The 72,089-nt window shown below is 38.2% G+C and overlaps 1 protein-coding gene across 1 annotated transcript; it reads left to right on the top strand.

Moving 5' to 3' along the window:
- The first annotated feature begins 28,678 nt into the window (after positions 1 to 28,678).
- LOC113830928 (vomeronasal type-2 receptor 116-like) lies at positions 28,679 to 70,067 on the top strand. Its single transcript, XM_027416052.1, has 8 exons — positions 28,679 to 28,745; positions 30,478 to 30,591; positions 31,028 to 31,190; positions 42,283 to 42,579; positions 50,973 to 51,807; positions 58,797 to 59,024; positions 60,778 to 60,901; positions 69,145 to 70,067. The coding sequence occupies exons 1-8, from the start codon at positions 28,679 to 28,681 to the stop codon at positions 70,065 to 70,067; spliced, it is 2,751 nt and encodes a 916-aa protein (XP_027271853.1).
- Positions 70,068 to 72,089: the final 2,022 nt, after the last annotated feature.

Here is a 72,089-nt window from a genome sequence, read left to right as displayed (position 1 = left end):
CATTGTAGTCAATGTTGGCTGCATGAAAACAGCATAGCTGATCTGATCTTTAAAGGCAAATGTATTCTATTGCATATTGGGTTTGCATTTTCATAAACTATTGTGTCTACAATTGAATGTCTTACTGGCTGATCTGGTTAACCTTTGTAAATAGTCCTGGAACTGTTCTGCAGGTCCCTATTCTATTCTTTTATAAGCTTCTAGGCATTCTCCTGGCTCACGAACCTATCCCAGGTGTTTAATGCTGCTTTCCTGCATAGGGACAGTATATTGTCATCATATTCCATCTGAGCCAGTTGGTTAGCATAAATACCCTCACCAAGTATCTTATCTAGAGGGGTTTCATAACCTTCCTTTATGCCTTGATGCTCAAGGAGCTTTGCTTCCTCCCTAACCAATGCCCTCCATTGGATTTGGCATGAATTCTCAAGTACAGCTGCTACCAATAATTCCCAAGCTGTGGGTGTCACCCTGTTAAAGGTTGCCCATGAATGTAGTAGCTGTTTTACATATGGGCTATGGAGACCAGATGAGACAACTGATTCTTTAATATTCTTAAAATCCTTTAGCTGTATGGGATTTTACATAAGCCATCTGTCCCTGAGGGTGTTTCTTAGAAGATTGCTTTTCTACCATGGTAGCTGGGTAGACTAATGGTGTATGAGTAACAATCTTAGAAGAATACTCATCATACCTGTGTGGAGTAGGTGCCTCTGATTGGAGTGATTCTGCCTCTGAGGCATCCCAATGATCTTTAAGCTTAGTAATGACATCCTCATGAAAAGTTTCAATCTCCTTAAACATAAAAGATTCTAAGCATGTAAGTGAATCTGTAAAATTGCTCTAACTGCTCCTCTACATGTTTTTCTAGGTCTTTAACACGGTCGTCCTTAGACAGCATCTGGATGGTATGGAAACTGCTTTCTAGGTATTAGAGTCTAGATTCGAGGTCATGGTTTGCAGATTTTCAATCCTCAGCAATTGACCGTATGGACCTATGTAATCTGACAGCCCTGTACTGTAAATTATCTTCCAAACATTCGAATCTAGACTCAAATTTGTGATCTGCTACCTTCGATGCTTCAATAATTGATTGAATGGCATTGTCCAATTCTTCAACCCTATCCTGGATATTTTGCACCTTTGCATCTAATTTCTGGGTTGCTGAGCCTATCTGAGTTTCTAGCTGGGACAGATATTCTTTAGCTCATCACGGTCTTCTGACAGCCTAGCCTCTAATGTCTCAGACATGGAGGATCTCTCTGTGTTTATCTTATCATAAATATGCTGAATCTCATCTTGGGTAACAGACAGCTCTGTCTTTAGTGTATTGGACACAGAGCCAAGCTTATCATGCAATTTCTGTTCCACTTGCTGCACAATTGTGGCCTGACCTAATCTGTTTTACAAAACCTCATTGGATAAAGCTGTTATTTCCTGTAAGTAAGTGATGAGGTTATCTTTGTCCCTGTTCCTGAGATTTCTGGCTAGTAATATTATTTGTACCAGCAAGCTAACTGCCATTACTGCATATAGGGCGGTACTTTGTAGATTAGCTTCCTCCTCAAACATTGAATTCATGTAATAAGCAAAAATATTACCAGTTTTAGCAAATGATAAATATTCCACCATGATTTTACCTGATCTCTACTCTTTGACCAGCAGGTGGTGCAGGCATACAGTTAGTATGTGGAGCTTTTGGCAACACTGGTCCTGCGATGGAGAGAGGTCACACAGGCAGTTGCTCTTAACTTAGAGAGTATATGGCATTGCAGCCGCAACCACTGAAAGAGACATGGCTTTTGGGCTGCTGCATCATGGGGAAGCAGCTGACCCTGCTGAAAGCCGAGGCCTACTTCTGAGGCCAACTCGACTAATGGCAGGAGGTCTCTGGGCATGACTTCATTGTAACACAAGATAACCAAAGGCATTTCTTCCTGATTCCCACAGGTCTCCAGGTAGAATCTCTGCTTCAACAAAACCCAGTGGACTTGAGGCCCATGTGTCTCTTATTGTCTCCAGTGTGGCTAGACAGGTTCTTATCTACTCCAGGGGACCCCTCCCCAAACACCAAATGTCATGAGTGAGACAGTTCAGCCCATCTAACTGCTTCCAAAGTTTCCTTTCCTATCCCTTTGAGCACTCATTTACTTCCTTCCTTCTAGGATTTCAGAGCTTTTCCTCTTTTTCATGTTCTATTTTTACTTACTTTGATTCTTTTACTGTCTTACACTGTGCTCACTCTTTTAATCTGAAATCTCAGTGAAACATATTTTGCTTTGTTTACATATTAGTAAATTTTATTCATGATTTGGTTTGTTTTTGTGATTTGATGTCTTTGATTAATATGCCAACATGTTCGTGTGCCTAGTGCCTGCAGAGGGCAAAGGAAGACATGGATCCACCTAAACCTGTTGTTTCAAAATATTGTAACCCAAAGACTGGATACTGTGACCTGAATCAGAAGACCAGCAAGAGGTCAAACCTCTCAGTCATTTCTCAAGCCCCAGAAACACTTTTCAAAAAGGTCTATTTACTTTTATGTCATGTGTTTGAGTGCATACCTTCCTCTATATCCGTGTATACCTCATGTGAGTCTGGGACACAGATAAGTTAGAAGAGGATATCCTGACTGTTCCTACAGTTTTTTTCTGAGCCTCCACATAGGAACTGGGAATTGATCCCATGGGTTTTAGGAGAGAATAAGAGTCCCTAACTGACTAGTCATCTGTCCATCCTCTCAAAGGAAGATGTTAACAGTAGGAGACATGCAAACAAAATTATTACATTTCTAAAATTTGAGTATAAAATCAAATCAATATGAAATAAAATTATATGAATTTTTATTCACCTTCCTAGAGAATCCATTAGGACTCTTCCATATTGCCATGATTCCATGAACAGAAACATCATGAGAGCCATGTGTTCAGTAGCCATAACAACAGACAAGTGGAACTAATCCATATGATGCACTTCCAGAAACCAACTACTGACATATAAAATACTGAGACTTCATGAGCCATTCTATGATGTTCCTGAGCTGTCAGGGGCTCATTCACAAAACTTTCTGTCAGCAAATAAGTTGGGGCTTAAAGTCCTCTAATTTCCTGAATTTGTTAGGAGTTTCTGAGAATAATGATCTAAGTGTGATCATCATTATGCCTCTCCTGTTAAGAGACAGATGGAAAACTATCAATATCTGCTGCCCTTATACTTTCCCACTGAAGAGATCTATAAGGATTCCCTCCTGATTCCCAATGTGACTTTGGGTTTCCTCCTCTACCATGCCTTTAACATTCACCACAGTACCTTAGAGGACCCTCTGATGTGGCTGTCTGTAAGGAGTGAGTTTATCTAGAACTACAAATGCAGAACTCAACACAAAACTCCTTTATCATTGCAGGAATTAAGCCTAAACACTTTAGAGCTCTACACATTCCCACCAGTAGGTTAGTAATATTTTGATGGACAAAGTCATGTAGGATGCCTGAGCAAAAGAAAATGGATAAATTGTATGTTTATTGCCAGTGCTTTAAAATAGAAATAAATAAATTATCTGTGTATTGCTATGATCAACATGGAAGGACTATGGTGAAAAACATGAACAGTAAATACTTGGGTTCCTGAGGAAATCACTTAGTAGTGTTCATGATTCAATCTGCAATCATTGGCAAGATGTAGTGGATACTCCATAGAATGGTGCTGCTCACTATTCATATAGGTAACTACACAGGATAGGTTATAAACTTCTCATAGTTCATCTAGTGGTCAATGAGAGTCAAACAGAGGAAGAGAGAATCCGGGATATGTAAATACATTTGAAAAGCCTTAAAGGCCATCAATCTTGAAAATGTTGCCAGAAATTTATGGCCTCATTCAGGAAAATAGATCTGAGAATATCACTCACAGAAATCATCCACTTAGAGATATTCCCACAATAGGCTCTAGCAAGGCACTACTAAAGCAAAACAACCATCAGTAGGCATCACTACAAACAGAGAAAGCAATAGGTGAGCCCCATTCTTGGGAATAATCAAGATTAGAAAAACAGGCAGTGCAACATTATTATTATCAACCAATAAAATAATACATTCATGTATTGAATTCTAATGTAAGAAATCATGATATACATGATAATTTCTGTCATCCTCACAGACTTACTTTTTTTTACATCTTTTTTCTCTTTTTATTATTATTATTATTATTAATTCAAGTTAGGGAACAGGCTTGTTTCACATGTAATTCCCCTCTCCCTCTCCCTCCCCTCACCCCCATTCATTCTCCCCCACCTCCAACCTACCCCACACCCCATCCACCCACCACTCCCCAGGCAGGGTAGGGCCCCCAATTGGGGCTCCACCAAGTCTACCAAATCTTCCTGTGCTGGGCCTAGGCCCCTCCCCATGTGTCCAGAGACAGAGCGCATCCCTTCAAGTGGGATGGGCTCTCCAAGTCCCCCCCCCCCACACCAGTGCAAAACGCCAGTCCACCTCCGGAGGCTCACAGTAGTGCAGGGGCCTCCCCATTGGCATCCATGATCAGAGGGCTGGATTAGTCCCGTACTGGCCCCCCAAAGAGCGTCTGGGGTCGATATGCTTTCCCTTTTTCAGGCCAACTGTTTCTGTGGGTTTCTCCAACCTGGTACAGACCCCTTCATTCTTCATTCCTCCCTCTCTTCAACTAAGTTCCAGATTTCAGCTCAGTGTATTTCTGTGGATGTCTGTCTCTGCTTCCATCAGCCACTGGATGAGGACTCTAGGATAGCATAGAGAGTAGTCATCAATCTCATTCTAGGGGAAGGGCTTCTAGGCCATCCTCTCCTCCACTGCCTGGACTGTCAGATCGTGTCATCCTTGTAGGTCTCTGGAGATCTCCCTAGTTCCAGATCTCTTCTCGGACCTATAGTGGCTCCCTCTGATATGGTATCTCTCATCCTGCTCTCTCTCCTCTATTCTTCCCCCAACTCAATATATCTGCTCCTCCATTTCTTCTCCTCTATTCTTCTTCTTGTGCTCTTATTGTGGCAGCACCCACTCCCCTACCCTCATGCTCTCAATTAGCTCAGGGAGTTCATGCCACTTCCCATTCCTGGGGTCCATTTATCCCTTAGAGTCATTCATGATTTCTAGTTTCTTTGGGGAAGAGGATTATAGGCTGGTAAACCTTTGCTCTATGTCTAAAAATCATATATGAGTGAGTACATACCATGTTTGTCTTTTTGTGATTGGGTTACCTCACTCAGGATGGTTTCTTCTAGTTCCATCCATTTGCCTGTGAATTTCAAGATTCCATTGCTTTTTTCTGCTGAGTAGTACTCCATTGTATAAATGTACCACATTTTCTCTTTCCATTCTTCAGTTGAGGGGAATCTAGGTTGCTTCCAGTTTCTGACTATTACAAACAATGCTGCTATGAACATGGTTGAACATATGTCCTTGTTGTATGAACATGAACTATTTGGTATATACCCAAGAGAGGAATGGCTGGATCTTGAGGTAGATTGATTCCCATTTTTCTGACCAACTGCGATACTTATTTCAAAAGTGGTCTTACAAGTTCACACTCCCACCAGCAATGGAGGAGTGTTCCTTCTTCTCTGAATCCTTTCCAGCATAGGTTGTCATTGGTATTTTTGATTTTAGCCATTCTGACAGGTGTGAGTGGTATCTCAGAGTTGTTTTGAGTTGCATTTCTCTGATGGCCAAGGATTTTGAGCACTTTCTTAAGTGTCTTTCAGCCATTTCAGATTCCTCTGTTGAAAAATCTCTGTTTAGTTCTGCACCCCACTTTTTAATTTCATTGTATGGTGTTTTGGTGACTAGCTTCTTGAGCTCCTTGTATATTTTGGAAATCAGTCCTCTGTCAGATGTGGGGCTAGTGAAGACCTTTTCCCATTCTGTGGGTGGTCGTTTTGTCTTACTGACTGTGTCCTTTGCCTTACAGAAGCTTCTCAGTTTCAGGAGGTCCCATTTATTGATTGCAGACCTCAGTGTCTGTGCTTCTGGCGTGATGTTTAGGAATTGTTCTCCTGTGCCAATTTGTTCAAAGGTTATTCCCACTTTCTCTTCTAGATGATTCAGTGTGGCTGGATTTATGAAGAGATCTTTGTTCCATTTGCACTTAAGTTTCGTGCATGGTGACAGGTAAGGATCAAGCTGCAATTTTCTGCATGTCTGAATCTAATTGTGCCAGCACCATTTGTTGAAGATGCTATCTTTTTTCCATTGTATGGATTTAGCACCTTTGTCAAAAATAAGGTGTCCGTAGGTGTGTGGGTTAATATCTCGGTCTCAATTTGATTCCATTGGTCTATCTGTCTATTCTTGTGCCAATACCAAGCTGTTTTCAGAACTATGGCTCTATAGTAGAGCTTGAAGTCAGGGATGGTGATGCCTCCAGAAGATCTTTTATTGTAAAGAGTTGTTTTGGCTATCCTGGGTTTTTTATTTTTCCATATAAAGTTGAGTATTGTTCTTTCAATGTCTGTGAAAAACTGTGTTGGGATTTTGATGGGGATTGCATTGAATCTGTAGATTGCTTTTGGTAGGATTGCCATTTTTACTATCTTAATTCTGCCTATCCAAGAGCATGGGAGATCTTTCCACTTTCTGGTATCTTCTTTAATTTTCGAATTTTGTGGAGTACAGGTTTTCAACGTATGACCTAAAGATTCTCTGGATTTCCAGTGTCTGTTGTTATATCCCCCTTTTCGTTTCTGATTTTGTTAATTAGCATGCTCTCTCTCTGCCTTTTGGTTAATTTGGCTAGAGGTTTGTGTATCTTGCTGATCTTCTCAAAGAACCAACTCTTTGTTTCATTGATTCTTTGTAATGTTTTCCTAGTTTATACTTTATCGATTTCAGCTCTCAGGTTGATTATTTCCTGGTATCTACTCCTCCTTGGTGAGTTTGCTTCTTTTTGCTCTAGTGCTTTCAGTTGTTCTGTCAGTTCTCTAATGTGACGTTTCTCTAGTTTCTTCATGTGGGCACTTAATGCTATGAACTTCCCTCTTAGCACTGCTTTCAGAGTGTCCCATAAGTTTGGGTATGTTGTGCCTGCATTCTCATTAGATTTTAGGAAGTCTTTAATTTGTTTTTTTATTTCTTCCTCAACCCAGGAATGGTGCAATTGGGTGTTATTCATTTTCCAAAAGTTTGCAGGTTTTCTGCCATTTATATTTTTGCTGAATTCTAGCTTTAACACATGGTGGTCTGACAAAATACAGGGGTTATATCAATTTTTTTGTAACTATGGAGGTTTGCTTTGTTGCCTACTATGTGGTCAATTTTAGAGAAGGTGCCATGTGCTGCTGAGAAGAAGGTATATTCTTTTGAGTTTGGATGGAATGCTCTATAGATATCCGTTAACTCCAGATGGGTCATAACTTCTTTCAGATCCTTTGTTTCTTTGTTAAGTTTCTGTCTAGTGGCATAAGGGGGGTGTTGAAGTCTCCTACTATAAGTGCGTGTGGTTTTATGTGTGGTTTGAGCTTTAGTAATGTTTCTTTCACAAATGAGGGTGCTTTCGTATTTGGAGCATAGATGTTCAGGATTGAGATTTCATCTTGATGGACTTTTCCTGTGATGAGTAAGAAATGCCCTTCTTCATCTCTTTTGATTGATTTTAGTTTAAAGTCCAATTTGTTAGATATTAGGATTGCTACACCGGCTTGTTTCTTGAGGCCATTTGATTGGAAAATCTTTTCCCATCCTTTTACTCTGAGGTATCGCCTGTCTTTGAAGTTGAGGTGTGTTTCTTGTAAACAGCAGAAGGATGGATTCTGTCTTCTTATCCATTCTGTTAGCCTATATCTTTTTATGGGTAAGTTAAGACCATTGACATTTAGGGATATTAATGTCCATTGTTCGTTGGTTCTTGTTTGTTTTGGATTTATTGTTTGTGGTGTCATTGTGTGTGGATTTTGCCCTCTTGCTTCTTTTTGTGTTTGGCAAAATTAGATTATCTATTGCCTGTGTTTTTGTGCATGTAGTTATGTTCCTTGGGTTGGAGTTTTCCTTCCAGAACCTTCTGTAGTGCTGGATTTGTTGATATGTATTGTTTAAATCTGTGTTTGTCATGGAATATCTTGTTTTCTCCATCTATAATGATTGAAAGTTTTGCTGGGTACAGTAGTATGGGTTGACATCCATGCTCCCTTAGTGCTTGTAAGGTACCTATCTAAGACCTTCTGGCTTTCAGAGTTTCCATTGAGAAGTCGGGTGTGATTCTAATTGGTTTGCCTTTATATGTTACTTGGCCTTTTTCCTTTGCAGCTCTTAATATTTTCTCTTTATTCTGTAGATTTGGAGTTTTGATTATTATGTGTCGGGGGGACTTCTTTTTGTGGTCCAGTCTGTTTGGCATCCTGTAAGCTTCTTGTACTTTCATAGGCATATCTTTCTGTAGGTTGGGGAAGTTTTCTTCTATGATTTTGTTGAATATGTTTTCTGTACCTTTGAGCAGTGTTTCTTCACCTTCTTCTATACCTATTATTCTTAGGTTTGGTCTTTTCACGGTGTCCCATATTTCCTGGATATTTTGTGTAGGGATTTGTTGGACTTGAGTTTTTCTTTGGTTGATGAATATATATCCTCTTGCGAGTCTTCAATAGCTGGGATGTTCTCTTCTGTCTCTTGGATTCTATTAGTTATACTCATGTCTTTAGATCCTGATCATTTATCCAGTCTTTCCATTTCCAGCATCGCCTCATTCTGTGTTTTCTTTATTGTGTCTAATTCAGCTTTCATGCTTTGAACTGTTTCAAGAGCTTCCTTCACTTGTTTGGTTGTTTTATCTTGGGTTTCTTTAGCTTCTTTAAGAGATTTGTTTATTTCTTGAATTTTTTGGTTTGTCTTTTCCTCCATTTCATGTAATTTTTTGCTTGCTTTTTCTTCTATTTCTTTAAGGGATTTTCTTGTTTCCTCTTTGAAGGTCTCTATCATCTTGCTGAGATAATTTTTGAGGTCCATCTCTTCTTCATGCACTATGTTGGGCTTTTCCGGTCTTGCTGGAGTGGAGTCCCTAGATTCTGATGGGATCATATTGGTCTTTCTGTTATTAAGGGAGTTCTTATTCTGTCTTCTTCCCATATCTTTTTCCAGTGAGTGCAGGTAGGGTCTCTCTGTCTCCTCTTGTTACGCTGTAGTGTGTGTGGGCCAGAACTTCAATGTCCAAAGCTCTGGATGGTCTTGCCTCTCCTCGTAGTCTCCTCACTCTGAAGGAGTTAGGCCTTCATAGGGATCCGGTGTGTGGGGGCGGGACAGGAAGTAAGAGTGGGATGTTTCCAGGCTCAGGGGGTTCCTCACTGCCTGGGCAGGTCTACCCCAAGCAGGAGCAGGCCTGGGGAGATCAGGGTGGATGGGGCTTGATAGGAAGTTGGGTAAGAGCGGTGGATCACTCACCTCCTGGCTGATTGGTTGCCTGGAACGGAAGGAAGACTGGCTGTATCCGGATTCAGGGAGCTCCTCCCTGCCTGGGTGTGTCTATTTCAAGCAGGGACAAACCAGGGGGGATCTGGGTGAATGGTGCTTTGGACAGGAGTTGGGTAAAAGCAGGGGGTCACTCACCTAGTCTCTGATGTGTCGGCGGAAAGGGAAGGAAGACAATATTCAACTTTTATGGAGAAACAAAAGCCCCAGGATAGCCAAAACAACCCTGTACAATAAAGAAACTTCCAGATAATCACTTGTTTATTTTTTCTTTCTGTTTTTGTGTCTACCTCCCTTTCTTTGAGGGACTATTCAATCTTCTCTTGGGGTCCTCCTTGTTTCCTAGCTCTTCTGGCAGTGTGGATTGTAGACTGTTAATCCTTTGTTCTATGTCTCAAAATCATATATGAGTGAGTATATGGCATGTTCATCTTTTCTGACATGGTTACCTCACTCAGGATGGTTTCTTCTAGTTCCATGCATTTACCTGCAAATTTCAAGATTCTATTGTTTTTTCCTGCTGAGTAGTACTCCATTGTGTAAATGTACCACATTTTCTTTATCCATTCTTCATTTGAGGGACATCTAGGTTGCTTCCAGGTTCTGGCTATTACAAATAATGCTGCTGTGAACATAGTTGAACATATGTCCTAATTGTATGAATGTACATTCTTTGGGTATGTGCCCAGGAGAGGAATTGCTGGATGTTGAGATAGGCTGATTCCCATTTTCCTGAGAAATTCCCATCCTGATTTCCAAAATGGTCTCATAAGTTTGCACTCCCACCAGCAATGGAGGAGTGTAACACTTTCTCCACATCCTCTCCAGCATAGACTGTCATTGGTGTTATTGGTTTAAGCCATTATGATAGGAGTAGGATGGTATCTCAGAGTGGTTTTGAGCTGCATTTCCCTAACAGCTAAGGATGTTGAGTACTTTCCCAAGTGTCTTTCAGCCATTTTATATTCCTCTGTTGAGAATGCTCTATTTAGTTCTGCACTCCACTTTTAAATTACATTGTTTGGTGTTTTGGATGCTAACTTCTTGATTTCATTGTATGTTTTGGTGATCAGCCCTTTGTCAGATGTGGGGTTGGTGAATATTTTTCCCATTCTGTGTGCTGGCATTGTGTCTTGCTGGCTCTGTCCTTTGCCTTACAGAAGCTTCTCAGTTTCAGGAGGTCCCATTTTTTATTTGTCGATCTCAATGTTTGTGCTATTGATGTTATGTTCAGAAAGCAGTCTACTTACCAATTTGTTCAAGGGTACCACCTACCTTCTCTTCTAGGAGGTTCAGTGTGGCTGAATTTATGTTGAGGTCTTTGATCCATTGGATTTAAGTTTTGTGCATGGCAATAGATATGGATCTATCTGCAATCTCTTACAGGTCCGAATTCAGTTATACCAACACCATTTGTTGAAGATGTTTCCTTTATTCCATTGTATAACTTTACCTTCTTTGTAGTTGTCTTCGTTGTGTTAGAGTTTTCCTTCCAGTAATTTCTGTAGGGCTGGATTAGTGGATATGTATTGCTTCAATCTGTTTTTTTTCATGGAATATTTGTTTTTGCCATCGATGGTGATTGAAAGCTTTGCTGGATACAGCAGTCTTGGTTGGCATCCATGTTCCCTTAGTGTTTGTTGAACATCTATCCAGGATCTTCTGTCTTTCAAAGTTTCAATTGAGAACTCTGGTTTAATTCAGATAGGTCGGCCTTTATAGGTTACTTGGCCTTTTTCCTTTGCTGCTCTTAACATCTTTTCTTTATTCTGTAAGTTTGGTATTTTGATTATTATGTGGTGAGGGGACTTCTTTTTGTGTTCCAATCTATTTGGTGTTTGTAAGCTTCTTGTACTTTCATAGGCATATCCTTCTGTAGGTTGGGGAAGTTTTCTTCTATAATTTTGTTGAATTTTTTCTATAACTTTGAGCTGAATTTCTTATCCTTCTTCTTTACCTACTATTCTTAGGTTTTGTCTTTTCATGGTGTCCCAAATTGTATGCATATTTTGTGTTAGGGGCTTGTTGGATTTGAGATTTTCTTTGGTCGATGACTGTATATCCTCTATTGAGTCCTCGATGCCAGAGATTCTTTCTTCCATCTCTTGTATTCTATTGGTTATGCTTACATCAAGAGTTTCCTGATCAATTACCCAGCTTTTCTATTTCCAGCATCCCGACATTCTGTGTTTTCCTTATTGTTTCTAATTCTGCTTTCAAACCATGAACTGTTTGAATTGTTTCCTTCGCTTGTTTGTTTTTTTTTCTTTAGATTCTTTAAGAGATTTTTTTTTTGTTTCTTAAATTTTTTGCTTTGTGTTTTCCTTCGTTTCATTTATTTTTTTGCTTGTTTATTCTTCTATTTCTTTAAGGGATTTTCTTGTTTCCTCTTTAAAGGTCTCTATCATCTTCATAAGATAATTTTTGAGGTCCATCTTTTCTTCATCCTCTGCATTGGGCATTTCAGATCTTGCTGGTGTGTAGTCCCTAGATATTGGTGGTGTCATATTGGTCTTTCTGTTGTTGAGTGTGTTCTTATTCTGTCATCTTCCAATCCCTTCTTCCAGTGGGTGAAGGTTGGGTCTCTCCCTCTCATAGGCAGCAGGTGAAGGGGAGAGGGGGGAGGGAGGACAGGGGTGAGGTGTGTCCACACTAGGATGGGCCTTCTGTTCTGGGCAGGTCCTCTCTTGTCCAGGGGTAGATTCTGGATGAAGCTAGCAGGGGGTGATGGGGCAGTTTGGGGGCAGGGCATTGACCAGACTCACCTTAGGTGACAGGAGCAAGGCAGAGGGTGTAGGAAGGACCTATAGTTTCATTTTTGTGATCGTTCTTAATAACAAGCATGAGTATACTTAAAGATATTTTTAAAGAAGAAATATTTTGGTTCTGAATGGAATCATATTGATGTTGGTTGAATATTTGTGTTCTATATATATTAACATATAAATTTTCAGCATTATTATTCATTTACTGTTGAAAAGTCAGGATATATATATATATATATATATATATTATATATATATTAATTCAAGTTAGGGAACAGGCTTGTTTCACATGTAAGCCCTTCTCCCTCTCCCTCCCCTCACCCCATCCCTCCTCCCCCACCACCAACCTACCCCCCCACCCCATCCACCCACCATTCCACTATATTCTGGCATATATAAACATTGGCATGGATTGTGACAATTATGCTCTTAAGCACAAATGCTATCATAGATCTCCTGTTGGGTGTGTGCATGGGTGCATAATTATACTATGCTCAGAGAATATGCAGTAGTGTATCCTCTCTCAAATTACTGGTCCTGTTCAGTTATGCCAAGCAATAGTTCTACAACAGCACAAGACGCTAAAATGCCTATGTGCTGTCTACCATCCCAGACCCTCCTAAACAATTGATTTAATTACACCTAGGGTATGTAAACCTCTTGGCTTGTCAAGTGTGTATATTCTTTATTTTGCCCCAATCTGCATTGTGTATGAGTATTAGTGAAGTTACAAAAAAATTCACATGCTCAAAATATCAACAAAAGGTACCAATGATAGGAAAGATCTAGCCAGTATATTATCTCCAATACCTACCAGTCTGGAAGATATGTTTTCAAATGAGAATTACCAAATAAAATTCAGGACATAGAATATTAAAAGAGTATATTCACTTCATAGAGTAATTTATAGGGGTTTAAAGAAGGCACAAAGAAACAGTTCAATGAAACAAGAAGATATAACTCAAGGAGAATAAATACCTTGGTAATGAACAAGTGAGCACAAATGTTAGACTGAAATAAATGATACAGACAATTCAACTTGTTCATGGAATTCAGTAAGGAAATAGTAAGAGTGAAGAAGACTCAAGGTGAAATGAAAACAGAATTGAAAAGACAAACAGTACAGCTAGAAAAGGAAAGCATTACAAGTCAAATGAATCATAATGAAGGCAGAAAATTTGGACTCAAAGATAAAATAGAGAATAAAAAGAAACCATAGAAATATAAAAAAAGGAAAAGAAATGTTGGGCACTATGAGAAAACCAGAAATTTAAATTATTGGCATAGATGAGGGAGAAGAGTTCCAGATCAACAACTTAGACCAGTTGTTCAACAAGGTCAGTTACATAGACAAAGAGTTCTTGAAACTAAGGAAAGATGCATCCATATATATAGAAGAAGCACAGAGGGCACCAATAGAGAAGATCAGAAAAGAAAATCCTACAGCATATCATAATCCAAATACTAACAATGAAAAACAATTTTAAATGAATTTTAATTATAATTTTAATAACATAAAAAAGTGTTTTGAATGCTGCAAGAGAAAGAAAAGAAAACAAAACACAAATCAATATAAAGGGACACTAATAAGAATACTAGCAGCACCTCTGGGTATAAGTTGGGATTTTACATAGCTTGCATTATAATTCTTTGGTTCTTTACTGTTTCTATTAACCCATAGCATTATTTTAATAAATGTTATAATACCAACCAAAAAAAAGAGAATACTACCAGATATCTGAATGTTATCTGTGAGAGTCAGAAAAGCCTATAACAAAGCATACCAAGTCCTGAAAGACTATGATGGCCAGCCTAAAGATCATTGAGCATATCAGTGAGATGGTGGAAAGAATAAGAAGGCATATTTAGTAGAACATAAAGCACCATTGAGAACAAGACTACTCTAAATTCAATAGCACAATGACCACAAATATCAGAAAAATCTTCAATAACATAGAACAGAAATTGCCTCAATTCATCATTTCAAATCATTAACTGAAGAAGTGGTAAGAGGAAAGTTTATAGCACTAAGTGTCCACATGAAGAAACTGGAAAAAAAGTCACACTAGAGAATTGACAAAATAACTGAAAGCTTTAGAGAAAAAGAAGCAAACTCACCATGGAGGAGTAGATGCAAGGAAATAATCAAATTGGGGGCTGAAATCAAGAAATCAATAAAGTAGAAACTAGGAAAACATTACAAAGAATCAATAAAACAAAGAGTTGGTTCTTTGAGAAGATCAACAAGATAGACAAACTTTATCCAAACTAACCAAAAGGCAGAGAGAGAGCATGCTATTTAACAAAATCAGATATGAAAAGGGGGATATAACAATGCACACTGAGGAAATCCAGACAATCATCAGGTTATACTTTGAAAAACTGTACTCCACAAAATTCGAAAATCTAAAAGAAATGGACAATTTTCTGGACAGATATCACTTACCAAAATTAAACCAAGAACAGATAAGCAGTTTAAATTGAACTATAACCTCTAATGAAATAGAAGTAGTCATCAAAAGTCCCTCCAACCAAAAAAAAAGCCCAGGGCCAGATCAGTGTAGAAATCTACCAGAAATTTAAACAAGAGATAATACCAGTACTCCTCAAATTGTTCCACACAATAGAAGCAGAATGTTCATTGCCAAACTCTTTACAAGGCTACCATTACCTTGGTACCCAAGTCACACAAAGACACAACTAAGAAAGAGAACTACAGACCAGTATCCCTCATGAACATTGATGCAAAAATACTCAATAAAATACTGGCAAACCGAGTAAATACTCAGGAACCACATATGAAAGCATAACCAGCAGAATACAAGAGATGGAAGACAGAATCTCAGACACTGAAGATAAATTAGAGGAAATAAACTCACCAAGCAAAGAAAATCTGAAGTCCAACAAATCCATACCACAAAATATCCTGAAAATATGGGACACCATGAAAAGACCAACCTAAGGATAATAGGTATAGAAGATGATGAAACCCAAATAGAAGATGCAGGAAACATACTCAACAAATTCATGGAAGAAAAATTTCCCACCTTAAGAAAGACAGGTCACGCAGACTGACCTGGAACTAGGTGAGTGAGCTCCTGCCCGCTCCCGACCCCAGACCAGAACACCCCACCACCCCCATCCCACCACCCCCGCCTGAGCCTGCCGGCTTGGGCCAGACACGCCCAGACAGGGAGGAGCCCCCTGCCCCACCAATCTGCTAGCACCCCATTCTTACATTCCGCCGCCGCAGACTGACCTGGAACTAGGTGAGTGAGCTCCTGCCCGCTCCGGACCCCAGGCCAGAACACCCTACCACCCCCGCCTGTGCCTGCCGGCTTGGGCCAGACACGCCCAGGCAGGGAGGAGCCCCCTGCCCCACCAATCTGCTAGCACCCCATTCTTACATTCCGCCGCCACAGACTGACCTGGAACTAGGTGAGTGAGCTCCTGCCCGCTCCCGACCCCAGACCAGAACACCCCACCACCCCCATCCCACCACCCACGCCTGTGCCTTCTGGCTTGGGCCAGACAAGCCCAGGCAGGGAGGAGCTCCCTGTGCCCCAAATCTGGTAGCACCCCACTCTTCCATTCCGCCAAACGACCGAGAAACTAGGAACTAGCGAGGAGACCACCAGGAGCGTCGAGATCATCTAGAGTTGTGGACATCGAATTCCTAGCCCCCACACACCACTGGGCCACAAGAGGAGATAGAGAGAACCCACCCGCACCCACTAAAAGGATATGGGGAGAAGACAGAATAAGATTTCACTCAACAACACAAAGACCAACATGACACCACCAGAACCTAGGGACTCCACTCCGGCAAGAGCTGAAAAGCCCAACACAGAGCATGAAGATGAGATGGACCTCAAAAATTATCTCAGCAAGTTGATAGAGACCTTTAAAGAGGAAACAAGAAAATCCCTTAAAGAAATAGAAGAGAAAGCAAACAAAAAATTAAATGAATTGGAGGAAAAGACAAACCAAAAAATTCAAGAAATAAATAAATCTCTTAAAGAATCCTAAAGAAAGCCAAGAAAAAACATCCAAGCAAGTGAAGGAAGCTCTTGAAATAGTTCAAAACATGAAAGCTGAAATACACACAATAAAGAAAACACAGAATGAGACCATGTTGGAAATGGAAAGGTTGGATAAACGATCAGGAACTAAAGATGTAAGTGTATCCAACAGGATTCAAGAGATGGAAGAGAGAATCTCAGCCACTGAAGACTCGCTAGAGGATATACATTCATCCACCAAAGAGAACCTCAAGTCCAACAAAACCCTAACACAAAATATCCAGGAAATATGGGACACCGTAAAAAGGCCAAACCTAAGAATAATAGGTGTAGAAGAAGGTGAAGAAATACTGCTCAAAGGTACAGAAAACATATTCAACAAAATCATAGAAGAAAACTTCCCCAACCTACAGAAGGATATGCCTATGAAAGTACAAGAAGCTTACAGGACACCAAACAGACTGGACCACAAAAAGAAGTCGCCCCGACACATAATAATCAAAACACCAAATCTACAGAATAAAGAGAAAATATTAAGAGCAGCAAAGGAAAAAGGCCAAGTAACATATAAAGGCAAACCAATCAGAATCACACCCGACTTCTCAATGGAAACTCTGAAAGCCAGAAGGTCTTGGATAGATACCCTACAAGCACTAAGGGAGCATGGATGTCAACCCAGACTACTGTACCCAGCAAAACTTTCAATCACTATAGATGGAGAAAACAAGATATTCCATGACAAAAACAGATTTAAACAATACATATCAACAAATCCAGCACTACAGAAGGCTCTGGAAAGAAAACTCCAACCCAACGAACATAACTACACTCACAAAAACACTGGCAGTAGTTAATCAAATTTCACCAAACACAAAAAGAAACAGAAGGGCAAAATCCACACGCAATGATACCACCAACAATAAATCCAAAACTAAGAAGAACCAATGAACAATGGACGTTAATATCCCTGAATGTCAATGGTCTTAACTTACCCATAAAAAGATATAGGCTAACAGAATGGATACGAAGACAGAATCCATCCTTCTGCTGTTTACAAGAAACACACCTCAAATTCAAAGACAGGCGATACCTCAGAGTAAAAGGATGGGAAAAGATTTTCCAATCAAATGGGCTCAAGAAACAAGCTGGGGTAGCAATACTAATATCTAACAAATTAGACTTTAAACTGAAAGCAATCAAAAGAGATAAAGAAGGGCATTTCATACTCATCACAGGAAAAGTCCATCAAGATGAAGTCTCAATCCTGAACATCTATGCCCCTAATACAAAAGCATCCACTTTTGTAAAAGAAACATTACTAAAGCTCAAACCACACATAAAACCACACATACTTATAGTAGGAGACTTCAACACCCCCCTTTATACCACTGGACAGAACTACTAGACAGAAACTTAACAAAGAAACAAAGGATCTGAAAGAAGTTATGACACAACTGGGTTTAACAGATATCTATAGAACATTCCATCCAAACACAAAAGAATATACCTTCTTCTCAGCGCCACATGGAACCTTCTCAAAAATTGACCACATAGTTGGCAGCAAAGCAAACCTCCACAGGTACAAAAGTATTGAAATAACCCCCTGTATCTTATCAGACCACCATGCATTAAAGCTAGAATTCAACAACAATACGAATTGCCGAAAACCTACATTTACGTGGAAAATGAATAACTCCCAATTGCACCATTCCTGGGTTGAGGAAGAAATAAAAAAAGAAATCAAACACTTTCTAGAATTTAATGAGAATGTAGACACAACATACCCGAATTTATGGGACACCCTGAAAGCAGTGCTAAGAGGGAAGTTCATAGCACTAAGTGCTCACATGAAGAAACTGGAGGAAAGTCACATTAGAGAATTGACAGAACAACTGAAAGCTTTAGAGCAAGAGGAAGCAAACACACCAAGGAGGAGTAGACGCCAGGAAATAATCAACCTGAGAGCCGAAATCAACAAAGTAGAAACTAGGAAAACAGTACAAAGAATCAATGAAACAAAGAGTTGGTTCTTTGAGAAGATCAACAAGATAGACAAGCCTCTAGCCAAACTAACCAAAAGGCAGAGAGAGAGCATGCTAATTAACAAAATCAGAAATGAAAAGGGAGACATAACAACGGACACGGAGGAAATCCAGAGAATCTTTAGGTCATACTTTGAAAACCTGTATTCCACAAAATTGGAAAACCTAAAGGAAATGGACAACTTTCTGGATAAATATCACTTACCAAAATTAAATCAAGATCAGATAAACAGTTTAAATCGAACTATAACCCCTAATGAGATAGAAGCAGTAATCAAAAGCCTCCCAACCAAAAAAAGCCCAGGGCCAGATGGCTTCACTGCAGAATTCTACCAGAAATTCAAACAAGAGCTAATTCCAGTACTCCTCAAACTGTTCCACACAATAGAAGCAGATGGGATATTGCCAAACTCTTTCTATGAGGCTACAATCACTTTGATACCCAAGCCTCACAAAGATATGACTAAGAAAGAGAACTACAGACCGATATCCCTCATGAACATCGATGCTAAAATACTCAATAAAATATTGGCCAACCGAATACAAGAACATATCAGAAAAATCATCCACCATGATCAAGTAGGCTTTATCCCAGGGATGCAAGGATGGTTCAACATACGAAAATCCATCAATGTAATCCACTATATAAACAAACTGAAAAAGAAAAACCACATGATCATCTCACTAGATGCTGAAAAAGCCTTTGACAAAATCCAACATCCCTTCATGATAAAGATCTTGGAGAGAACAGGAATAACAGGAACATATCTAAACATGATCAAGGCAATATATACCAAACCAATAGCCAACATCAAAGTAAATGGAGAGAAACTCAAAGCGTTTCCTCTAAAATCAGGAACAAGACAAGGCTGTCCACTCTCTCCATATCTCTTCAATATTGTACTTGAAGTTCTGGCTATAGCAATAAGACAAGAAAAGGGGATCAAAGGGATACAAATTGGAAAGGATGAAGTAAAACTTTCACTATTTGCAGACGACATGATAGTCTACATTAGTGACCCGAAAAACTCTACCAGGGAACTCCTACGGCTGATAAACACCTTCAGCAAGTTAGCAGGATACAAAATTAACTCAAAAAAATCAGTAGCCCTACTATATACAGATGATAAATCCAATGAGAAAGAAATCAGGGAAACATCACCTTTCACAATATCCACAAGCAACATAAAATATCTTGGGGTAACACTAACCAAAAAAGTAAAAGATCTGTACAATAAGAACTTTGAGACTTTAAAAAAGAAATTAAAGAAGATACCAGAAAATGGAAAGATCTCCCATGCTCATGGATAGGTAGAATTAACATAGTAAAAATGGCAATCCTGCCAAAAGCAATCTACAGATTCAATGCAATCCCCATCAAAATCCCAACACAGTTTTTCACAGACATTGAAAGAACAATACTCAACTTTATATGGAAAAATAAAAAGCCCAGGATAGCCAAAACAACTCTTTACAATAAAGGATCTTCTGGAGGCATCACCATCCCCGACTTCAAGCTCTACTATAGAGCCATAGTTCTGAAAACAGCTTGGTATTGGCACAAAAATAGACTGATAGACCAATGGAATCGAATTGAAAACCCTGATACCGACCCACATACCTATGGATACCTTATTTTTGACAAAGGTGCTAAATCTATACAATGGAAAAAAGACAGCATCTTCAACAAATGGTGCTGGTACAATTGGATTTGGACATGCAGAAAATTACAGATAGATCCATACCTGTCACCATGCACAAAACTTAAGTGCAAATGGATCAAAGATCTCAGCATAAATCCAGTCACACTGAATCTTCTAGAAGAGAAAGTGGGAACTACCCTTGAACAAATTGGCACAGGAGACCACTTCCTGAACATTACGCCAGAAGCACAGACATTGAGGTCTGCAATTAATAAATGGGACCTCCTGAAACTGAGAAGCTTCTGCAAGGCAAAGGAAACAGTCAGTAGGATAAAACGACCACCCACAGAATGGGAAAAGATCTTCACCGATCCCACATCTGACAGAGGACTGATTTCCAAAATATATAAGGAGCTCAAGAAGCTAGCCACCAAAACACCAAACAACAAAATTAAAAAGTGGGGTGCAGAACCAAATAGGGAATTCTCAACCGAGGAATCTGAAATGGCTGAAAGACACTTAAAAAAGTGCTCAAAATCATTGGCCATCAGAGAAATGCAAGTCAAAACAACTCTGAGATACCATCTCATGCCTTTCAGAATGGCTAAAATAAAAAACACCAATGACAATCTATGCTGGAGAGGATGTGGAGAAAAAGGAACACTCCTCCATTGCTGGTGGGAGTGCGATCTTGTAAGACCACTCTGGAAATCAGTATGGCGGTTGCTCAGAAAAATGGGAATCAGTGTACCTCAAGATCCAGCCATTCCTCTCTTGGGTATATACCCAAATAGGGCATGTACTTACAACAAGGACATATGTTCAACCATGTTCATAGCAGCATTGTTTGTAATAGCCAGAACCTGGAAACAACCTAGATGCCCCTCTATTGAAGAATGGATTGAGAAAATGTGGTACATTTATACAATGGAGTACTACTCAGCAGAAAAAAGCAATGGAATCTTGAAATTCGCAGGCAAATGGATGGAACTAGAGGAAACCATCCTGAGTGAGGTAACCCAGTCACAAAAAGACAAGCAAGGTATGTACTCACTGATATATGAATTTTAGACATAGAACAAAAGACTACCAGTATATAATGCTCTTCACCAAAGAAACTAGGAAACATGAAGGACTCTAAGTGTTAAATGGTCCCCAGGAATGGAAGTGGCATGAACTCCCGAACTAATTGGGGGCATGAGGGTGGGGGGGAAGGAGCTGCTACAATAAGAGCAAGAGAAGAGGAGAAGAGGAGAGGAAATGGAGGGGCAGAAACATTGAGTTGGGGGAAGAATAGAGGAAAGAGAGCAAGATGAGAGATACGATATCAGAGGGAGCCACTGTAGGCCCGAGAAGGGATCAGGAACCAGGGAGATCTCCAGAGACCTACAAGGATGACACGATCTGACAATCCAGGCAATGGTGGAGAGGATAACCTAAAAACCCTCCCCCTAAAATGAGATTGATGACTTCTCTTTATGCCATCCTAGAGCCCTCACCCAGTGGCTGATGGAAACAGAGACAGACATCCACAGATATACAATGAGCCGAAATCGGGAATTTAGTTGAAGAGAGGGAGGAATGAAGAACGAAGGGGTCTGTACTAGGATGGAGAAACCCACAGGAACTGTTGGCCTGAACAAGGGAGAGCACATCGACCCCAGATGCTGTCCAGGAGGCCTGTACAAGACTGATCCAGACCCCAGAACATGGATGTCAATAAGGAGGCCTCTGCACTCCAGGGAGCCTCTGGTGGTGGATTAGTATTTTTCCCTGGTGCAAGAAGGGACTTTGAGAGCCCATCCCACGTGAAGGGTTACACTCTGGCCCTGGACACATGGGGAAGGTCCCAGGACAGCATAGGAAGACTTGGTGGACTTTGCTGAGCTCCCGTTGAGGGCCCTACCCTGCCTGGGGAGTAGTGGGTGGATGGGGTTGGGGGGGTGGGCTGGGGGTGGGGGAGAAAGTTTGGGGGTGAGAGGAGGGAGAGGGAGAAGGGACTTGAAATAAGCTTGTTCCCTAACTAGAACTAATAAAATAAAATTAAATTAAAAAAAAAAAAAGAATAGCAGTGAGAGAAGACTGTTCTCCTTTGGTCCTTTGTGGGGCTTGTATCCCTCTGGAGAAAAAACCACAATGATTGGCACTGCTCCAGTGCTAAACATCTCAAATCACTTTCTTTTCACCAGTTAAGTATTCCTATCTTCACATAAACAAACCTTAAGGTACCTGTTTCTTTCCAGTCACCACAGGTGGTTGATTACTGAGGACAGTCATTGTAAAGTGAGAACCTTTTAAATAAAGGAATAGTAAAAAGTTAAAAAAAAAAGACAGGTCAATGAAAGTACAAGAAGCCTACAAAACGTCAAATAGAGTGGACCAAAAAGAAAGTCCCCTTGTCACATAATAATTAAAACACCAAACATGCAGAATAAAAAAAAATATTAAGAGCAGCAAGAGAAAAAGGCCAAGTAATGTATAAAGGGAAACCTATCAGAATTACACCATTCTTCTCTATGGAATCTCTGAAAGCCAGAAGGACCAGGATAGATGTTCTACCAACCCTGAGAGAACATGGATGCCAGCCCCCACTACTATACCCATGAAAGATTTCAATCACTATAAATGGAGAAAACAAGATATTCCACAACAAAACCCGATTTAAACAATATGTAACCACGAACCCAGTCCTATAGAATGTACTGGAAGGAAAGGAAAACTCCAACCTAAGGAAATTAACTACACTCGCATAAACATAGGCAATAGATAATCCCACTCTATAAAAACACAAAATAAAAGTTAGGGTAAATCCGCATACAATACCAAAACATACAATACCAACAACAAACCAAAAACAAACAAAAATAAACACTCAATGGACCTTAATTTCCCTCAAAATTAATGGTCTTAACTCGCCTATAAAAAGACACAGGCTAACAGATTGGATACGAAGACAGAATCCATCCTTCTGCTGCATACAAGAAACACACCTCGAATTCAAAGACAGACATTACCTCAGAGTAAAGGCTTGGGGTAAGATACTCCAATGAAATGGATCCAAGAAACGAGTTGGGGTAGCTATCCTAGTATCTAACAAGATAGACTTCAAACTAAAATCAATCAAAAGAGATGTAGAACGTCATTTCATATTCCTCACAGGAAAAATCCATCAGGAAGAAGTCTCCATTCTAAACATCTATGCCACAAATACAAAGGCACCAACATTCATAAAAGAAACATTATTAAAACTCAAATCACAAATAAGGCCTAACAGTTATAGTGGGAGGCTTCAACACCCCACTCTCACCACCTGACAGAACCACCAGACAGAAACTTAACAAAGAGACAAAGAAACTAACAGAAATTATGACCCAATTTGGATTAACAGACATTTATAGAACTTTCTATCCAAACACAAAAGAATATACTTTCTTTTCAGCATCACCTGGAACCTTCTCAAAAATTGACCACATTCTCGGCAACATAGCAACTCTCAACAGGTACAAAAAATTGGAATAATCCCCTGTGTTTTATCAGACCACCATGCTTTAAAGTTAGAAATCAAAAACAAAACAAAGTGCAATAAACCTACCAACTCATGGGAATTGAACAACATGCAATTGCACCATTCCTGTGACAAGGAAGAAATAAAGAAAGAAATGAAAGACTTCCTAGAATTCAATGAAAATGTTGACACAAGATGCCCAAACTTATGGGACACTTTGAAAGCAGTACTGAGGAAAGTTGATAGCTCTAAGTGCTCACATGAAGAAACTAGAAAATAGCCACACCAGAGAGGTGACATCACAGCTGAAAGCTCTAGAAAAAATGGAAGAAAATACACCTTGGAGTAGCAGATGCCAGGAAATAATCAAACTGATGGCAGAAATCAATAAAGCTGAAACAAAGAAAACAATTCAAAGAATCAATATAACAAAGTGTTGGTTCTTCGAGAAAATCAATAAGATAGACAAACCGTTATCCAAACTAATGAAAAGGCAGAGAGAGAACATGCAAATTAACAAAATCAAAAATGAAAAGGGGGACATAACAATGGACACTGAGGAAATCCAGAGAATATTCAGGTCATACTTTGAAAACTTGTACTCCACAAAATTAGAAAATTTAAAAGAAATAGGCAATTTTCTGAACAGTTATCACTTATTAAAATTGAATCAAGAACAGATAAGCAACTTAAACAGACCTATAACCTCTAAGGAAATTGAAGCAAACATCAAAAGTCTCCCAAGCAAAAAAAAAAATGCACAGGACCAGATGGATTCACTGCAGAATTCTACCAGAAGTTCAAAAGAAGAGCTAATACCAATACTCCTCAAGTTGTTCCACACAATAGAAGCAGAAGGGACATTGCCAAACTGTTTATGAGGCTACAATAACCTTGACACCTAAGCCACACAAAGACACAGCTAACAAAGAGAACTACAGACCAATATCCCTCATGAACTTTGATGCAAAAATTCTCAATAAAATCCTGGCAAATACAATCCAAGAACACATCAGAGAAATCATCCATCATTATCAAGTAGGCTTCATCCCAGCTATGTAAGGATGGTTCAACATACGAAAATCCATCAATGTAATCTACCATATAAACAGACTGAAAAAAAGCACATGATCATCTCACTAGATGCTGAAACAGTCTTTGACAAAATCCAACACCTCTTCATGACAAAGGTCTTCGAGAATCAGGAATAACAGGAACATACCTCAGCATAATAAAAACAATATACAGCAAGCCAACAGCCAACATCAAATTAAATAGAGAGAAACTGGATCCAATTCTTCTAACATCGGGGACAAGACAAGGCTGTCCACTCTCTCCATACCTCTTCAATATTATCCTTGAAGTCATAGCTAGAGCAATAAGACAACAAAAGAAGATCAAGGGAATACAAATCAGAAACGAAGAAGCCAGAGTCTCACTATTTGCAGATGATATGATAGTCTACATTAGTGACCCGAAAAACTCTACCAGGGAACTCCTATAGCTGATAAACACCTTCAGCAAAGTGGCAGGATACAAGAATAACTTAAAAAATTCATAGCCCTACTATATACAGATGACACATTGGTGGAGAAAGAAATCAGAGAAGCATCACCCTTTACAATTGCCACAAACAACATAAAATACCTTGGGGTAACACTAAGCAAAAGTGTGAAAGACCTGTACAATAAGAATTTTGAGTCTCTAAAGAAAGAAATTAAAGAAGATACCAGAAAATGGGAAGATCTCCCATGCTCTTGGATAGGTAGGATCAACATAGTAAAAATGGCAATCTTGCTAAAAGCAATCTACAGATTCAATGCAATCCCCATCAAAATCCCAACACAATTCTTCACAGACCTTGAAAGGAAAATACTCAACTTTATATGGAGAAAGAAAAGACCCATGATAGCCAAAACAACCCTGTACAATAAAGGAACTACTGGAGCCATCACCATCCCTGACATCAAGCTCTATTACAGAGCTATAGTCCTGAAAACAGCTTGGTACTGGCACAAAAATAGACAGGTAGACCAATGGAATAGAATTGAAAACCCTGATATTAACCCACACACCTATGAACACCTGATTTTTGACAAACAATCTAAATTTATACAATGGAACAAAGAGAACATCTTCGACAGTCTTTTCCTGAGTAAATGAATTCAAGGCTTTTCCTCACTAATTCTTCCATAAGGTTCGCTGTTATCTGCATGTTGCTTAGGTCTTTAATCCATTTCAAATGTTGTGCAGGGTGGTAGCTATGGATCTAGCTGTATTAATCTCCAGAAAACATCCAGTTAGACCATCACCATTTGTTAAAGAAGCTGTCTTCTTTCTCCACTGTGTATTTTTAGTATCCTTATTTTTAAACAAAACAAAAAATGAGGAATCCATAGGTTTGCAGTTTTACATCTGGGTCTTCAATTCAATCATTCATCCAAGTTTCTGTTTCCATGCCAATACAATGCTGTTTTTATTACTCTAGTTCTGTAGCTCACTTTAAGCCCTGGTATAGTGATAACTTAAAAGGTTATTATTTAGCTATCATGGTGTTATTGTGTTTCCCATGTAATTGAAAATTGTCTTTTCAGGATCCTGAAGAAGTATGCTGGAATTTTTATGGGGATCACACTGAATCTGTAGATTGCTATTATTATGGGAACGAATTATACTTTATTAATCCCACTGAAGCATGAGCATGGGAGATGTTTCCAACATTAGCACAGGCATCAAGAACATCAATTAAGAAAAAGGATCATACTAACCTGAAAAGGACATCATCATTCAAAGTGGTAGCCTTCAAACTGGGAAAATATTTTTGCTACTTACACTTCCAGTAAAGGGCTAGTAATGTCAATGTATAAAGAGGTAAAAACAAAACTAAACTAAAAATCTATATGTCAAGAAAACATATACCCAAATGAAACTCAGGTACATATTGAAACAGAGAATTCTCATAAGGAGAAATTCAAATGGCTGAGAAACATTAAAAAATATCACGATCCTTAGCCATCACAAAAATGAAATCAAAACAACTTTGAGATGTCCTCTAACAACAGTCCAAATTGTTAAGATCAATAAAAAGTGCAGTTATCGCTAGTAAGGGTATGTAATATGTTGAAAATTCATAAATGCTGGTAGGAGTATAACCCTGTATAGCCACTATGAAAATCAATGTGGCTATTCCTCAGCTAGTGGAAATTGATATACCTCAAGATCCAGCTATACTACTCTTACGCATACACCAAATGATACTTCATCTTACCACAGAGACATTTGTTCAAACATGTTAACTGCAGTATAGGCAGAAAGTAGAAACAACCTAGAAGCCCATCAACAGAATAATGGATAAAGACAATGGGATATACTGACACAATGGAATATTAGTCATTTTAAAAAAATGAAATCATTGTATTTTTAAAACATTTTGTTCTTTGTCATCTTCCATCTCTTCTTCTGTTCTACTTTCTGAGAAACTTTCTGTAAATGCCCAATGATATATACACTTAAAATTTGTTATAGTATTTTCTAATCCCAAGAGATGCTTGTGTTTTTTAATTTAGGAATTAAGTATACTTTCCTTGTCTCTTAGAGGATATTGTGGTTTTAACATCTTCCCTTTCATTCTTCAACTCTATTTCTTCAGAACTAACTTTAAAAATATTGTTTTGAGGCCAGGTGAGGTGATGCAATCCTTTAATCTCAGCACTTGGGAGGCTGAGGTAGGTGGATGTCTATGAGTTGGAGGCCACTGTGGTCTACATATCAACTCTCAAATTGGTCAAAACTACATATTAAGACCACCTGATGAATCACCCTGCCTTCATCTTAGGCTTGAAAGCTGTCTGATAGTAAAGATTGACCTGATAGACCAGCCTGTCATTCAGCATTTGTCTTCTGCCTGCTAGTTCCCAAATTACCACACAGAGACTTATATTAATAGTAAATGCTCAGAATATAGCTCAAGCTTATTACTAACTAGCTTGTACATTTTAATTTAACCCATATTCCTTATTTATACTCTGCCACATGGTGGCACATTTATTAGCAGGGCATGTTCTTCTCCTACTCCCTCTGCATCTGGCTGGTGACTCCAGATCCTGCCTTTCTCCTTCCCATCATCCTTAGTTTGGTTGCCCCACCTATAATTCCTGCCTGGCTACTGACCAATCAGTGTTTTATTAAACCAATTTGAGTGACAAATCTTTACAGTATTCAAGAGTATTCCACAGCACCAGCCTGTCCACATCTTAACATTAGAATCCATCTTGTTACAAGGTCAAAATAAGTAAATTCCTGTTTTCTGTAACTTGGGTTTGACCATGCCTTGATTTATTTTCTGGAATTTGACACAAGCATACACTATGCCCTAACTTTCACCCTGATAACATGTTCTGCCAAGCTTCTTCATAACCAAAATTTCTCTGAAAATCCGACAACCCATGAAAATCTCCTGGTCTTGCAGGTTTGGGGGCTACAAAAACCTTCTCCTGTGTTCAATGCTATTTTCTCAAACCTCACTTTATAGAAATATCCCTCCCTGTCTGCCAAAAAGTAAAGCTTACAAAATTTGACCAAAGAATTTGGGTAATGGCCTTTACTCTCATTCAGTGGGATTATCAAGACAAACTAGGTTCATTCCTGTTTATGATTAAAGTTCTTTTCTCAAGGATATGGCTATGCCTCACCTGTAACCTTCACTCCAAATGGTTCTCTACTGCCTTCCTGTTCCAGGAATCAACAACTATGTCTTTGTTTCAAAAGTTGTTTGACTATGTTGCAAACCTACTTTTGTTTCAAAAGGTTATTATAACCACCTGTGGTTATGACTACCTTATTATGACCATCTTCCTATGTTCTGTTTTATTTGACTGCCAACCCCATTTGGAACTCCTTTACCCCAGAACTATAAAAAGTTCTTCTCTTCCCCACACCAAATGCTGACCTCTTGAAACTCACTGTAGGGGCAGGCAGCCATTTCTTGCATTAAAAAAGCTTGCTTTAAAAATAAATAAATAAATAATGAAATCATGAAACTTGCAGGTAAATCGATATTCACAGGTAAACTAGGGAAAATCATTCTGAGTGAAGTAACCAAGACTCAAAAGGAAAATACACTATGTATTTGCATATTGTGAATGTTAGTTGTGAAGCTAATGATAAGAAAGTTAAAATATATAAAACAACAGAGGATACATACATACATAATGCGGGCCTGGGGCCTGGGAATGGGGCAGATAGATCTCTTAAGAAAAAGAAAATAGGTAGTTATGAATCCATATATGCTCGAAAGTGAGAGTCAAGTAAAGGTGTGGAGGGAAGAGAGCAATGAGGAAGGTAATATGAGTAGGCATAACTAAATTTAAGGTCATTTAAGTGCTACTATGGAAAGTTACCACAGTAGAAACTTCCTAATTTATGCATATATGACATCAAACTAAATGCAAGGCCCTATTTCTGAAGAAACACACACACAACTCATTGAACATAGAGAAATCTAGCTGGTGTGAACATATAAACTTCACCTATACATGTTAGCAACTTTCATACAGGAAGGTACTCTGCATGCTACCAAAGGAGAAATGTAAGTACCAATCCAGCTACAAAACCTTAAAAGTACACTGGTGTACTACCTTCAAAAGTTAAGCTAGTGAAATGGCTGTGGGTGTAACCAAGCAGTAAAGTCTATTTAAGCCTTCTACACCCGATGGAACTGATACCTGACACTGTTTTCATGACCAAGAATGTAAAACTAGATAGCTTAGGGAAAAAAGCAGGAAAAAAGAAAATACTACTGTTCTACCAAAAATGCAGCAAGAAAAGGACCCCTAATGACATTCTGGTATATTTATAGACAATGACTTTTGTCAGCTTTCATCATTTGTTCTTCCTTCAACAGATGGAAACAAATACAGAGACAAGTACCAACAACATGCAGACAGTGAGAGACCTCAGAATTCTGCACCTTGAATGTAATATCTCCATCAAATTGCCCCTCCAGGCTCAGGTTAATTGAACTAGAACAGCTTCAGCGTCAGAGGGAATGAAGGAGAACAAAGATCAAAGCCTTGTAAATCATTAGTCTTATACATATATGAATCTTCAGAAACTGAGGCAGGAAGCACAAGGCTTGCATGGTTCTGTGCCAAATAGTGTCCTAGAGCTGAAATAAGAAGTGGACACCTGTCCTCATGTCTAACAATAATGACTGTGTGAGGCTGCACATCAGGGTTCTGTGAAATAGCTAATCAAAGAACAGATTGCAGTGATAAAAGAGGGATAATTTAAAGAAACACCTCAAGATATATGCAGAGCAGATAATACTAACAAACATTGTTCAATTGAAAAGGTCTTTGTGTATAATTTAAGGAATCCAATAACCAAAACTTTGGAAGGGTATACATGAGATATATCTGTTTATTTATTTGCTAGGGTATAATTCCATGATTTCTCCTTTCCTTTCATCCTGCAAAGCCTGAATATACAACACCTGCTCTTTTGAAAATTCAGGGAGATATTTTTCATAAATTCTTGTTGCCTATGTAACACATATACATATAGTTTGATTTGTCTTATACTCTATCATAATTATCAATAGTACAAAATGAAATGATATCAAGAGTATTTCTGATAACTAGTATTATAGGAACGAGGAAGAAGTGTAGAGAGGAAGAAGTGTAGAGATAAAGTATTATGAATATTATTTGTTATAAAATGTAGTGGAGGAGGGGCTGTAGCAGAGTGCACTAACAATGCAACACTGTTAACTGCTTGGAAACCTTCATACTGTGGTTGGGTGTGGTGGGAAATGATGGTTTGTATTTGTTTAAGATGTCCGTACTCCTTTCTACATCTAACTAATTATTGCTGTAAGGAGGAGAGAGCAGACCAGGGAGTCAGAATAGACACCCGGTTAGTGTGCTTCTAAATGGGTGACACTGGAAACTGACATCAACACATCATTCTCGAGTGAAAGAATTGGATGAAATATTGTAAGTGTTGCTTTGTGGGCTCCAGCTATGGCCTTTTCTCCCCTGTTCACATTTCCTCCATGTGTCTTCCAAAACAGCAATCCAAAACAAACAAGCTGTGGTGATGTCTGCAACTCAGACTCAGGCTATGGTGTTCTCCAAAGTCACTGTGGACCATGATGAAATCATAGAGGTGGGGAAGAAGGAAGGATGTAAACATGTTTTCCACCACCATAGAGAATGCAGGTGCACAGTCCCAGGACTATGGGATCCCCAGAGCACATGTATGAGAGCTAAATAGTAGCAAGAAAAGTCAGCACATTCAGGGTCACTCTGGTTACAGTTAGAAGAGACTCTCAGCACTCTTATTGTGTTGTCTGGACTTTGCTTCTGTCTATGCCTTTGTCTGGCATGAGAACCATGGGTTATATGCAGCCTGAAGGCCTGATGCAACATCAGGAATAAGCTGTAGCTACTGTTTTCTCTGACACTGTTGCGGTCTGAACCTGTTCTATGAGCTTAGCCAATAATCTCCTTAGCTAAGCATTGTTTCAGGGTGAAGGGCATTGTCTCTGTGTATTTCAGACCCTGCCATGTCCCTTCCTTTACTTCGTCTCTTCCTACTCCTGAAATATTTCTTTACAATAGGGGAAATGATCCATGAGATGTGTTTGGATAAACGGAATCCCACCACCTACATGAATGGTGACATAATCCTAGGTGCATTTATCCCCATTTATGTCACACAAGAATTACAACACCAATTCCTGACACCTTTTAAGGAAAAACCGAATCTTTTTGACGCCATGATGTAAGTACTTGTGTGACTGTGCTGAGAGTGTTCTGGCTACATGAAAGTGCAAGTTCATCTGTGCACATGTAATTCCTTTGAGAATAATGAATTGTATACACAGACATGTGAAAGTCATTGCAAACTTTCCTCCTCCTTTATGCATCAACAGACATTTGTTTTCCTCTTCTTTACTTTTCTAGTCAAGTAGATAGAGAAATGCCAAATGTTGTGTCTGTTCATTTTATGAGTCCATGGTCAGGCTTTAACTTATTTTCACCTATTGACTCTAATGTGCCACTGAGAGGTTCCACCCTTTTCACTAGGGAATCTAAATGTCTTGTCTTTGAACGTCTGTTTCTTTCTACAAAATAGGGAGTTTCTGCTAAATCCCCATGTCTTTAGTATGTATCTTAGTACCTCCTATCCCATGTGTTCTTGCATTGATCTATTTAAAGGATCTCAGAGTTTGGATGCCATGGACATGTTTATTACTTATTTCATTTTTATTGATATTTTAAAGCAGTGTTCTGAAAATTGCATCCATCATGCCTGATATTCTGTCTTCTCATCAGTCAGTTGTGGTGGGTTCACTTTCCACTGTATTTTATTGGCAGTTTTGTGTTTTCCATTCACAACAATTTTACTTGTTCTTCCCCTTCCCAAGCATCTCAATTTCCCTTTAGGATTTATGTTTCTTGGTAATGACTCTTTGACATATATGGCTCCTTTACTTATCCCTCAGCCATTGTTTTCCTATACAGCATTGCATTTTTCCTCAATGCCTAGTCGAATTCTCTTGTTTGTTTCTATCTGCTTTTAGGTCATTTATCTTTATTTTTGAATTACTCAACTAGCATTGGATCTCTTGGAGAATATTAGAGTTCATTTGTTGTTTCATTATGATATTGTGAATGAGTTGCTGTTTTATATTTCCTGTTGTTTGTTTCTATTGTTGCTATCATCTGTGCCATTGTTCATTTGAACGTCTATTCTAGATTAGGGAGATCTTCTACTGAGAAGAGTCTTCTTGAAGGTTCAAAACATTCACTGCTTCGTGAGATTAGGAAACAGACTTCCAGGCATTTAACCAGTATTTTTATTGTAGACTTATGCTCCATAGCCATTGTAAAAACTTGGGGACCCAAAGGATGATACAAGCATAAACATAAAAAATTTTTTTCCTTGTCTCGCTGTCCAGAATATAAAAAAAATGAAAGGAAACTAAAAATTTTGCCCTTTGACTATGAAAATAGTAGGCAGTATTTTACCAAGGCTAGATTAATAGCATATCAGAATGCAACTGATTAATAAGATAAAAATCTGTACCTTTGAAATTTTAAGTCTCATTTCACATAACTTAAATAAATTAAACAGACTTTTGCAGCTTGCACTTACCGACTTTAATTCACTTCCCTAGACCCTCAAAGGTCATGTCAATTTTAAACATTTTTCCATCTAATCTTTTACCAGGAGACATAGATGGTTGCTTGATGGGATCAAAGATTCAAAAGGTGATTGCTTCCGTTTGATTTTCATTTAAATCAATTGTTTGAGATTATGGTTTTCCGTGTAAAGACTGTCAGCAATTAACCCTGTCTGTATGTCTGCCTTCCTCAGCACATGATCTATTAGTTTAGAAAAAAAAGACCTAATTTTCACATATGATATGGACAGACCATTCAGATGAGCCTTGTTGGAAAGATCTGAGTAGGTCTGCCTGCTGCTGCTAAACTTATACTAGTACATCTAGCTAGCAACATTATCAAAGATCTAAGGAGGATAAATCCCACTAGGAAACAGAAACCAAATTGCCTCTATATCAGTTAAAATGACCAAGAGTTCCCTGAAACCTGGGAAGCCAGTCTGGGATCCTGTATGGTGATCTGGATGTCTTTGTTCAGAGCACAAGTTGTCAGTTTTTGGATGTGACATAAGACACCATTAGACTTTGACTGCCACACAGGGTAGCATCAGCCATCAACCATTGAACTCTTGAGATCTGAGCCATATTTCTGTAGAAGAGGAACTTGAGAAACTTACGTACCTTGCCAAGGCAGAGTAGGGTATTCAACCCAACAGTGTCCAAAGTTTTGGCAGGAAACTAGTATTGGGTGAAGCAGTAGTCATCAAGACTACAGTTGTTGTAAGATTCATGTGGAGTCTGTTTCTCCCATCTGATTTGTGGATGGCCTCAGCTGCTGATTCCAGAAGCTTGTAGTTTTGTTTACCAGGGGAAGCATTTTTATTAACTTCCTTAAGTTCCATAGTCAGCAGATCTCTTTGAGGGGCTTCCGGGATATTGTTTAATTCATTAACTATACCTTATGTGTAAAAAACTACTTATTTTCAGTGTCTTGCTTCACACTTTTCCTTGATGATATATATATATATATATATATATATATATATACATATATATATATATATGTATATATATATATATGTATATATATATATATATGCCTAAATTTTGTCTCATTGTAAATGAATTACATTTGTACTCACCATGACTAAAAATATAATTCTGACTACAATAACGAATCTGACCATTGATAGAGTTACTGAACATTAACTTACATGTCTTAATTATTTTCTACTGTTTACAAGTTCGTAGTTTTTATAAGATTAGAATTTTACAAAGGTATCCATGTTTACTTTGAGCCTTACAGCTTTGAATTAAAGATCATTTAGCATCAAAATAAAGTCATAAATCAAAAATACAGTCCATAATGTGTCTGGGAACATTAATTTTGTAATTATTAATAGTGCATTTTATAGAATATCAGTTTCTTATATAACTTAGTTTATTCCAATACATCAAGATTAACATAGTTAGCAAAGACAAAGAAGGTATATGTCTAACTTCATGTCAGTTTGTGGTAGCCTGGATGGACTTTAGGAATTTATATACTTGTTTAACAAACATACCTTAATCATTAAACACACATTGTTCTTTATCTATATTTTCTAGATGCCTAGGGTTGAACACAGTTAGCAGTGACATAACTAATCATGCATGTATCTCTAAATCAGTCTCTGTTATCATGCATAGACTCTTAGCCCCTTAGGAATTATAAACCTTTATCAAACATTTGCTATAATAAGTCTTTTATTCCAGAAATAAGAATCTAATCCAAGTAACATGTACAGTATGCTGTGTCATATATATTTTTCTAAATAAGAGTTGACTCCAAGTGACACATAATCAGGTTGTACATTTTTTAAACTTGTCAAGCCTTTTTGTTAAAAATTTCAACTTGACTGTTTGTAATAGATTTCACCGATTTTTAAATCACATCCAATGAATTTACAAATCCAGAGCTACAGAAAATTTAATAGTCTTAAAATCTTAACATAATTTTTATAATTTATTAAAGTTTGATTGACATAAGTAAGGGAGTAGATTAGCACCTGGGATTTCTACTGGGGAAAGATTGCTTTTTATATATTTTAAACCACACAGTGTTCCATCCTGAGCTATTGTGTTTTGCTTTCCTTCTCACTGTCTTAGAGATTCAGGTGGCCAGCTTCACACAGAACAGATTCAAAAGAAACTTTTAAACAGCATGCTCGGGTATGGAGACGCAGGGCTAAAATCCAACCCCAGAAGCACCTTATTTATAGAGTACAACAGAATAACACAGTATTAATACTACCCACACTGCAAAGATATTTGAATCTTGGTAAAAACTACAGCCAGTGATCACATGAAGCGAATAGAGCATGCAGAAAACACAAAAAGGTTCCAAGAGAACAGGAGCAGGGATCAAAGAAAAAAGGAGATATAAGAGATTTTTTGAGAGTAGAGAGCAGAAAGAGTTTAAAAATAAGTGACTTTGGGATTATGTGCTTGTGATATAGGTGAAATAATTACAATTTATGGGCATTTGATAATCCAGTGTCCATCTTTAGCCACTGAGCTGTCCTGGGGCCAAGCCATTTGCAATAAGACAATTAGGATCAATGGAATCTCTAAGTCAGGGGAAGGAAAAGAGATTGAAGAAGGCACATGAAGAGTATGAAGAGCAAGCTCCCGGAGTAATCAAAGAACATGTTGGAAGAGACAGCAAGGATGAGAGAGAAATGGGTAGATACCTGGTATCCCCAAGAAGACAGAGAGATATGTCAGAGGAAATGTCCCAAATCACAAAGAGCATCAACCCTATTCATGTGATAGGTGCCCAGTAGGGTGAGAGAAGCTGCTTGGTGCATGGGCCAAAAACACTGTAGATAATACATTCACACATCAACACTGAGTGGCTTAAAGACTGTATCTCAAACATTCTCAACTGTTCCAAAACCAGAGAAGTTGAGATAGCAGGAAATAGAGGTCCCAATGTCTAATAAGCAAACATTAATTTAACTATTGATAAAGCAAACAACCCAGTTTAAAACACATGTAACTAAACTGAGAATTCGGAAAAGATAACATAAAAATGGCTGAGAAAGATTATAAAGATGTTCAATCTCCTTACTAATCAGTGAAATACAACTTAAAACTTCACTGAGATATCATCATATACAAGAACATAAACTTCAACAAATGCTGGAATATATGTGAGTCAAGGGGATCACAAACTGCTGTAGGCCCTATGGAAATTAATGTGGAGATACACTAAATTTGTGTAATGATAACAATACTATCATCTACGTCTATTAATCATAGGCATATACCTAATAGACTGCATATCCTACCATAGGAATTTCTTGGTTATTCATGTTTAGTGTTGGTTTATTCACAATAGTCAGACATGGCAACAGCCTAGATGTCTATCAAGTAATGGATGATATTGAACCTGTGGAACATGTTCAAAATTTAATTTTATTCAGCTGAAAACACAAATAGAATTATGAAAGTTACATGCAATGGATGAAGCTGGGATTATCATTCTGAATGAGGTAACCCACACAATAAGAAAAAGCCAAAATCTTTCTGTCATATGCAGATGCTAGATTTGAATTTTCTGGTATCTCTAGTTAACTAGAGTACCCATATAAATCATGAAACTATTAACATGTAATGGATAGGGGATGTCACTAGCAGGAGAATAGAACCCATGTGGTGTGAAGAGTAGAATGGAAATGCTGGAGCAAAAAGAGTTAAGTAGCAAGTGATGGGTGAGCAGAGGAGGGAGTATGTGAAGGAAATACCTAACTTTAGACCTTGGACAAAACGTAATGGAAATGCATTGCTAAAGATGCTTCGTAAATACATTCATTTACAAAGCACTTAAATTGGTTATTTTACAGTTGGGGATAATGCCTCTCCAAAATATCATGTGCCATTGAGCAAAAATCTTAGTTCTAGGTACAAGTTACTTGTTTTAGATTGTTTGTTAATGTTGTTCATATAAACTCAAATGTTAATTCAAGGGTGTTTCACACTTTGTCTTCTAATAGGTTCAGTGTGGCTGGATTTATGTTGAGGTCTTTGATCCATTAGGCCTTAAGTTTTGTGCATGGCGATAGACATGGATCTATCTGCAGTCTTCTACATTCCAGCATCCAGTTATACCAGCACCATTTCTTCTTTATTCCATTGTATAAATTTAGCTTCTTTGTCAGAAATCCTGTGTTCATAGGTGTGTGGGTTAATATCAGGATTTTCAACTAATTCCCAGACTGATAGCTGGGATACCAGCATGGGACAGATCCAGACCCCAGGAACATTGGTTTCTTGAGACCTCGGAAGTCTACAGGACCTCCTGTACTAGATCAGTACTTATCCCGAGCATATGTGTGGACTTAGGGAGCCCATTCCACATAGAGGGATACTCCCTGAGCCAAGACACACTGGGGTGGGCTGAGACCCTATCCCAAAGCATATGATAGACTCTGATGACTCACTATCTAAGGCCTCACCCTCCCTGTTGAGCAAAAAGCATATGTGATAGGTAGGGTTTTATTTGGGGGGAAGTGGTAGGGTAGGAGGGAGGTAGAAGGAACTGGGATTGACACAAAAAACAATCTTGTTTCTAATTCAAATAAAGCATTCTGCAAAAAATTCAAATGTTACAATCTATTTCCAGTGGTTTGGTTATCCTCCAAAATTCATTGGTAGGACCTATTTGATGAGAACATCACCTAATTGAGCCATAGGACATGTAGAAATCAGGTGTGTCTGACTGTATTCCTACCTGCTAGCATCCAAAGTGGATGATAAGGTTGAGGTGCAGATTTGATGAAACTATATTTTAGGCATATAAGACATTAGAAAACAATGAAAATATACGTACTCTGCTAGATGTAGTGGATTAAACTTTAGTAGAAAGGAATATCCCTATCCTCAGTAATTTCAGACTTCCAGCTGTACATATTGATGGAAGTTGGTGGACAGTGTGGAATCTTTTTTTTTTTTTTTTTTTTTTTGGCTGATATTCTTCCTGAGTCTTTATTGGATTAGTGTCTGATGTCCACCAGCTTGTGTTTATAGGAGCCATTTTCCTCCTTTGAACATCAGAGCTCTGTGGCTACATTGATCCATGAATTCTGGGGGTTGGCTAGATTATTTCACTGTCTAGGGCCACCCCAGAATTTACTGCTCTGATTTCTCTTAAGCTGGAGGGATTTTCCATTGTGTCTTAAGACTGGAAAGCCTTATTAGCATGGGAACAGTACACACAATGACAATGGAAAACCTGTTAGGTATTAATCACCAGGCATGGGGGCTGGTGTGGGGCTCTCAAGCAGAACCCAGGAACCTCACATTCTTGGGCTTCCCTGCAATGTTCAACAGATTCATAATTCTATACTTTTAACAACTCCATGGACTAAGGCTCAGAGGTTTCATTCAAACTCCAAGATAATGCTCTGGAGTGAAGCCTTGTTTGTGTATTTCTAGGGCTGGGCTGTCTTTCTTATGTCCTTCCTAGAGATCTTACCTGCCACCGGAATCCTCTGATTCATAATTTTCCTGCTCTCTAAAATCCATGTTATGTTCTATCACTCAGAACTTCTTGAGGAACACACAATACAGTAAAAATACCTTGTGGAATCTTCTTGATTTTAATGTGTTATATTGGTCAATCTTTAAAACTTTTTGTATATTAAAATTTTTATATTATTATTTTTTCTTGTTTACTTAAAAATTACAGACAATAGGTTTTGATCATATCCCCTCCCCTATGTCTCCACATTTAAAAGCCAATTCCATAATTTCCTCTTTTTTCCCTACCTCCAACTATATCCTGTCCCCCCAGCCTTGTTCCTTCCCAAATTCATTATTTTATAATTATTGTTATGAAGAAATATTCACACACACATATATAAACAAAGGTACAAATATAACCACGGAATCAATTGTTTAGTGTTCAGTATTGCTTTGTGTCATTGGAAAAATCTCAGCCCCAGATCAAATTTAAAAAATAGAATTTATTCTGGAGACAAATTTGAGTGTTCATGACCAATGAACACAGACTTAGGTGATCCAAGATTCAATGTTCCCTTGGGGGATGTAATTTCATGATGATCTCATAGCAAAATATAAAGAAAGCTGTAACTCAAATAAATTGGTAGAAACATCAGAGAAGAGGTCCCTGGCAAAATAGGAAAGGCCCAAGATAACATCTGATGTTATTCTTGGCTTTTAGGTTGTTGGAAGCCAGTGTTCTGATAAGTTACGAGATTTGGTTATAAGAGACTACCTCACTTGCAGAGGTGTCCAAGAAATGGCTTTTCAGGCTTCTACAGTCAGCCTAGAATAAGGTAATGAATTTCTAGATCTGCAATCGTCCAATCTTTACCCACCACTGAGTTCTAAATAGCCAGTCTCCACAAATGACTCTTTCCAGGAGTTCTCATGTATGCATTTATATAGAGGTACACATTTATTCATATGCATTCATTTATACACATATGTAAAATTATATAGATGAATGTAATTATATACATGAATGTATTTATTTGCATGTTTACATTTATATATGATTACATTCACATGTATGCATTTAATTCATACATAAAATTATATATGTATGCATTCATATGCATGTTTATATATACATGTGTAAGCATATGGATTCATGTATGAATTTATACCCATATATAAGTTTATATACATGTTTACATGCATACACATATTTTATACACATATGAATTTATGCAATGTACATATTGCTACACATGTGTGTATTTATATACATACATGCATTGATACATATGTACACATATAAACACATGTATATTTATATACATGTCCACTTATGTTGTTGAACACTGGGTATTGGATAATCCCAAGGGAAGACTAATTGTCCCTCCCTCAATGGTTGCTAATTGCCAGTTTTTGAACAACAGATGCTCTCTTAATGTGTCATCTAGCCATAGACCTCATGAAACACAGTGTAACCAAAGGCATTTGTTCCTGCTGCCCAAAGGTCTCTAGTTAGAATCTCTGCTTCAGTAGAACACAGTGGACTTGAGGCCCATGAGTTCTCTTATTGTCTCTAGTGGGGTTGCCAGGCTTTCATCTGCTCTGGGTTTTGAAAGTAGCTCCTGCTGACACCTTCCCCAACCACCAAATGCCATGAGTGAGAAAGTTGAGCCCATCCACCTTCTTGCAAAGTTTCCTTTCCTCTCATTTTAAACACTCTTTTACTGCCTCATGGATTCAGGAGAGTTTCCTCTTTATGTGTTCTGTTTTTACTTACTTTGATTCTTTCACTGTGTTACAAAGGAAAATCTGCTCACTTTTTAAATCTGTAATCTTAAAATAAAAGATCTTCTTTTTTGTTTACTTTTTAAAAATTTTATTAAAGATTTTTAAAATTTTATATCTTTAATTACTTTGCCAATATGTTTTGTGCCTGGTGCTTGCAGAGGCCAAAGGAGGATGTGGGTTCCATCCTAAAACTGTGCTGCACACTATTGAAACACAAAGAGAGGCTGCTGTGACCTGAATCAGAATACTACACAAGAGCTGCAAGTAGGCTTAACCGCTCAGTCATTTCTCAAGTCACAGAAACACTTTTCAAAATGGTTTATTTATTTTATGTCATATGTTTCAGTGCTTACCTTCCTCTATAAGTGTTTTGGCGACATGTGTACCTGGTACCCACATACCTTAGAAGAGAATTTCTTGCCTAAAAATATAGATGGTTCTGAGCCTCCAAGTAGGCACTGGGAATTGATCCCACGTTTACGAAGGAATCAGAGTCCCTAGCTGTTTAGCCATCTGTCCAACTCCCATAGATAAACTTTAACACTAGGTGATAGGCAAATAAAAGTATTATACAATTAAATTTGAGTATATACGAACACCTGATTTTGACAAGAGTCCAAATATATACGATGGAACAAAGAGAACATCTTCAACAAATGGTGCTGGCATAACTGGATGCAAACATTTAGAAGACTGCAGATAGATCCAAGACAGTCCGCCTTCACAAAACTTAAGTCAAAATGGATCAAAGACCTCAACATAAACCTAGGCACACTGAATCTATTAGAAGATAAAGTGTGAAATACCTTGAATTAATTGGTACAGGACACTCGAATTAATTGGTAAAGGACACTACTTGGACATTACACCTGTAGCACAGACACTGAGATCAACAATTAATAAATGGGACCTCCTGAAACTGAGAAGTTTCTGTAAGGCAAAGGACATAGGCACTAAGACAACACATCAGCCCTCAGACTGGGAAAAGATATTCACCAACTCCACATTTGACAGAGGGCTGATCTCCAAAATATACAAAGAAATCAAGAAGCTAGTCTCCAAAACACCAAACAGTCCAATTAAAAATTGGGGTACATAACTAAATAGACAATTCTCAACAGAGGAATCCAAAATGGCTGAAAGACATATAAGAAAGTGTTCAACATCCTTAGCCATCAGGGAAATGCAAATCAAACAACTCTGAGATACCATCTTACTCCTGTCAGAATGGTTAAAATAAAAACCAGCAATGAAAGTTTATGCTGGAAAAGATGTGGAGAAAGGAGGACACTTCTCCACTGCTGGTTGTCAACTTGTACAGCCACTTTGGAAATCAGTATGTCAGCTCCTCAAGAAAATGGGAATCAGTCTACCACAAGATCCAGCAATTCCACTCCTAGGCATATACCCAAAAGAAGCACATTCATACAACAAGGATATCTGTTCAACGATGTTCATAGCAGCACTATTGGTAATAGCCAGAAACTGGAAGCAGTCTAGATGCCCCTCAACTGAAAAATGGTTAGAGAAAATGTGGTGCATTTACACAATGGAGTATTACTCAGCAGTAAGAAGTGATGGAATCCTGAAATTTGCAGGAAAATGGATGGAACTCTAAGAAACCGTTCTGAGCGAGGTAACCCAGTTACAAAAAGAACAACATGATATTTGCTCGCTCATATGTGGATTTTAGACATGAAGTAAGGTGTTGCCAGCCTACAATCCACACTGCCAGAGAAACTAGCAAACAGTGAGGACCCTAAAAGAGACAAACTTTGTACCCTGGTGAAGCGCAAAGGGTCACCATCCCCTGAGCAAATTGAGAACATGGGAAGAGAGGGGGGAGGGAGCTACAAGAATGAGAAGGGAAGAAAAGGAAGGATGCAGAGGTCATGAGGGAGCAGAAATGATGAGTCAGGTGTAGATTAGAAGAAAGGATATGTGATAGGTACGGTTTTTAGCTGGGGGGGGGAGTGTTAGGGGAGGAAAGGAGGGAGAAGGGAACTGGGATTGTCATGTAATTCAATCTTGTTTGTAATTCCAATATAAAATAAAATTTGAGTATAAGATCATTTCAGTACAAAATAAAAGTTTATGAAGTTCTTTTTCACATTCTATAGAAAACATAATTGACTCTTCCTTATCTCAGTGTTTGATGAATAACCCTGTACCATAAGCACCATATGCACCATGTACTCAGCAACCATAGCACACAGACACCTGACACTTCAATCCACACTATGCACTTCCAGAATCCAATACTGAAGTATAAGTGAAACTCTGAGAGTTCCTGAGCCATTCCATGATGTTCCTTAGCTGCCAGGGGCTCACTCACACTAGTCTTACATGTCAGTAAAGAGGTCAGGGCTTAAAATCCTCTAATATCCCGAATTTGTTACGAGTTTCTGACAATAATGCCCTAACTGTGCTCATCATTCTGCCCCTCCTGTTTAGAGGGAAATGGAAAAACTACCAATATTTGCTGACTTTATACTTTGCCATTGAGGAGATCAATAAGGATGCCCATCTGCTTCCCAATGTAACCTTGGGATTCCACCTCTACAATGCCTTTCACACTCACCGCCAAACTTTAGAGGGCCTTCTGATGTGGTTGTCTGAAAGGAGTGAGTTTATTCCTAACTACAAATGCAAAACTCAACACAAAGCTCTTGGAATCATTGCGGGAATCAGGCCTGAATTTTCTGCTGCAATTGGAACTCTTTTGGAACTCTACAAAATTCCACAAGTAAGTTTGTAAAATTTGGATACCCAGTCATGTAGGATACAAAACAAAAGAAAACTGAATTACTTGTTTATTGCCTTTGATTTAAAATAGAAGTGAATGAATTATCTGGATCCTGCTATGATCAATGGTGGAATGAGTGTGGTGAAAACATAAGCAGTAAATACTTGGATTCCTAAGGAGATCACTTAGTAGTATTCATGATTCTATCTTCAATCATTAGCAAGATGTACAATGGTGCTTCATAGATAAGTGCTGCTCACTAGTCATATAACTAACTACACAAGATAGGGTATAATCTTTTCAGTTTATCCAGTATTCAACAATGGACAGATAGAGGAAGAGAGAACCCAGAACATAGAAATAAATTTGGAACAATCCTCATGCCATCACTACTGAAAAATTTTGCAAGGAAAGTATGATACTTCAGGAAAGCAGATCTCTGAGTAGCACTCACAGAGAACATCCACTTAGAGATATCCCCACAATAGGCTCTTACAAAGCAATACTGAGGCAAAGCAACTATCTGTAAGCATCACTACAAACTGAGAAAGCATTAGGTTAGACCCCATGCTTGGTAATTAATCAAGATTAGGAAAACAGATAGTGCAATACTGATTACTATCACTCAGTAAAACAATTCATATATATATATGCATTGCATCCTAAATTAAGAAATCATGATATACATGATTATTTCTGTCTTTCTCACAGACTCGCATTTTACACTAAATGCTAGGTGATGACTTCATTAAATCTATCATTAGGGAAGGATGAGGCAACAATTATTGGTGATGTGCCCCCAGATCCCCATTCCTTGCTCTTTTCCATTTTCCCTCCATTTTTATTTAAATTAGAAGGATTGTTTTACATGTCAATGCCAGTTCCCAATCCCTCCTTTCCTGCCCTGCCCTTCCACTAACACACAGCATTACTGCTCCCCAGGGAGAGTGAGTTATTCTATTGGGGTTGTCTTCAGAGTCTGTCATATCCTTTGGGATGGGGCATAGGTCCTCCTCAATGTGTCTAGGCTGAGGGAATATCCCTCTATTTGAAATGGGCTCCCAACGTCCATTCCTATGCTAGGAATAAGTACTGATATACTCCAAGAGGCCCCATAGATTTCCAAGGCCTCCTAACTGACACCAACATTCTTGGGTTCCAGATCAGTTCCATGCTGGTTTCCCAGTAATCCGTCAGGGGTCCATGTGCTCCCCCTTGTTCAGGCCAGATGTTTATTTGGGATTCACCAGCCAGGACCAACCACTTTGATCTTCATTCCACCCTATCTGTACCTGCGTTCCAGAGTTCAGTTCAGTGTATGGTTCAGATATGGGTGCCTGACTCTGCTTCCATCAGCCACTGGATGAGGACTCTAGTATGGCATATAAAGTAGTCATCAGTATCATTATAGGGGAAGGGCATTTAGGGTAGCCTCTCCACCATTGCCTAGATTGTCACTTGGTATCATCCTTGTAGATCTCCGGAAATCTCCCTAGTGCCAGATTTCTCCTCAGACTTATAATGGCTCCCTCTGTTATGATATCTCTCATCCTGCTCTCCTCTATCCTTCCCCCTATTCAAACTTTCAGCTCCTCCATTTCCTCCTATCCCCTCCTCTTGTCCTCACGTTCTGGCAGCTCCCTCTCCCCTACACTCATGTTTCCAATTAGCTCAGGATTTCCTGCCCTTTCTCATTCTCAGGGGCCCATGCATTTTTCTCTTAGAGTACTTCTTGTTCCCTAGTTCATTTGGTGAAGGGATTGTAGGCTGCTAATCCTTTGCTCTATGTCTGAAATTCATATATGAGTGAGTAATACCATGTTTGTGTTTTTGTGAATGGATTACCTCACTCAGGATGGTTTCTTCTAGTTCCATCCATTTTCCTGTGATTTTCAAGATTCTGTTGCTTTTTTCTGCTTAGTAGTACTCCATTGTATAAATGCACCACATTTTCTCTATCCTTTCTTCAGTTGAGGGGCATCTAGGTGACTTTTAGGTTCTGCTAATACAAACAATACTGCTATGAACATGGTTGAACATATGTCCTTGTTGTATAAACACACATAATTTGGGTATATGCCCAAGAGAGGAATTCCTGAATCTTGAGGTAGACTGATTGTCATTTTCCTGAGCAACTGCCATACATTTTCCAAAGTGGTCTTATAAGTTTGCACTCCCACCAGCAATGGAGGAATGTTCCTTTTTCTCCACATCCTCTCCAAGACAGATTGTCATTGGTGTTTTTGATTTTAACCATTCTGGCCAGTGTAAGATGGTATCTCAGACTTGTTTTGAGTTGCATTTCTCTGATGGCTAAGATTTTGAGCACTTTCTTAAATGTCTTTCAGCCATTTTAGATTCCTCTGTTGAGAATTATATATTTAGTTTTGTACCCCACATTTTAATTTCATTGATTGCTGTTATGGTCTCTAGCTTGTTGAGTTCATTGTATATTTTGGAAATCAGGCCTCTGTCAGATGTGGGGTTGGTGAAGATCTTTTCCCATTTAGTGGGCTGTCATTTTGTCTTGCTGATGTGTCCTTTGCCTTACAGATGCTTCTCACTTTCAGGAGGTCCAGTTTATTAATGGTAGATATCAATGTCTGTGCTCCTGTTGTTATATCAGGAAGCAGTCTCCTGTACAAATTCAGTCAAGGGTTTCTATTACTTTCTCTTCTAAGAGGTTCAGTGTGGCTGGATTTATTTTGAGGTCTTTCATTCTTTGGGACTTAAGTTTTGTGCATGGCGACAGACATGGATCTTTCTGAAGTCTTCTACATGCCAGAATACACTTATGACAGCACCATTTGTTGAAGATGCTCACCTTTTTCCTTTGTTTATCTTTATCTTCTTTGTCAAAAATCAGATGTTTTTAGGTATGTGTGTTAGTATCAGGGTTTTTCAACCCAATTCCATTAGTCTACCTGCCTATTTTTGTGCCAATATCAAGCTGTTTAGAGGACCAAAGCTCTATAATAGAGCTTGAACTCTGGGATGGTGATGCCTCAGGAAATTCCCCTATTGTACAGGTTGTTTTGGTTGTCCTGTGTCTTTTGTTTCTCCATATAAACTTGAGTATTTTTCTTTCAAGGTCTGTGAAGAATTGTGCTGGGATTTTGATGGGGATTGTGTTGAATCTGTAGATTGCTTTTGGCAAGATCGCCATTTTTACTATGTTGATCCTACCTATCCAAGATCATGGGAGATCTTTCCATTTTCTGGTATCTTTGTTAATTTCTTTCTTTAAAGAGTCAGAGGGTGATGTTTCTCTGATTTCTTAATCAGCCTTCTTATTGTCTATGTGTAGTAAGGCTACTGTTGATCTTCTCAAAGAACCATCTCTTTATTTCAATGATTCTTTGTAATGTTTTCCTAGTTTCTACTTTACTAATTTAAGCCATCTGTTTTATTATTTCCTGGTATTTACTCCTCAGTGGTGAGTTTGCTTCTTTTTGCTCTAAAGCTTTCAGTTGTTCTATTAATTCTCTAGTGTGACTATTCTCCAGTTTCTTCATGTGGGCACTTAATGCTATGAACTTTCCTCTTAGTACTGTTTTCATAGTATCCCATAAATTTGGGTATGTTGTGTCTACATTCTCATTAAATTCTAGGAAGTCTTTAATTCTTTTTTTTATTTCTTCCTCACCCCAGGAATGGTACAATTGGGTGTTATTTCATTTCCATGACTTTGTAGGTTTTCTGCAATTTGTATTGCTGTTGAATTCTAATCTTAAATCATGGTGGTCTGATGAGATACAGGGCCTTTTTTCAATTTTTTGTATCTGTGGAGGTTTTCTGTGTTGCCACATATGTGGTCAATTTTAGAGAAGGTTCCATGTGGCACTGAGAAGAAGGTATATTCTTTTGTGTTGGAATGGAATGTTCTATAGATGTCTATTAACCCAATTCATTCAAAACTTCTATTATATCCTTTGTTTCTTTGTTAAGTTTCTTATGGTGTTTATGTCTAGTGTTGACAGCAGGGGGTTGAAGTCTCCCACTATAAGTGTGTTTGGTTTTATGTGTAGTTTGAGCTTTAGTAATGTTTCTTTTACAAATGTGGGTGCCTTCGTATTTGGGGCATAGATGTTCAGGATTGAGACTTCATCTTTTTTTTTTAACCACATATTTTATTAGTTCAAATTAGGAGCAAGCTTGCTTCACATGTCAATCCCTTCTCCCTCTCCCTCCCCTTCCCCCCATCCCTCTACTCAACCCCACATTTGCCCCATATATCCCCCTCCGTTCCCCATGCAGGTTAGTGCCCCTAATGGGTTTTCCCCAAAGTCCAGCACATCATCCTGGGGCAGCCCTAGGCCCTCCCCCATGTGTTCAGGCCAAGAGAGCATCCCTTCATGTGGGATGGGATCTCAAATTCCCTCCTTACAACTGGCAAAAATACTGATCCACTACCAGTGTCCCCATAGAGTGCAGAGGCCTCCTCATTGACATCCATGTTCAAGGGTCTGGAACTGCCCTGCTCTGGCCTCCCAAACAGCAGTCTGGGGTCGATGTGCTCCTTCTTGTTCATGCCAGCTGTTTCTGTGGGTTTCACCAGCCTGGTACCCACCCCTTTGATGGAATTTTCCTGTGATGGGTATGAACTGCCCTTCTTCATCTCTTTTGATTGATATTTGTTTGAAATCTAATTTGTTAGATATTAGGATTGCTACACAAGATTGTTTCTTGGGTCCCTTTGATTGGAAAATCTTTTCCTAACCCTTTACTCTGAAGTAACGTCTTTCTCTGAAGTTGAGGTATGTTTCTTGTATACAGCAGATGGATTCTGTTTTCATATCCATTCTGTTAGCCTGTATCTTTTGATAGGCAGGTGAAGACCATTGACATTGAGGCATATTAGTGTCCATTGATTGTTGGTTCTTGTTTGTTTTGGATTTATTGTTGGTGGTGTCATTGTGTGTGTATTTTGCCTTAATATTTTGTTATGTTTTTGGTAAAGTTGGATTATCTGTTGCCTATGTTTTTGTGAGGGCAGTTATTTTGTTGGGTTGGAGTTTTCCCTCCAGAATTTTCTGTAGTGCTGGGTTTTTGGATATGTATTGTGTAAATCTGATTTTGTCATGGAATATCTTGTTTTCTCCATCTATAATAATTGAAAGCTTTGCTGGGTACAGTAGTCTGTGTTCCCTTAGTGTTTGTAAGACATCTATCCAGCATCTTTTGGCTTTCAAATTTTCAATTGAGAAGTCTGGTGTAATTCAGATAGGTCTACCTATATATGTTACTTGACCTTTTCCCTTTGCTGCTCTTAATGTTTTCTTTTTATTCTGAAGATTTTGGGTTTTGATAATTATGTGGAGATGGGACTTCTTTTTGTGGTCCAGTCTATTTGGTGTTCTGTAAGCTTCTTCTACTTTCATAGGCATATCCTTCTACAGGTTGGGGAAGTTTTCTTCTATGATTCTGTTGAATATGTTTTCTGTACCTTTGAGCTGTATTTCTTCAGCTTCTTCTATACCTATTATTCTTAGGTTCAGCCTTTTCACAGTGTTCCATATTTCCTGGATATTTTCTGCTAGGGATTTGTTGGAGTTGAGATTTTCTTTGGTGGATGACTGTATATCCTCTAGTGAGTCATTAACATCTGAGGATCTCCCTTCCATCTCTTGTTTTCTATTGGTTATACTCACATCTTTAGATTCTAATCCTTTATCCAGCCTTTCTATTTCCAGCATCCCCTCATTCTGTGTTTCTTTATTGTTTCTATTTCAGATTTCATGCCTTGAACAGTTTCAGGTACTTCCTTCACAGGTTTGGTTGCTTTTTCTTTAGATTATTTAAGAAAATTACTAATTTTTTTTGAATTCTTTTGGTTGTTCTTCTTTCCATTTCTTTAAGAGATTTTCTTGTTACCTCTTTATGAGTCTCAAACACCTTCATAAAGTAGATTTTTCGGTTTGTCTCTTCTTCTTCCTCTGTGTTGTGTTTTTCAGATCTTGCTGGTTGGAGTCCCCAGATATTGGTGGTGTCATATTGGTATTTCTGTTGTTGAGTGTGTTCTTATTCTGCATTCTTCCCATCTCTTCTTCCAGTGGGTGAAGGTGGGGGTCTCTCTATCTCCTTTTGTCACCTGGTTGTAAGTGTGGGCCAAGTCTTCAATGTGTGCAGCTATGGAAGGTCTTTCCTCTCCTGGTAGTCTCCTCACTCAGGAGTGGTCAGGATACCAGAGGGGGGGAGAGTGAGGTATTTTCAGACTCAGGGAGGTTCTCTCTGTCTGGGCGGGTCCACTCAATGCAGTCCCAGGCCCAGAGAGATCCTGGGGTAATGGGGGCCTTGGACAGGAGTAGGGTTTGGGAGAAATTGTGGTGGTGGAGAAGGAAGGAAGAGTCTATAAACTGGAAACTTTTACCACATGGAAGAACAATAAAGAACATTATAACAAAATGTGGATGAAGGATGAAGTTACAATAGAAATTGTGTGTGTGTGTGTGTGTGTGTGTGTGTGTGTGTGTGTGTGTGTGTGTTGGATTCAGCATTTTTTTTTATAAATTTGATTTGAATTAGAAACAGTCTTATTTTGCATACCAATCCCAGTTCCCTCACCCTCCTATCCTCCCATGCTCCACCACTGACCAGAATTCAACCCCCAAATCCACTCCCCAGGAAGGGTGAGGCCTACCGTGAGAGATCATCAAAGTCTATCAAGTCATTTGTTACAGGGTTTATGCCCTCCCCTGTGAATCCAGGCTGAGAGGGTATTCTTCCATGAGGAATGGGCTCCAGAAATCCATCTGTGCACTAAGGATAAATACTGGTTCTACTACCAGAGGCCCAGACCTCCTAGCAGACACCCACATGTGGGAGCCTGGTTTGGTCCTTTGCTGGTTCCCCAGCTGTCAGTCTGGTGTCCATGAGCTCCCACTTGCTCAGGTCAGCTGTTTCTGTGGGTTTCACAGCATGGTCTTGACACATTTTCCATCACTCCTCCCTCTCTACAGTTGGATTCCAGGAGTTCAGCTCCGTGCTTAGCTGTGGATCTCTTCTTCTGCTTCCATCAGCTACTGAATGAAAGATCTAGGATGGCATTTATGGTAGTCATAAACCTCATTACAGGGGAAGGCCTTTTAAGGTAGCCTCTCCACTATTGCTTAGATTCTTATTTGGGCACATTTTTGTGGATCTCTGAACATTTCCCTAGAGCCAGATTTCTCTTTAAACCTGAAATGGCTCCCTCTACTAAGGTGTCTCTTCTCTTGCTCTTCTCTATTCATCCCTTGACTCAATCTTCCTGATCACTCATGCTCTTCTCCCCCCTCCTCCACTGCACTTTCTTCTACCTCCCTCCTCCCTCCACCCTGTGCTTCCAGTTGTTCAGGAGCTCTAGTGTGTTTCCCCTTCTCTGGGAGATCATATATGTCTCTCTTGGGGTCCTCATTGTTTCTGAGATTCTCAGGAGGTGTGGATTGTAAACATAATGCAAGTAGCACAGACACTGAGATTCACAATTAATAAATGGCACCTTCTGAAACTGAGAATGTTCTGTAAGGCAGAGCAGTCAGTCAACAAGACAAAACTGTAGTCCTCAGAATTGGAAAAGATATTCACTAACCCCACATCTGACAGAGGGCTGCTTTCCATATACAAAGACTTCAAGAAGCTAGTCACCAAAACACCAAATAATCTAATTAAAAAGTTAGGTACAGAACTAAACAGAGAATTCTCAATACAGGAATCTAAAATGGCTGAAAGACACATAAGAAAGAGTTCAACATCCTTAGCCATCAGGGAAATGTAAATCAAAACAGTCTGAGATACAATCTTATACCCATCCAAATGGATAAAATCAATAATATCAGTGACAGTTTATGCTGGTGAGGATGTGGGAAAAGGGAACAGGCCATCCATTTTTGTAGGAGTGTAAACTTGTACAGTTACTTTGGAAATCAGTATGGTGTTTTCTCAGGAAAATTGGAATCAGTCAACCTAAAGACCTAGCAATCACACTCTTAGGCATATACTCAAAGGATGAATATTCATACAACAATGGCAGCTGTTCAATTATGTTCATAGCAGCATTATTTGCAATACCCAGAACCTGAAAGCAACCTAGATTCCCCTCAACCAAAGAATGGATAAAGTAAATGTGGTACATTTACACAATTGATTACTACTAAGCAGGAAAAAAAAAATGAAATCTTGAAATTCACACACAAATGGATACAACCAGAAGAAACCATCCTGATTGAGGTAACCAAGTCACAGAAAGACAAACATGGTATTTACTCACTCACTTTTGGGTAGGAGGCATAGAGAAAATGATTACTGTAAAATCTTTAAAACATCTGTCACTCCTAAGAAGCATTTCACATTTGGTAACCTGGGAAGTTGCTGGAGGTGTTCTCTGATCCCTGACAAAATAGAAACTCAAAATAATATTTTTTTCTTTGCTTCTTCAGATCACATATGGATTGTTTCATTCTGTGCTAAGTGACAAAGATACATTCCAATCCTTGTACCAGATTTCTCCTCAAGAAAAAGCTCTGACCCAAGGGGTGATCTTTTTATTGCTGTACTTTGGCTGGAAGTGGGTGGGGCTCATTGTGGCTGATGACATACATGGAAGGGAGTTCCTCTCTGACCTGACAGCAGAGCTTGCTTCAGAAGACATCTGTGTGGCTTTTACAGAAACAATACCAACTTATATGAAAGTGGATTTTCTCTTTGAGGTAGGGATGGTGGATTTGAGCCAACATACAAAAGTAAATGTGTATGTGTTTTATGGCGATATAGATGATGTAACGATTTTCTACATAGAAAATGAAATTATATCAAAGAGAAAGAAGATGTGGATCATGGCAAAGCCCAACTTTGTTTACTTACAATCTGTATTTTATAAGTGGATTGGTTTGATGTCCTTTTTTGAAGGTAGCTTCTCATTTTCAAAGAAGAGAAATATCCCTGGCTTCAAGCACTTTATCGAAGCACTTACACCCTCACAGTACCCAAGTGATATTTACTTCCATAAATTCTGGCTGGACAATTTTCACTGTTCACCTTCTCCTTTGCTATGTGGAGGTCCAGAACTCTGCCCACTGAATATATCGCTAAAGAATAAACAGGAAATACAGGTTGTGATGATCACTTCTGAGCCCAGCGTTTCCATATGGAATGCAGTGTATGCAGTGGCCCATGCCCTCCATGAAATGCTTTTGAGTAAAACAGAAATAGATTCTCACAAAGACATAAACCAGGACAGGCTTCTACCTTGGCAGGTAAGTCTACCTCATAAGGAAAGGAGACACTGGGAACTTATAATATTAGTAGGTACTTCTCTGAGGTCAAACACACAACACACTTTCATGTTGTAATGAAAAGAATAATGCAAAAGGTTGCTTACTTCTAGGGTCCAACCCCCAGTCAGAACTAGGGTAAATAAGGAAATCCATGAAGGTGGGGGGATTTGGACAGATACTTACTTGAGGTTTACTAGACTTTTCTGTCTGAGGAGGGAAAATAAGGAAACAGGGATGCTTTCTGTGGGTAAATTTCTCTTTACTTCATCTTTAAAAAATTCTTTGTGAAAAATCTCCCTCTCCTATCAATGCTCTATCCAGCAGCTGTTTTCTACTTAATTATACCCTTTTCTTTCCTCTCTCCTTTTCTTTCTCTGCCCCCCTTTTGCTACTATCTTTCTACTGCTTCATTGACACTCCTGTCTGCTGCCTCTTCTGCCTCTGCCTCTGCCCTCTGCCCTCTGCCTCATCCCCAGCTTCTGCCTTCTGCTTCCCTCACAGCCAAATCTGGCACATTGTATTTTATTTTTCAGGGCCCAACCCATATTCATAACCCATGTTAAGTCACATAGTTTCACTCAGGGAAGCAATGTCTCATTTTACCCATGCATATAGCACTTTCCCATGTAGAAAATGACTTTTGAAATCAAGACTTATCAATAACAAATAATTAGCCAGACCTTGTGTTGTAGGGAGCTCATAGAGACTAAATTTGCTTTGATCTATGGCCTTGAAATTTAAAAAAACACCTGAGAAAAATGACATCATGTATTTGCCTCTAGGGACTGCCAGATTTTTGTCTCTAGGGGCAACCAACCTGCCTTGAATCTGCTCTGAAGTCAAAACTAGCTGGTTTTGTAAAAGGCAGTCTTTGTGATTGGAAATCCTATGTCAGTCTGAGTAATGTAAAATATCCTAGTATTTTTTTCTGTTCATCAAAATTATACAGTTTAAGAATCATCTTCCTGGCTATCCACAGCTGTCTTCATGCCCAGTAGATGCAATGTTTTTGTGAGGTAAATGCACAAGCACTTTTAATACACCCTAAGCTGTTATTAGACATGAAATGAAGTGTCTCATGAGAGAAATTACAGACTGGAGCAACTGGTTTCCATAGCCAGGGATTCCACTACCTTTCCAAGTGTGGCTGCTCACCAGGCAATCATGCTTCTGATGGGTCAACCTGCTGAACGATAATTTTCCCCTGATGTATACTCTCACAGAAGCTCTTAGTAGCAAGGCAAAAGGAGGTTATGCCACAGTGGATGTGTATCTCTCTGCAATTTTGGTACATGATTTGGGGATTTTCAGCATTGAAATCAAGACATTAAATTTGTTAATGTTTGAACACATCTTTTTCTAGTACAAGATAAAATTCTGGAAGATATCCAAAGGTAATTAATGTCAAAATTAGCAAATTTAATAACCACAATTTACATTTTATGGAATATGTCTAATGCTATCAGGTAGAGACTGGTCACCATATATAACAACAGCAGTTTAACATAAAATACACTATATATTTAATCAAGCAAGACTATATGAGGAAACCTTTGTGGAAAATAAAAACAGCATGCCCTACACTCAAAAGTAACTAAGAAATAAATGACTTGGAACAGATTATTTACTCTAAAATAAGGTAACATGATTGTGAAACCCAAATTGTGCTTCTATTTTTAAATGTTAGAACACAGTTGGTACCCATGATCCTAGGCCACATCTTCATCTATTAGTGATAAGTGGATATGTTTGGGTTTAAATCCTCTTGATATAATCTCAGGACTCACTTAAGCTCATGAGCATTGATGTTCACTTTCAAATAGGTTATTATCAGAAAGGCTGCTGAACAAGTCAAGCGAAATTTTCATTCAGTCAAAGATAGATAAATAAAAGATGAACTCTGAATGTGTAGTGTAAAATGTAATTTTGGCATTATGGATAACAATAATACTTGACATAGACATTAATACAGTTAATGAACATGACTTCTAGGGATATGATATTAGATAAGTTAGTATTTATCTTGTACATTGGTTGTTAACTAGTCAATGCAACATTGCAACTCAGAAGTTGAAGATTAAAACCCATTGTATTAATTTAAATATGTAATTAAATCATGGTGGAAGGATGCCTCAGCAGATAGGAACACTTGCTATACTTTCAGAGGACCCAAATTTGGTTGTTAGCACCAAATAGTAGTTCACAACTGTTTATAATTTTATTTTAAGGAATGTGACACATTCTTCTTCCCTCTGATGGGATCAGACATGCTCTTTGTGAACATACATATATTACACAATTAATAAAAACCCAGTGAGAGACATTGAAGTTCAAACTGAAGGTCAGAAAAGCAAAGCAGCCAACTAGAGAGTTCTTACTTCTATCAAGGCTTGGGCAATTCTCTCCTCAGCATGACTGCAGACTGAATATACTGCACTCTTGTCTCCAGCCACCATATACTTCCTCTCTAGTGTGCTGAGAGTAAAGGCATGTGTCACCACTACCCACCTTCTATTGCCAATGAGTATGGCTGCTGAGATTAAAGGTGTGTAACACCACCATCTGTCCTCTATGTCTGTGGCTAACTTTACACTCTTATCTTCAGGCAAGCTTTATTAGATCATAAACAAAATATCACCATATTTCCCCTTTTTGTCTAAAATAAAAAGAGGATTATAGCTAATAGAAGAAAATCTATATAAAATAAGTACAATAAATACATAGAGTATGTAAGCAATAAATAAGCACATAAATAATGTCTAATCCATTTGCATTTGATAAATTTGGAGAAAATACTCAATTATAAATCCTATCTTAGTGAATCCAAATGGTTGTACCTAGTTCAATTTCTATTCTAAATTTTCTTCAAATTACCTTGTAATCTCTCTCAACCTTTTACACTTCACACCTGTTAGTGAGTTTCTTTTCTGAGTCTGGTAAACAAAGAATAATATAACTATGACTATCAAGTCTTCAACTCCCTCAGAGACCTGAGAAGAAAATAATATTAACTGAGTAAGCAGGTAGTGCAAGCAAGTGACATCCAAAAAATGTGAAAAATTACAAAACAGCTGTCTGCCTTAATAGGTACCCCAGGGTCCTCTGTAAAGTTGGGCATCCATATTTGGTATTCAGGCCTAGAATATTCAATAGACATTTCTATGAAGCAGAATTATTGAAGGGCTGATCCACCCGGTCTTTGCAAGTTTTGGCAGTCACTCTCTTTTTGGCCTGTTTGAACAACATACTGTCCAGACCTTGAATAAGATTAGAAATATATGAACAGTATGTTTTAACAAAATTAATCTAAAATTTGTATCAATTCTAAAATTTGAATACAATATATAAAAGTCTAACAATGTAAAATATTTAAACAAGTATTTGCATTTTAAAAGTAGATTCGATAAGCTTAATTTTTATCCTAGCATATTGTACTCCCCTTTTTCTTTTCAAAAAAGAACCTGATTCTAATTTCCTTTGTTTAGATTTTTCCCTGACCATTATCAATAGTTACTTGTAACCAATTTCCATAAACAATAACAAGTATCCATAACCCAATGAACAACCAAAAGCCATCCACTCCAACCCTTTGGAATGTGGCTATCATGTTCTTGAATTGCTTCCTGCTATCTGTAGGTTATGGCATCTTTAGGGGAGCCTAAAAAGAAAAATTATGGTTAATTGTCAAGCCCTGGGAGAGGTAACTCTATTATTTGTTGTCCAGTCTCTGTATAATGTGAAAGTGCAGGGCTTGTCTCAATTTCTGGCTAGAACAATGTATGAGGCTGGATCATCTCAGCTAGCTATCTTGAAATTGTTCTGAGCAGTGCATGTTGGGCTGGATCATCTCAGCTAGTAGCCACCTTGTAGACCAAAGCCAATCTTTAGTAGGTATTTGTCATCTTAGTGGTATTATCATAGCCCTGGTAAAATTATCGTGGTGGGGTCCCATTCTGTTGGAGATTTCAAAGGTTGCTGTTAGGTTGTGTCATGGTTCACCACAGAAAGCTGCTAGAGACTCGGGACCAAAATCTTGTACAGGAATGTAGATGATACCCTTTTCTAAAGTTTGTTGGTACTCTGAATATGACCATTAATATCATGGCTAAAAATTAAAAATACATACATATATATCTTATACATTTTTAGACAGCATTTATACCTTAAAAGACGCTTCAATGAGTCCAAATAATACCAAAGGACTATGAGATTAGTAGCAATACTAATGGTCACTTAATTTTTGTTTTTCTTATATCCCATATCAGTTGAGACAAAGATTTTGGTTTCACTTTAACAAGATTGCTTGGATTTAGAGAAGGAAAGAACCACACTCCCAACTCCAATATCTGCTTTAATCTTTAATTTAACTAGGGCTCCAAAAAGACAATTTGAATTGCATATCTGTAGGGAAATGCAGATGAAATATTTGGGAAGATTTATGTAATTTTATCATGTTAGAATGTGATATACCAATAAGACAATTTACTCTTTTTATGGGAAATATTGTTCTTGATGATTTGTCCTCTTTCTTCAGATGTCTCATTTTTTCCATTAATCATCAGATTCATTAGCCTTCTTTCACCTGAAAAGGCAAAACAAAAACTTTCCCCATCACTAATTCTGGGGAGGCTCTATTTTTGCAAAATATATCTGATCAAATGAAAATCATTTGTCAGTTTTATAGGTTAGTTCAGATTAAATGTCCATGCACTTGAGGAATTGCCATCTCTTCTAAGTAAGAGTTCTCTCGTGTTCAAATAGAATCTTTATTGCTTTTGATGGTAGTCATAGCTTTACTTCTCCTATGTAAACAATAGCAAAACCCCTCCCATCCTAACATGTATCGTGGTTTCCTTTCTGAGATCAACACATATGTAAAGTATACTGGCTGATTTAATTCCATAGTTTTTTTTCTATTATCCAATGTCTCTCCACAGCTGTTGTTCCTTTCTCATTTTCATCTAAAAATTCAAAATTAATAAACCATTTTCCCACACATTTCTGAGGGTCTTTATTATCTCTTTATGTTTATTCAGAGTATCCTTTAGAGTTTGATTTGATCTATCTATAATTACCTGCCCTGAAGGATTGTGTGGTATACCATAATATGCTTCATATTTTAATAAGCAAAAATTGTTTCATTTTCTTAGGGATATATGCTGTAGTATTGTCTGTCTTTATTTGAGCAGGTATACCCATAATGGCCATAGCTTCTAGCAAATGTGTAATTTACTGAACTCGCCTTCTCACAACTCAAAGAGGGTGTGCATTGAACGGTGTGGTGTACATATATTAATTTTCCAAATCCTACAAAATGTAAAACATTCATCTGCCAGATTTAATCCCTTTGAGTATCCTTTGGGGTTACTTCCTGCAGGTAGTGGAGTTTGGTTATATAATGACCAAGTAGGACATTCATTTTTTTTGCATTTTTTCATTAAATTATTAATATTTTCACATGTACTTTCCCTCCTTGGCTTGTTGCCATGTGAAGGAAAAGTCTTTTTTCAAACGTTAGCTATTGACATGGCTTTTTAAATGAATTTCTGAGGCCTATAGAACATTTCCTCTTAAATAGTTGATCAGTTTCATCATTGCTTTGTGCTAGAGGACCTAGTAGATCTGTAAGGGATCAGATATGTGTTAGATATATGGGATGATTCCTATTCCTGATTATGTCTTCTCTCTGAATAAATAATAAAGTCAATTGTGTATCACCTGATATAAATTCAGTGGTTTCAATATACAAAACAACTCTTTATGCATATTGCAAATCAGTAACTGTTGAAAGGTTCTGTAAAATCCATTAATACCAGGAGAATAGCATATAATTCTGATTTTGGGCAAATTATAAGGATATAGACCATTTTACTTAAGTTTTTGATTTGTAACCTGCCTTTCCAGATTTATTTGCATCAGTATAGAATGTAGATGCTCTACTTCTTGGTGTTTCTAGTACAGTGTGAAGAAGGATTCAGTTAGCTCTCTTTATAATTTGAATTCTCTTGCTTTTAGAATATTCATTGTTAATCTCTGCCGAGAGATTACTATAAGCTCTTTGCCAGGGCACACTTTCTGCCTATAATTAAGCAATTTCATCTTTATTAAAAGGTATCACAATTTCTGCTGGGTCTATTCCTGCTAATTGATGACATTTCAATTTTCCTTTTAGAATTATCTCAAAGACCTTTTCCACAACAGTTTTTAATATTTTACTCACTTTATAGGGTAAAAACATCCATTTTATGACAATATATTTCTTCTGCATTAAAATTCTGGAGGGGAATACTTGGAGGTTAATATGACCAAAGATCCACAATCCATGTGTGCCATCTGTAATTTTCTTTCAACAAAGTCAATTATCTTCCCCAGCTTCAGTTGTTAATTTCCGGGCACTAATTATTATGCATTTTCAAGAATTTGGAGCTTCGCATAAATTCTTCCTAATATTATCTTGTCAAGAAACTCTCTATATATACATTTACACCTATCTACCTAACTAACCATACAATGTGTTCATTGTCTGACATAAGGAAGATGAATATCTTAGCACCTATAATGCCATAGACATAGTGTTGCTTCCATTCTTACTCTAGTTTCACTCTGAAAACATCGATATTTTCTAGTTGTAGATATTTTTTTCCTTTTTTTCAACTTTTTTATTTGAATTAGAATCAGGATTGTTTTATGCTGGGGAGAGACACAAGGCCTTGTTCCCAGTAAGAACATGCTGCACTATGTGCTATGCTCCACCCTTCATATAAAATTTATATTTAGGTTCAGCTACTCCTACATTAATTTCATGGGGAGAAAAGTTCATCTAACTGAAACAACTGGGGAGACAATTACTCAAATGAAGCCTCTACCAAAAGAAAGCGAGTGTAGGGTGAGAGAAAGAAGATTGCTCTTAGGGACATCAGTGAGAAATTTGTGTGCACCACTGATATCCAAATGATGTCTCTCTTCAGCTTCATCCATTTCTGAGGAAAATTCAGTTTACGAATGCTGCTGGAGACCAAATATGCTTTGATGAGAAGAAGAATCCTATGGAAAAGTATGATATACAAAACTTTGTGGGATATACTAATCATGATTCATTTGTAGTTAAAGTAGGAGAGTTTGTCTCCAAAAGTCCACAAGATAAAGGCTTGTTCATCAATGAAGTTCTGATCAAGTGGCCAAGCAACTTCAATCAGGTCTGGCTGAATATCAACATTTAATATGTCATCAAATATCTGAAAAGAGCTATGATAATTGATTGCATAATGCCTCTATGAAATTTTAAAGTAACTTTGAGATTCTAAGTTCTTAGCTGTGGTGTGAGCTTATGTGCCTGCTCATGCATGTGCGTTCATGTGTTTGTTGAGGCCACAGTCCGCACTGGTTACCTTCCTCAATTGTTTTCATTTTATTATAAGCATGGTCTCAATCTCTCCAGATGTCACGTTTTATCTTTAGCTGTACTCACTAGACAGCATGCCCCAGGCATTCTTCTAGTCTGCATGACCACCCTATTGGGATTACAGACATACAGTTTGCAGCTGACTTTTCTGTACTTCCCTTCGGCAAGATCACGTTCAGGACCTCATTGCTTATGCAGGAAGCACATTGAATACTGAGCTATATCATTAGTCTAGTTTGATATCTTTAATTCTGAAATGAATCAATCTTTTGAATTTCACAAGTATATATACGTACATATGCATGTATACATATATGTACACACACATAAATATACATATATACATATACATACATATACATATATACATATATATATATATACAAAAGCAAACACATATTTTTAGCTAATTCTTGTAGATAGAATTGGAGAATTGGTGAATTGAATTTGAATTTATGTGTGTTCATTCATGCTGCAGTGAATGAAAAATCAGTGTTCATGAATTTATATACGAGTGTGTGTCTCTGTGTTCTTATACAGGCACACAATTGTGAATATACATATACACAGGATTATTATACATGTATGCTGATCTCATTTCATCCCTCATTTAACACAACCCATACACATTCATGTCCAAAGTCCTTGTAACAAAATAAATTATGGATTTTTATACAAATCATCTCTATAACCGATGTTTGTGAACTGCCTGATTTTAGTGCTGCGGGTTTCTCTGTGAGAGCAGTATACACTCTTAACTGCTGAGCCAGTGCTACAATCCTATATACTGTTCATATAGAGATATTTATAAGAGTGTAACAGAGTCTAACTTATGGCAAAAAACATGCAAAGGGAAGGATAGAATTTTTCCTAGCATTCACACTTTCTGAAAGTATTACCAAGCTGAGGTTGTGTTAGAAGTATACTGGCTAATATTATTAATTAAGGAGCCAATTGATATATTCCTAAATGATGACATCACTAACATTTGGAAGAAAAAGCAGGGCACTATTCTGAGCATATTCAAAGGTGAAAGTCACAGTAATGAACCATAATTCAGTGTCTACAGAAAATCTACATGTGATGGAGTCAAGAGTAGCTGTGACTATCCACAATTCCCAAACCCTCTTCCAAGGAAAGTGAATCAGAGTGAATGGTTGTGACTACAGACTGTGGAAGGTAAACATAGAAACAGATAAGCAAGAGTGACTTGGTTTCTGCCTCACTTCATCTGTTCCACAATTCATACAAGGAAGGAGTTCTGGCTTGCTGTTTCCCAGGAGGGAATATTCAGTTGTTAAAGACATTTCACAAAAGCTAGCAGAAGTCAAGCACAGTTTACTCACCATAAAGACACTTTGAAATTTTAGTTTAGTATCTGGAAGTGTGCTAACTTCCACTCTACACTCCATATAGAGAATTCATAGTGCCACATAACTGTATACAACTTTGATAGTCTATGTGAAGTTTAAATTGTTTAGCTTAAAAATATTCAAGCCTGTGACTGATGTGCAAATTTATGAAGAGTTTTTCTGTGTGTCCCTCAGAATCCTCAATCTGTATGTTCAGAGAGCTGTGGTCCTGGTTTCTGGAAACTTACAGAAGAAGGAAGACCTGCCTGCTGTTTTTCTTGTGTGTTTTGTCCAGAGAGGCACATTTCCAACCAGACAGGTGAAAAACAATACCTTTCCCCAAACTGTTTGTAAATGTAGAAGGATAAAGCTAAGAAGTGACCATTGTGTTGGGATGCAGCTTTGTTCTCCATGTCTCTTCCACTCATCCCTATATCCATTTATTAATAATCACTGCTGATGCCACACGATGTATGAACATTTGATTGGAAGCCTCATGTGATTGTGTCACCTACATCACTACTTCCAAAATCTGCCTTTCATTGAATGACAGTATCACCACAATTAAAGCAATGGTGTTTTAATTATTATGTGACAAGGGGACTTTCCTTTTGGTCCACTCTATTTGACGTTTTGTAAGCTTTTTGTAATTCATTGACATGTCTTTCTTAAGCTGGGAAAATTTTCTTCCATGATTTTGTTGAGTATGTTTTCTGCACCTTCTAGTTGGGTTTCATCACCTTCTTCTATACCTATTATCCTTAGGTTGGTCTTTTCATGCTGTCCCATATTTCCAGGATATATTGTGGTATGGATTTGTTGGACTTCAGATTTTCTTTGCTTGCTGAGTTTATTTCCTCTAGTTTAACTTCAGCGTCTGAGATTCTGTCTTCCGTCTCTTGTATTCTGTTGGTTATGCTTGCATCTGTGGTTCCTGATTGTTTACTCAGTTTGCCAGTATTTTATTGAGTATTATTGCATCAATGTTCATGAGGGATACTGGTCTGTAGTTCTCTTTCTTAGTTGTGTATTTGTGTGGCTTGGGAACCAAGGTAATGGTAGTCTTGTAAAGAGTTTGGCAATGAACCTTCTGCTTCTATTGTGTAGAACAATTTGAGGAGTACTGGTATTATCTCATGTTTGAATTTCTGTTGTATTTCTGCACTGAATCCATCTGGCCCTGGGCTTTATTTTGGTTGTCGGGGCTTTTGATGACTGCTTCTATTTCATTAGAGGTTGTAGTTTGATTTAAACTGCTTACTGTTCTTTGTTTAATTTTGGTAAGTGATATCTGTCCAAAAAATTGTCCATTTCTTTCAGATTTTCAAATTTTCTCGAGTACTGGTTTTCAAAGTATCACCTGATGATTCTCCTGATTTCCTCAGTGTGCATTGTTAGATCCTCTATTCATTTCTGATTTTGTTAATTAGCATACGCTCTCTCTGCCTTTTGGTTAGATTGGATATAGGTTTGTCTATCTTGTTGATCTTCTCAAAGAACCAATTATTTGTTTCATTGATTCTTTGTAATGTTTTCCTAGTTTTTACTTTATTGATTTCAGCCCCCAATTTGATTATTTCCTTGTGTCTACTCCTCTGTGGTAAATTTGCTTATTTTTGCTCTAAAGCTCTCAGTTGTTTTGTCAATGCTCTAGTGTGACTTTTCTCCTGTTTCTCCATGTGGGCACTTAGTGCTATGGACTTTCCTTTTACCATTGCTTTGGTTAATGATTTGGAATGATGAATTGAGGCAATTTCTGTTCAATGGTATTGTGGATGTTTCTGATATTTGTGGTCATTGTGTTGTTGAATTTAGAGTTGTCTTGTTCTCAATGGTGCTTTATGTTTTACTCAATATGCCTTCTTATTCTTTCCCCCATCTCTCTGATATGCTCAATGCTCTTTAGGCTGGCCATCATAGTTTTCAGGACTTGGTATGCTTTGTTCTAGGCTTTTCTGACACTCACAGATTCCATTCAGATATCTGCTAGTATTCTTGTTTTGGTTGGTATTATAAGATTTATTAAAATAAAGCTATGGGTTAATAGAAACAGCAAAGAACCAAAGAATTAAAATGTAAGCTATGTAAAATCCCAACTTACACCCAGAGGTGCTGCTAGTATTATTAGTGTCCCTTTATATTGATTTGTGTTTTGTTTTCTTTTCTTTCTCTTGCAGCTTTCAAAACATTTTTTATGTTATTAAAATTATAATTAAAATTCATTTAAAACTGTTTTTCATTGTTAGTACTTAGATTATGATATTCCGTAAGGATTTTCTTTTATGATCTTCTCTATTGGTGCCCTCTGTGCTTCTTCTATATGTATGGATGCATCTTTCCTTAGTTTCAAGAACTCTTCATCTATGTAACTGACCTTGTTGAACAACTGGTCTAAGTTGTTGACCTGGAATTCTTCTCCCTCATCTATGCCAATAATTTAAATTTCTGGTTTTCTCATAGTGCCCAACATTTCCTTTCCTGTTTTAATTTTCTATGGTTTTTTATTCTCTATTTTATCTTTGAATCCAAATTTTCTGCCTTCTGTATGATTCATTTGACTTGTAATGCTTTCCTTTTCTAGCTGTACTGTTTGTCTTTTCAATTCTGTTTTCATTTTACCTTGAGTCTTCTTCACTCTTACTATTTTCTTATTGAATTCCATGAACAAGTTGGATGGTCTGTATCATTTATTTCAGTCTTACATTTGTGTTCACTTGTTCATCACCAAGGTATTTATTCTCCTTGAGTAATTTCTTCTTAGTTTCATTGAACTGTTTTTTTGTGTCTTCTTTAAACCCCTATAAATTACTCTATGAAATGAATATACTGTTTTATATTCTGTGTCCTGAATTTTATTTGGTATTTCTCATTTGAAAACATTTCTTCCAGACTGGTAGGTATTGGATATAATATACTGGCTACATCTTTCCTATCGTTGACACCTTTTGTTGATATTTTGAGCATTTGAATTTATTGTAACTTCTAATATTCATACACAATGCAGATTGGGACAAAAGAAAGTATTATACACTTGACAAGCCTAGAGGTTTACATAGCCTAGGTGTAATTAAATCAATTGTTCAGAAGGGTCTGGGATGGCAGACAGCACATAGGCACTTTAGAGTTTTGTACTATTGTAGAATTATTGTTTGGCATAACTGAACAGGGTCCGGAATTTGAGAGAGGACACACTACTGCATATTTATCTGAGCACAGTGTAATTACAGTACTCATGCACCCACCCAACAGGAGCTCTATGATAGCATTTTTGCTTAAGAACAGAACAGAATTGTCACAATCCATGCCAATATTTGTATATGTCAGAATATTAAATTCTTAAAATATACAACCTGACTTTTCAACAGTAAATAAATAATAATGCTGAAAATTTATGTTAATAACTATAGAACACAAATATTCAACCAACATCAATATGATTACATTCAGAACCAAAATAATTCTTCTTTAAAAATATTTTAACCATACTCATGGTTGTTATTAAGAATGGTCACAAAAAAATGAAACTATATGTCCTTCCTATAACCTCTGCCTTCTGCCTGTCACCTAAGGTGAGTCTGGTCGCTGCCCTGCCAGCAAACTCCACCATCACTATCTGCTAGCTTCATCCTGAGCCTACCCCTGGACAAGAGTGGACCTTCCCAGAATAGAAGGCCAATCCTGAGTCTGGACACACCTCACCCTTTTCCTCCCTCCCAACTCTGCCCTCCACTTGCCACCTGTGAGAGGGAGACACCCAACCTGCACCCACTGGAAGAAGGGATTAAAAGATGACACAATAAGAGCACACTCAACAATAGAAAAACCAATATGACAACACCAGTATCTAGGGACTACACACCAGCAAGATCTGAAAATCCCAATGCAGAGGATGAAGAAGAGATGGCCCACAAAAATTATCTTATGAAGATGATAGAGACCTTAAAGAGCAAAGAAGAAAATCCCTTAACAAATAGAAGCAAAATTTTGAATGAAATGAAGGAACACAAACCAAAAAATTTACGAAGTAAAAGAAAAAAAAAAAAAAAAAAACCTTAAAGAATCTAAAGAAAAAAAAAAAAAACCCCGAAGAAGTGAAGGAAACAATCCAAACAGTTTATCAGTTTATGGTTTGAAAGCAGATTTAGAAACAAAAAGGAAAACACAGAATGACAGCTTTCTAGAAATAGAAAAGTTGGGTAAACCATCAGGAAACTCTTGATGTAAGCATAACCAATAGAATACAAGAGATGGAAGAAAGAATCTCTGGCGTTAAGGACTCAATAGAGGATAAACAGTCATCGACCAAAGATAATCTCAAATCCAACATGTCTCTAATGTAAAATATTCATGAATTATGGAACACCATGAAAATACAAAACCTAAGGATAGTAGGTATAGAAGAAAGAGAAGAAATTCAGCTCAAAGTTACAGAAAAAAATTCAATAAAATTATAGAAGAAAACTTACCCAACCTACAGAAGGATATACCTATGAAAGTACAAGAGGTTTACAGAACACCAAATAGATTGGACCGCAAAAAGAAGTCCCCTCACCACATAATAATCAAAATAACAAACGTACAGAATAAAGAAAGGATATTAAGAGCAGCAAAGGAAAAAGCCAAGTAACATATAAAGGCAGACCTATCTGATTTACATCAGACTTCTCAATTGAAACTTTGAAAGCCAGAAATTCCTAGATAGATATTCTACAGACACTAAGAGAACATGGATGCAAGCCAGGACTACTGTATCCAGCAAAGCTTTCAATCAATATCAATGGCAAAAACAAGAATTTCCATGACAAAACCAGATTTAAGCAATACATATCCACAAATCCAGCCCTACAGAAATTACAGGAAGTGAAACTCCAGCACAACGAAAATTACTACAAAGAAGGTAAAGTCATACAATGGAAAAAAGAAAACATCTTCAAGGAAAGTTGTTGGCATAACTGGATTCAGACATGTAGAAGATTGCAGATAGATCCACATCTATCGCCAGGCAGAAAACTTAAATTCCAATGCATCAAAGATCTCAACATAAATTCAGCCACACTGAACCTCCTAGAAGAGAATGTAGGTGGTACCCTTGAACAAATTGGTAAGGAGACTGCTTTCTGAACATAACACCAGTAGCACAAACATTGAGATCGACAATTAAAAAATGGGACCTCCTGAAACTGAGAAGATTCTGTAAGGTGAAGGACACAATCAGAAAGACACAATGCCAGCCCACATAATGGGGAAAGATATTCACCAACCCCACATTTGACAGAGGGCCAATCACCAAAACATAAAAGGAACACAAGAAGCTAGCCTCCAAAACACCAAATAATGCAATTTAGAAGTGGAGTGCAGAACTAAATAGAGAATTTTCAACAAAGGAATATTAAATGGCTGAAAGACACTTGAGAAAGTCCTGAACATCCTTAGCTGTCAGGGAAATGCAGCTCAAAACGACTCTGAGATACCATCTTACTCCCATCAGAATGGCTAAAACCAATAACACCAATGACAGTCTATGCTGGAGAAGATGTGGAGAAAGTGGAACACTCCTCCATTGCTGGTGGGAGTGAAAACTTGGAAGACCACTTTGGAATTAATTATGGCAGTTTCTCTGGAAAATGGGAATCAGCCTATCTCAAGAATCAACAGTTCCTCTCCTGGGCATATACCCAAAGAATGTACATTCATACAATAAGGGCATATGTTGAACTATGTTCATAGCAGCATTATTTGTAATAGCCAGGAAGCAACCTAGATGCCCCTCAAGTGAAGAATGGATAGAGAAATGTGGTACATTTACACAATGGAGTACAACTCAGCAGAAAAAAAAAACAATGGAATCTTGAAATTTGCAGATAAATGGATGGAACTAGAAGAAACCATCCTGAGTGAGGTAACCCAGTCACAAAAGATAAACATGATATGTACGCACTCATATATGATTTTTTTAGACATAGAGCAAAGGATTAACAGTCTACAATCCACACTGCCAGAGGAGCTAGGAAACAAGGAGGACCCCAAGAGAAGATTGCATAGTCCCTCGAAGAAAGAGAGGGCGACATGAACCCCTAAACATAGTGGGAACATGGAGCGTGGGTGGAGAAGAAGGAGGTGGAAAGGGAAGAAGGGGGAACAAGAGGACTGAGACAGGGGTGAGAAGAGAAGGGCAAGAAAGGAGATGCCTTGATAGCAAAGACAGTACAGGTTGGAGAGAGGTCTAGCAGAGGGGAAGTTTTAGGGGATCCACAGGGATGACCCCCACTAAGAATCCAAGCAGTGGTGGAAAAAATGCCATTGATGCCCTACCCCTATAATGAGATTGATGTCTACCTTGGTACCATTCCTAGATCCTTCATCCTGTAGCTGTTCAAAGCAGAAATAGGCACCCACAGCTAAGCAGTGGACCATACTACTGGAATTCATTTGTGGAGAGGGAGGTGGGTTGGGCAAAAGAGCCAAGATGGGGCTGGAGAGACCTGCAGAATCAGTGGACCTGACATAGTGAGAGCATGGAGACCCTAGTCATAAAGCTTGAGGAAACAACATTGGACCGAAACAAGCATTCTGAATGTGGGTGCCAGCTAGGAGGCCAAGGCAGTCTATTGAACTTCTAACAGTGGAGCCAGTCTTCAACCTAGAGCACAAATGGACTTTGGAAGCCCATTTCCTATGGAGAGATACAGTTGCAGCCCAGATACAGCAAGGAAGGCCTGGGCCCTTCCCCAAACCATATAACAGACTTTGAAGGTCCCTGATGGAGGGCCTCACTGTCCGTGGGGAGAAGTTGGTGGATGGGTAGGGAGGTTCCTGGGGAACATGGGAGGATTGCAGGGTGAGGGAATGGGGGATGGATATATAAATATGAGAGGTAATTAAAGAATTTAAATAAAAAAGAAACATGCAAAAATGAACTATATGGAATGGAAAAGAATATTCTGAAGCTGGGATTACAACATTTATAAAAGGTAAAAGAGTAGTAATCAGTGTGAGGTTAAATATTTGAAGTCTGCCAATACCTGAGATCTTGGTCAGCTGAAGGCTGCTGGGGTAGAGGGAATGTTATTTCTCCTTTGCCAAGGTACAGAACAATTCCCTACACACACATGCACATTGGTATTGCAATTGGAATTAATGATTAATTTTTAAAGTTTAATTTTAATTTTAAAGTTTAGTAGTCTTTTCTTGTTCGCTAGGTTTACTGTTTTAGGTATTATGTGACATAGAGACTTCTTTTCTGATCTAATCTATTTGGTGTTCTGTAAGCTTCTTGTAAAAAAAAATTAATAGGCATGCCCTCTTTAAGCCAGAGAAATTTTCTTGTTTGATTTTCTTTAAAGTACTTCCATGATATTTATGCTGAGAATCTGCTCCTTCTTCTATTTCTATTACTCTTAGATTGGTCTTTACATGATGTTAGAGATTAATTGAGTGTTTTATGGTAGGTGTTTCTCAGCTTTAATATCTTTTCTTAATGGCATTATTACTTTTCTCTTGCATCCTCAATGCCTGGGATTCCCTCTCCCATTCCTATATTCCGTTAGTGATGCTTGCATCTATACTACCTATTCTCTCACCTAGATTTGGCTTTTCCTGAATTCCCACAATTTGTGTTTTTATTGCTGCTATTTGATTTTCATGCCTTGAATACTTTCCTTACCTGCTTGGTTTTTTTTTTTTTTTCTTAGCTTTGTAGCATTCTTTGAGGGATTTGTTGATTTCCTCTAATTTTTTGATTAGCATTGCATCAAATACTCTAGGTGAGTTTTTCACTTCCTGTTTAAGGACATTTCTTATCTTCCATGAAGTTGATTTTGAGGTCATTTTCTTGTGCTTTCACTGACTTGAAATATTCAGGTATTGTTGTCTAAGGATAGATGGGTTTTGCTGGTGTTGCATTGCCCTATCTGTTGTTTATTGTATTTCTTACCCTGCAATTTAGGCATCTTGGGTTGGGATGATTAGTTTTAGTCCCTGATTTCTGGATGGGTGTATTTTTTACTTGTTTCCTCTTTCTAGTATTTTTTTTCCTGGTTTTCTAGTAACTGGCACAACCTCAGTTCCACTTGGGAATCTGTTCAAGTTGACCCTTTCGTGGTTATCTTGGCCTTTCTTGTAGTTTGGGGACTGTAGACTTCTGTCTGTCCAAATAGAGAGTTGACTCTCTGGTGGTTATCTTGGCCTTTGTCCTAGTTGGGGCTCTGTAGACTTCTGAGTGGTTTGTCCTTCACCTAAGCAGCTGGAGTCTGACCAAGCTGGTTTGGATTAACTTTAGAACTCTTTAAAGGATAACTGGACAGTTTTCCATCATCTGAAGAGGTTGATTACTATTTGAACTTCATTTGTCCAGAAAACATTTATAATCTTGTCATTACATGGAATATCCTGATGTAGACATCGCAGAAAAGGGGGATTCTAAATAGTTGGTTACCTTGGCACTATAGTAAAGCAGAATGTGCCAGGATGCATAAAACATCAGTGGAAGACACTCTTAGTGGATTGAATATGGAATGAGTAAAACCTTGTAGATGCTGAAATGTCGGTTCATTTCTCCCATAGATCAGCAGGAGTGTATCCCTTGTCCAATTCAAGAGTACCCAAACCCTGAGAGAAACAACTGTCTTCCCAAGTCAATGACATTCCTATCTTTGGAAGATTCTCTCGGGTTGGCTCTGGTCTGTGTAGCTCTCTGCTTCTCTGTCAGCACAGCTGTAGTTTTGGGGATCTTCCTCAAACATCAAGACTCGCCCATCGTTAAGGCCAATAACCGGACACTCAGCTTCATCCTGCTCATCTCCCTCCTCCTCTGCTTCCTGTGTTCCTTTCTCTTCATTGGCCAGCCAAGCACAGCCTCCTGCATATTACAACAAATTACATTTGCACTTGTGTTCACTCTGCTTCTTTCCACTGTTTTGGCCAAAACTATAACTGTAGTTCTGGCCTTTAAAGTTGTAAAACTAGGAAGAACAATGAGAAGACTGTTTGTCTCGGGCATCTATAACTCTGTCATCCCCATCTGTTTCCTGATGCAGCTTATTCTCCTGGGAGTCTGGATGGGAACCTCACCTCCCTATATTCAAGCAGATGCACATTCTGAACATAGTTACATCATCATTTTGTGCAACAAGGGCTCAGTCACTGCTTTCTACTGTGTGCTGGCATACTTGGGGATCCTGGCCCTAGGAAGCTTCACTGTGGCTTTCCTGGCTAGGAACCTGCCTGACACATTCAATGAATCCAAGTTCCTGACATTCAGCATGCTGGTGTTCTGCAGTGTCTGGGTCACCTTCCTCCCAGTCTACCACAGCACCAAAAACAAGGCTATGGTGGCTGTGGAGGTCTTCTCCATCTTGGCCTCCAGTGCAGGACTGCTAGGGTGCATCTTTATCCCAAAGTGCTACATTATTCTCCTAAGACCTGACAAGAACTCTTTGAAATGCTTCAAAAATAAAACAAAATATAGACACAACAGATTATTTTGATGAATTAACTAACTATCTCATAAAATACATTAGTAAAGTTAAGTTAGTTACCTATTTTATAGCAAGTTTTTTCTGAAAGGTATATTTAAAAAAATAAAAGATTCCCCCACTTTGTGTCATATACAGTCTACCTCAGATGTAAATAATTGCTGAAAAACCTCCTAGTAAGTTATGCATGTTACATATTAACTTGTAGCCCATATAAATATTCCAATTCAATTACATGACAGTAGCTGAAATAAGTAATACATGAACTAAATGTTTTTAATTTTAGTCTTTTAACTTTTTGGAGTAAAGCATAGCTTTGTGTGGTAGTTTAGATACTTCCATAGAGCAAGCAAAGAACTTTCCCTCTGCTAAAGGATCTTGCAAACACATCCAATAACTCCAGAAATCAGGTGAAGAATTCTTAAAAAACTAAAGATAAATCTTACTGTTCCTTGACATATGCACAAAGGAAGTGACATCTTACTCCTGAGATACTTTCTTGGCCATTCTCATTGCTTTTCTTCAATAATATATAGGAAATGGAAACACCTCAATGTCCTTCAGTGGATAAATGGATAATGAAAATGTTGTACACATAAATGGGTAGAGATAGAAAAATATATGTTGAGTTAGGTAACTCAGACTCAGAAAGACAAATGACACATATTCTCTCTATTCTGAGGCATCTAGTTACAATCTTTAGATGTGAGGATTCACCCTGAGATAAGTGTAGAAACCATGAGAGGGTAGGGAAGCAATGGAGGGTAGAATATCAAGGTAGAAGTGATTTGATTTGGGAAATGGGCAAAAGGGAGTACTCAAATTGTGAATAATGTAGTGATTCATCACGAACTTCTAGATTCATTGTTAATCATAAACATGAATAATATTGAAACTTGAAATAAGGAAGTAGGTATAATAACTGTAAGGTATATCTGAAAAATCATAATCAAGTATACTATGAACTGTCTCTCTAAAAATATCCATAATATATATAAGTACATGCATAAGTATGCAAATGTAAAATTTAAAGGGAAAATCTACAACCATTACTTTATTTTTATTTATTTACTTATTTGTTATTAGTTTAAATTCGGAACAAGCTTGATTCACATGTCAATCCCTTCTCCCTCTCCCCTCCTATCCTAACCCGACATATCCCCACCCCATCCACCATCCACTCCCCAGGCAGGGTAGGGCCCAATGGGGGCGCCGCAAAGTCCACCACATCATCCTGGGCTGGACCTAGGCCCTTACCCAAGTGTCCTGTGCAAGACTACATCCCTTCACATGGGATGGACTCTCAAACTATCTTCTTACACCAGGGAAAAATACTAATCCACTACCAGAGGCCTCCTCATTGACATACATGTTCAGGAGATTGGATCAGTCCTGTACTGGCCTCTCAGATAGCTTCTGGGGTCGATGTGTTCCCACTTGTTCAGGCCAGCTGTCTGTGGGTTTCTCCAACCTGGCAACAACCCTTCAATCTTCATTCCTCCCTCTCTGCAACTAAATTCCAGAGTTCAGTTCAGTGTGTATCTGTGGATGTCTGTCTTGGCTTCCATCAGCCACTGGATGAGGGCCCTAGGATGGCATAAAAAGTAGTCATAATTCTCATTTTAGGGGATGGGCGTTTAGGTTATCCTCTCCACCCTAGCCTGGATTGTCAGTTCGTGTCATCCTTGTAGGTCTCTGGAAATTTCCCTAGTGCCAGATCTCTCCTCGGACCTATAATGGCTCCTTCTAATATGACATCTCTCATCCTGCTCTCCTCTATTCTTCCCCCAACTCAATATTTCTACTCCTCCATTTCCTCCTCTCCTCTCCTCTTCTCCTCCTCTCATTCTGGCAGCTCCCTGTCACCTACCCTCATGCTCCCAATTAGCTCAGGTGTTCCTGCCCCTTCCCAATTCTGGGGTCCATGCAGTTATCCTTAGAGTCCTTTATGTTTCCAAGTTTCTTTGGTGAAGAGGATTATAGGCTAGTAATCATTTGCTCTATGTCTACAATTCATATATGAGTGAGTACATA

This window comes from Cricetulus griseus, chromosome 4 (assembly GCF_003668045.3).
Source record: "Cricetulus griseus strain 17A/GY chromosome 4, alternate assembly CriGri-PICRH-1.0, whole genome shotgun sequence".
NCBI classification, from domain to species: Eukaryota; Metazoa; Chordata; class Mammalia; order Rodentia; family Cricetidae; genus Cricetulus; species Cricetulus griseus.
Note: the sequence above shows the minus strand (reverse complement) of the source record. Positions and strands in the feature narration are given on the sequence as shown.

Bases quoted from the DNA above. Each gene is read 5' to 3' on its own strand.
- LOC113830928 (XM_027416052.1), top strand. From the start codon at position 28,679: ATGAATCCATATATGCTCGAAAGTGAGAGTCAAGTAAAGGTGTGGAGG. The intron at 28,746-30,477 runs GTAATATGAGTA...CTTCCAAAACAG, and splicing joins GGAAGAGAGCAATGAGGAAG to CAATCCAAAACAAACAAGCT. The intron at 59,025-60,777 runs GTCTGGCTGAAT...TGTGTCCCTCAG, and splicing joins GGCCAAGCAACTTCAATCAG to AATCCTCAATCTGTATGTTC.